Below are 60,948 nucleotides of genomic sequence, written 5' to 3'. Positions count from 1 at the left end.
TCTTAAAACATTTATCAAAACTGTCAGCATGACCTGGCGGCACTACATGATGAAAATGATCTGGGAAGAAAAAAATAAAAATCCAACTTTTCTGGCACCTTCTTGAGTCTCTAATTTGAGTTGCAAGAAATCACCACGCCAGATGAAAAACAACCAATCAGAGACAGAAGGCGTGACTAATGAGTTGTCAATCATTTCTCCTGTACTGGTGGACAGTACTCCACCACCAATGCTACCAAAGTCTACTGGGATCCCATTGATTACATACGTCATTAAGGGTATTTAAAAGTATGGTTGGTCTAGGAGTTGGTGTTTCTTTACAAAGTTACAATGCAAACTACAAGACTGGCATGCAAATGATATAGTTTTGTGCCTGTGTCAACGGGGATAGCTTTAGCGGGAAAGTTTAAAACATGTGTGTGGGGAGGGGGTGGGGTGTGGGTGGACTTCACATTTTTAACCTACCTACAAAAGGTTGGTGCCCCACATATCAAAAAACACCGATGAGCTCATTTAATCAGGTCAAAGTGCTTGGCTTCTCTTATTAGCAGTATCGTATGCGTATGACTTCACTATTACGAGTGGGTTTCTGGCATGTGGCAGAATGATGGATCAGAGTGTGAACTGTATGTAAGCTTAGCACTAATACCAAAAGGATGATGATCCAGTGGTTCTTGTTATTGAACATATAGTTCCCAGCTATGAACTTGTGCACTAACATTACACCATCACCCACGCTCGATGAAGCGCAAACCCACAGAGAAGAAAACGATTCACTTTTAGGTGAGAAACAGCAGAAATGCTTTCCATTGTTTGAGGTTTTTCCCTGAGGGTGCAGTGAGATGTGCCTGACCTCAGTCCAAACACACAAACATAATGTATCCAGTCTAGTGTGATTTATTTATAGAATACAAAGAAAGAAAGAAACTCGAACCACAGAGATTTACAGCGAGATTACACTCTGGCATTAATTTATTTTATATTATTTTTCATTATTCATTGATAATTGCATTCCACCCCCAACAGAGTAGTCGTCAAACAGAAGCACAGATCTAAACAAAAGGATAAATATAGATTTATGTAAGCACAGGAAATCTTAATGAAAACACCACTGAAAAACAACAACAAATACTGTACAATTAAATAGAAAATCGTCAGTTAAGAAGTTCAAGAAAACAGAATGGCCCTTTAGATGAGTTTTAAATGCACCATTAAATGGGTCAGGGAACAAACTGGCCCAACAATGAATGTAAATTAATTTTGCAGAGTATTTATTGCTATATTTCTCTCCAGCTTGTCCAACCAATCAAGGTAGAATGCCTGGGTGGGTGCTGACCATTCCAACTCTCAAAGGATGCATCAGGAGGCTTTATTTTCTGTGTCATTATAAATATTCAAATAGTTAAAGTTGCTGCAATTATTGTGTGAATTCTGTATTTGACTTGTTCGATCAGCACAAAATAGCTTCGGGCTGTCTTTACAAGAAAGAACTGCCCAAGTGGGGCTCATATCTCATTTGGTGTGGGTGGGAGGAAACCCGGCGAATCCATCAAGATCAGCCTATTAAGCTCCAGACAGATTCGATTCAAGAAAAAAAATAATGACACCTGCCAAAACAATAAAACACAGCAAAAAACAATACCACCATTGATGCTCAAGACTCAAAGTTGACGTGTGAGCAAATATTTGAACAGGGGGAGCACAAAGTGGTGTTCCGTCATTGTTTTTCCGCCCACGTTTCCACCTGAAGATCATGCGGTGGGGTGCTGCGTGGCGATCGGGATTTCATGGATGAAACTGTGAGGCAAGTCACTTCAACAGAAACCAAACGCACCTCGCTGGTCTTGTTAAGCGTTGAAAATGTCTTCCTCAACCTGAACCGAAGTAGAATGTTAATAGGTTTCAAATTAACATTGTTTAGTTGTCCAAATACTTCTAAGCCTTTCCATGCAGCCGACCCAGCTGTGCAAATGCGAATAATTTACCCACAGGGAGTATAATTTTCATTTCATACGAGAACCCCGTGGCAGACGTAGACAGACAAGCATATAGAGTTCAGACCTTGGAAATAAAATATGTTGGGGGGGGACACCTAATCTGTCAGTATATGAACTGGCAAGTTGATCCCAAACCGCATACATGCACCCTGAAGCACTCTAATCTTTTCCAGAGGCAGCCTTCAAATATAATCAGAATATATATTTCAGATTTTTTTGGAATGGGATGAGAGGGATATGGGCTGATGTTACTCCAATAAAAAAGATGCTAGATTTAAAGTGCATTTTGCAGAATGTCTGCATATCCTATTTTCCCTAATTATCCTTAATAATTACACTTGACAAGAATTAGAATTTGATATTCCAAATTGTTGTCCAACTGTGTCAAACATGGTGGCAATACATTCCATTTATTGTGTGTATTTATTAGCCTTTATTAATCCAGATAAGGCAATTAAGAGCAGATTCTCATTTGCAATGCCAAACTGGCTGCAGACAACAGACTAAAACAAAAAAAGCAAAACAAGGCCAAATAAACGCAAATACAAATACTGTACAATGTGATATAGTTACAAATTTACATAATACATTACATTACATCATAGCACATGGTGAATAAAAAGGTCATAAGAGGCTAATGAATGAGGCGAGTTTGAATATTTGTTGCAGAGTACTCCAGTCATTTGGGGCAGAACATTTAAAAGAAGATAAAAACAAAAATAAAGTCCAAAAAAACAGTGTGGACTATGGGAACCACAAAGCCAATAAAACTGCAGGAACGGAGTGTGCGAGTGGTGGTATGCTTGGTGAGCAGGGAGCGAAGATAGAGTAGATCGAACTACAACGTATTGAAAACTAAGCTGAATATGGATAAGGTAGTCATTTGTAGTTTACATTAATAAATACCACCTACCCGTATTTGAGATTTATTATTCATTCTGCATATTTTTAGAATTAGAAATATTACCGCAACGTTTCAACAAAGCGGCCTGAAAAAAGGCAGCAAAGGGACTTATTGGTTAGCACGTCTGCGCCATAGTTCTGAGGTTTGGGATTCAAATCGTAGCTCGAGCTTTCCCACATTGAGTTTGCGTGGGTTTTCTCTGGGTACTCTGGCTTCCATCAACATTACAAATGTAAATTGAAGACACTACATTTTCCAGAAGTGGGAATGTGTGTGGATGGAATGTTTGTTTGTCTATGTGCTCCGCGGTTGACTGGCAAGCAGTACAGACCTTTTGCCCAGTCAGCTGCGACAGGCTTCAGCTCACCTAGGACCCTAATACGCACAATTGGTGTAGAAAATGAATATAATGGTTGGTCTGAAGAAGGTATTGAAAGTGTTAAATGTTCCTTTCCTAAATCTGTACACATCTTGTTTCATATTTTTTTTTAAATCATTTATTAACATATATGTTTATAACACTAACATGATTAATTAATTAATTAATTAATTAATTCGGGCACAAGATCTACAAGAGGAAAGGAAATATGGTATAATTTCGATACACAATTTGAATTACAACTCAGAATCTGTTTTAGTAGAACGAGATCATCCGTACAGTTGGTGTCACCTCATTACATCCTGATCTTCTTATCTTCTTTCTCCTGAGTTATCAGCTATTTCTCGCCCCAAAGCTCAGACGCCTCCCAGCCCCCCACCCCTGCCCATGGAGGTCTGTTAGGTCTGATGAGGCCAGTGGACAGCTGGCAGCCGTAGCAGGGCCACGTGGTGCTGTCCTTGTCCCCGTCCTGGGAACAACAAGACATCTCTTATCCAAATCACAGCGCGACACAGAGCTGCTAACCAAGCTCACCTGATAACAGTGAGTCGGAACAGGCAAAGGAAGAGTGAAGAGGATAGTAAAATATGGAAAGGAAGGGATCAAAGTTGAAGATAAACACAAAGGGGTTTCGCGTGGGAAATAAAGCGGTCAGTTCCAGTCCCCGCTGCTTGTCCAGTGAAATGGAACACACCCTGCTCTTGATCTGTACATACAGAGAATATAAAAAGTCTACCCACCCCTGTTCAAATGAAAGGTTTTTGTTTATTTATATAGATATTCATTCTTGCTGTGGGCCGATGAAACCAAGGTTGAACATTTTGGTCAATACTTTTTTTCCACCATTAATGTGACCTATAACCTATAGAACTCAATTTAAAAAAAAAAAAAACATCCTTTTGAGAGGGGAAGTAAAATTAAATAACCGAGATAATGTGGTTGCGCAAGTGTACACACCTGCTTATAACTGGGGTGTAGCTATGTTCAGAATTAACCAATCACATTCAAACTCGTGTTAAATAGGAGGGAGCACACACCTGCCAACATTCAAGTGCCTCTTATTAGTTCAAATAAAGTTCAGATGTACTAGTTGGCTTTTCCTCACATTTTTGCAGTCACGTCATACAGCAGAGCTTCCACAGCATGTGGAAGGATCCCACTGTTCAAAGGTATCAGACAGAAGAAGGCTACAAAAGAGTTTCCAAGGAATTAACTATACCATGGAACACAGTGAAGACAGCCATCATCAAGTGGAGAAAACATGGCACAAAAGTGACAATCACAAGAAATCTATGTCTCTCCAAAATTGAAACAGGGCAGGGCGGCTGCCAACAGGTGGACAGCAATGTTGAAGGAGTTCTCCGGCAAGTACTGGCTGTTTAGTACATGTGACAATGATCTCCCATCTTCTTTATACAGTATGTCTGGGCTATAGGAGAGGGTGCGAAGACGGAAGCCTTATCTTACGAAGAGAAACAACCAACCCCAGCTACAATTTGCAGTTGCACCCTTACAATTTCCCAAAAGCGCGTTATTAAGAATCCCACTTGTGTTCTAGACAGGACACGCCTTGCTCCAATATTACTGACTGTGGGACACGTGCTCCTTCAATATGATTAGCTGCTGTATATTAATAACACTCCAAAGGCACGTGGAGAAAATTTGCTGTGGTCCGATGAGACCAAGGTTGAACATTTTGGCCATAATTCCAAAAGGTACAGTATGTTTGGTGCAAACACAACACTGCTCATCACCAATGCAATACCATAGCATCAGTGACGCATACTGGTGGCAGCATCATGCTTTGGGGGTGTTTTTTTTTTTGTCAGCTGGAACTTGGGCCACGGACAAGGTGAAGGCAATTATGAACGATTCCAAACAGCAGTCAGTGTTAGCAAAAAAATCTTCAGGCCTTCTGCTTGAAAGCAATGTCTATATAAGCTTACTAAAACAGCTGAACTTAATTTATTTAATAGATGCCTCCCTCAAATAAACACCTGTCTTTTCCCTTCAGGGGAAAAAAAGTAGTTGGAGTATTCTCAGTTCCTAGACGCTAATATACACATTCGGACAGTTAAATGAGCCTCGGGAAACTCAGTTGCTATCCAAAACAGCAGCACTGAAGCACATAAACAGCCTATCAGATTCATTTGTGTGGAGAGTTACCACGTTTTCTAAATGAGATTCCTTTATGACAGTGCTACCGGTCTCATTTGTACATTCCAACTGTGACATGTGAGGACTCCGCACAATTGTGGGCATCCATCCTTACTATACGTTCTGGGGAGTTAGTGACTTTTAGATCCAAATAGTCTGCCTCAGCTATTTCAGTTTATCTCCCTTTCTCCTTACCTTTCTTTTAACCTCCATGACATACATCACAATGCTGTATATTGGCAACATTGTGGAATATGATTCAAAAAATTATTATATCCCAAACCATATTGTGTTATGGCCATCATCACTCACTGATGGGTCAAATTATTTCCCCCCTCCCCCCCTTTTGTTAACACTCTGGTCTTAGCTGAGGCCTGCATTCTGAGCAACATTCTTGTCATCTTTGTCAAGGCCATTTTTCATACAGCTCTTGTATTTGAAGACTTTGAGGGACAAGCAAAGGTTGCTCTCAGTACTATAATTGTCTATTCCTTATTTAATAGGATTTAAGTGAAAGCCACAGTGGCTGAATAGCAAGCATACAGAAGACCAAAGACAGACATACAGTTGCAGGCGATGCCAGTTCACATTTCAACAGTCGGTCACCATCCCAAAAGCAGATTATCACAGCTTTTTGACCATTATACAGCCCCTGAATGGTCTTGAGTCCCTGTTAATAGCGTCCATACTTTTGTAAAGCAAGGAAGTGAAAGACATGGTTGCAAAAGACCCACAAAAAAAAGAGCCTTATTTTACATTCACCTCCTGAAACCTTTTCACTGCACATACAGAACTCACACACAAAGTGCCTTTTGTCTGGAGAGTGCGGGGTTAACAGAGACTTGTTGGGGTCCACGGGCGACACTTGAATTCCCATGCCCTCACGCATACACAATGATACAAATATACATTATAAGACATGTATATGAATATATTGTGAACTACTAGTACTGCTCTAATTAAAGATATTGAACTCCTGCTAAAATAGTGTGGAATTTCTGTATTATTTTTATAACTATATTTATCAATATAGTTTAGAAATGTGCATGTTTTGCTTTTTCTTTGCCTTGTTGTGGCTTTTTTACAGCATTTATCCCAAAAGAAGGACAAGTGTCAACAGGGGTTGATAAGAAAATAACATGACAAGAGAAGAATACTGTCTAAAACTTGCGTGACTTTGAAGTCATATGATTCATCCCTCGTTGTAAAGGTTAAGGCAGTTTTGGTTTTTTTATGTCATGCTATATAACATCCCCATTTATAAGACGTCATAGTTTTTGATGTGGTATTTTACACTGCTTATCTAGTCGGGATTGAATAACGTCAGATTTCTTTGTAGTCGGCATCGAAGGTGATGTTAGTCAAGTTGAAGTTGATTAGTTGATGACATCATTGATATTTTTTTTTTTCAGCATCAACTCGTGCACACGTTTTGTCTCCAATGACAACCTCGCTCGCTCACTTTCCCTACTGTCCTCTGTTGCATTGGCCCAACTCGTTCAGCCAATCACATTTATACACTCAGACATGTTCATTTCCTTGCTGACAGTAAGAATTTGTAAAACTCTTAACACCAAATCACATGACACAACTGCAAAGCTGCTATGTGCAATTAAAAACTACAGGAGGAGGGAAAGGCTTACAATAATCTCGTGTCGCAAAACTACAGTTGTGTTACCTGGATTGTTGCAAGAGTTTGACAAGATCCATCGGTCTGAGACCATGAAGGTGTCTGAGTGGGATACAGTATGTGATTCGATGGATGAGTCGGGAGGAGGGGCAACCGGAAGGAGAAAAAAAGAGCTTGCCATGAAAGCTTGATCGAACCGCTAGCTGTTGCCGACCTTAGCCGTTCATTTTCCCAATAAAGAAGTTATTGATCGAGCACCGTTTTGCAATCTAAGCAGACGCTACAGTATCTTGTCTGTCTTTTCACTGTTAGAGGAGGTTGGTGAATTTACTGAGGGCTAACATGCCAGCTAGCGTTAGCGGATGCCTTTTTGTCGTACTTGTGCGTTTGTTATATTTGAGGATAGAATTGCACATTTTGCAAGTGACAGTGCTAGCGGTCTCATTTTGGATAAAGTGTATCCAAACACACGATGCAGCAATGCTGGTCTGCTGCGCCGATCGACATCTGTTGATTTCAGCGAGCCATCCATGTTGTTAATGCCAAAAAACGTGAGCTAACATCGTCATTACACAGTGGTAAAGTCAACGTGTCAAGCTAGTCGACGACTCAGTTCATCCCCTATCAACTAAGCATTTTGTTTTCACTCTTAAAGTTAAGAATGAGCGTTTTATTGTTTTAGTAATAAAGGTTGCTGAATTCTTTTTTACACTTGTATTATTCTCAAGCATGTTAAAAAATATCTTTAATTTGCCTTTGCAACTAATAAAGGCTTTATGATTAATCTAAACAAAATAAAGCTGAAGTGGACCAGTGAATAACCAAATTTGAATTCACGTGAAGTTGAGATATTACACCCAATTTATTAAAATATTTTATTAAAAAGTCCCAACAATAATGAGAAAGTTTACAATAGTTTACAATATTTGTGCAAATCATGACTTGTCATGAAGTGAGCTTGTGTGTGTATCTATGACGAGGTGGTTTATGACCTTTAAAACCTAAAATGTTCAACCTGCTCAACTGACCAGACCACTTGAGGGGGAAGTTAAAAGACTTACTGTAAAGTGGTTAATGCAGCAGCTTGAAAGACCACCCATTACTGGCCTAAATGCATGGGTGCATTCAAGTCTGTCTGTTCCCTGGAAAACAGCATTTAAAACATATTTTACTGTGGAGGCCTCCAATAACACTCTCTTTAGCACCTTAATCATTCATTATAGAAATAAAACATTTTGATACAACACTTTTATTGAAGGTGTATATGCATTATTGCCTATTGTGCCCTGCTATTAAAAAATACTGGCTGTGTCCCGTGGATGCATTAATAAAGGAATTTCATCTGCTCCACATGTGTGATTGGGAACAACACGGTTTGGATTTGTGTTTGTGAGAAGAGGTCAAACAGCGAGTTGGGTCTTTCTGGAGTCTGGTTGATTCCAAACATGAATAGCATTATAACAGACAGGTGACAAATTGAAGGAAACCCTGAATAAAGGAGTGCAGGAACCCCTGCGGGGGATCGGGTGGCTCTGTTATGCTGTGGAGGTCATTTTGCCAGCATGGGTTCAGTCACCTTGTTCGCTTGGAAGGAGAGGTCACAGCAAATCAATACAACGTTGTTCAGAGTGATCGCCTTCATCCTATAGTGGAACATCTCTACCCTGATGGGATGGATGTCCTCTGAGGGGAGAGTGAGCCCATCCGTAAGGTATGAGGAGTCACTGAACACTTAGATGTGTATCTTAATGATCTCACACTAAACTGTTATGTCAACTCAACTTTTAGTTGTAGTAATTAAAACAACAGTACAGTAGGTAAAATGTTATCCTTCTATAGGATAACAATATTATTATATTATATATTATATATTATTTGGTGGGACTCCAGTGCAAAGATTCCCAACCACTGTGCTGCGGCAAAGTAGCGTGATGCTTGATAGATTGATAGTTCGATAGTTCCAAAGTTAGATAGATAGATAGATAGATAGATAGATAGATAGATAGATAGATAGATAGATAGATAGATAGATAGATAGATAGATAGATAGATAGATAGATAGATAGATAGATAGATAGATAGATAGATAGATAGATAGATAGATAGATAGAAGGTCAGATGGACAGACCTACAAATATTGTATCATTGTTCATCTATCGAAAGTATGTCAGTGACATAATATAGTAACAGAATGTTAGAACAGTACAGAATGTTTAGATACAGATACAATAATAAAATAATGGTACCGTACAATTAACCTGTGTATCCACCTGTTGCCATTCATTCATGGCGTCCTGTGAGTAAATCATCTTTGTGTTCAACTAAACGCGCTCATATTTCACTCTAAATTTGTAAAAAAATAAATAAATTGGGGGGTGGGGGACATGCTAGGAAAGACTGCTGTAGTTCTGATTGTTGCATACATTTACTGTCATGACATTTTGTTAGTGTACTAGTGTAGTAAATCCGGGGTAATAGGGTAAAAAGAAAAAGCAATGGATTGCTTAGTGATCCTTTGAAGGAATATTTTTTACCATTTGCATATTGGAGACCATACTGGTATTGAGATATTTAGCACTCATTTGGCTGCCAAAATACTTACAATATATAGTCACTGTTGGGTGGTAACCTCTTATGTCCAAATGTAGTCATTTTCATGTTTTTCTTTGCAAATCGATACTAATGGTCAAATTTCTAACCAATCTAACGTGCCGAAAATAGCTTGAGAGCAAGTCTACTAACTGTCTTGAACACTTCAGGTGTCTGAGAAGTGTCAAACAACTCCACCAAATAGCCAATTAAATTTCAGATTGAACATGATTATGGGGAGGTGTTGTGTTGATACAACAGTAGGCCTATATGATAGCAATATAAGGTTTAATACCAACTTTAACAATCAGCATATGGTAGCGCAAGCAAGAAAGTGTTTTTTTGGGGGTTGGGGGGAGTTTCTGAAGAGTATTGATTTTGGCTCTGCGACTGCGTTCTACTGAAATGATAATATTTCACATTTTCTCTCCTTCATCAGTTGTGTGAGGCGAGTGGAGAACTTACACGTTCCCACATTGATAATGATCCCATTTTAGAGCAGATGACACCTTTTTTTAACTGCCATAATTCGGACATAGGTATTAAGGAAACCCTTCCATTATGCCTGGAGGACAGGAAAATCGAAGATGTCATGATTTGTGTTTTGTTGACTTTGTTTTGATAAGATTTTGTTTTGGTTTTCTGTCATATCATGTTTTGCTCTTGTGTCCCTTGTCAAGGTAATGTCTTGTTAGGTTTTCGTTTGTAGCTGTTCCCTTCAGCCCTGTGGGTGGAGTAGCCAAATACAGTATTGTACTCAAGTAAGCGTACTGTTACTTTAGAATAATATGACTCGAGTAAAAGTAAAAAGCCGTCCTCCAAATACTCACTTGAGTAAGAGTACTCAGTGAAAAAAACTACTCAAGGAAAGAGTAACTGGTGAGTAACTTTTTTTCTAAGTCAGAGCATGAACGTCAAATAAAATAAAAAATAACAATATATGGGGGTCTACACACACCTGCCACCATTTCAGGTTTTAACTGCCCAAAAACCAACAACACATGCAATGGGCCCTACAGAAACATTATTTTCTTTATTCACTTCAATGACTGAATAAAGAAACTGTAGTGTGTGCGTGTATCTGTGTGTGTGTGTGTGTGTGTGTGTGTGTGAGAGAGAGAGAGAGAGAGAGAGAGAGAGAGAGAGAGAGAGAGACCATAAAATAGGGCTAATCTTGCCAGATGCACTGCCAAAACAACAATGCAGTGTTTTCTCAAGTTAGATGTGGGCTGAAATATCCATGTTTGGGCAGTCAGAATTTAAGAGCTGGATGACAAAGCTACTGTTTTTCAAAGTCCGTACACTAAACACTCGTGCAGCTGTTTCCCACCCTAAAATGAGTGATTTTGATTGCCCCGTGCAGGCTTTGTGTGTGGTCATGTGACTACCTTGTGCCGTCTGCTTGGTGAATTTGAATCAAATGACACCAGTGATCATGTTGGATTGTCGCAACGGCGCCCTACGCAGAGGTCGAAGTCTAAGAATAGATCGTCGACGCAATAATGGATAAATAAAAGTAGCGAGAGGCATGTCGATCATGGTAATGGCGTAAAAGTATCGATTCTTCACATAAATATTCAAGTAAAAGTAAAAAGTATGGTGCATTCAAACTACTCTGACAAGTCAAATTTATCCAAAATGTTACTTGAGTAACATTTTACTTGAGTAACATACTTGAGAAACATTTTGGATAAATTACTTGTTTGCCTTTGATAATCCTGCACTCCCGCCTTGTGTCCCTGCTTCCGTGCACTTGGGTCCTCCACATTTTGCCCCCACACAAACACCTCAAAAACCCAACCTTGACAGACGTGAGTGAGTTGGTCGACCTGTTCCAGCCATAACAGCTCACTCATCTGGGAAGGCTTTCTACAAGATGATGGAGTGTATCTTTTAGACTTTTTGCCAATTCATGTCCAACTCATTGATTAAGCATCTCAAGATGTCCATATCATGTATGGGCAGATGTTGTTGGTGAATTATGCTAGAAATAGGACTGTAAGGATGAGGACACTTCAGCAGGCAAGGTCTCCTCATGGTCCACCTCCCTTTTGAGAGTGGCACCCTCGCTGGTGACTACACCTCTGCAGTTTGGTGTGTTCATGTGGAACAGAGCGTGGTTGCAGCCTCTAATCAAAGCCAGCTCCACAAACAGACCTTTAACAGGCCGATCATTTCTCTCGTTTCTTTTGTACTTTGTCCTCTATATCATCTATACCGCTTCTCTTCTCCAATGGCCCAAACTGTCACAGACTCCAGCTTTGTCCGGTCTCCCTCAGTTTTTTATTCACCTCACGCATTCCTTTGTTGTCCGCTGTGCTCCTCGAAGAACACTGATGATGTTCATGTGTTGCTGATAAAGAGCCTACGGGAGGCCACCCGGATCACACAGCCCATTAAGAATAACAGAAGTAGCACAGGCAACACCAGCTCACCGATGTAAACCCGTGAAGCCAACAGGCCAGTCACTTCCTACACAGGTCGTGCATTATTGATTAATCTTTGCAATTTAGATGAATGCATGATTGTTTCAGGTGTCTATGCATGTCCATGTGTAATGACTCCAAAAACACGCAAAAGGGATCTAGGCCATGAAAAATCACACGCTTCCTCACTGGGAGACTTCAAAAGCAGTTCATCAGGATCAATAGCATGTAACAATATCTTGTATTTGCTTCACAGCTCTTGTCATTTCCTCCTTCTGATTAATTAGAATTTGATTGGAGCTAGAGACACGTGCTCCAGCATCCCCTATATAGCAGCCTTTATTTGCTTGCTAGCTGCTTTCATTTTAAACCATTCTGTCATTTTGACTGACACCTGTAGCTTCATCTCTCGCTTTAAATGCCCCTTCCAGTGTTTTATGTTGGTTGTGACCTGGCCATGGAAAAGTTGTAAAGAGACAGCAGCTGTTTTGTTACGGCTCAGCACAGGACTGAGAATAGAAAGACCTCGGGGGTTGTCCCAAGACAGGGGTGACAAAGGGAAAGGGGGGACCTTGTGGCTAAATTGGGGTGGGAAATGCTTTCTGCACCTTGTAACGACTCCATAATGAACTTTCACTGTGAGATGTATGATGTGTCCGAGCTGCGAGATCCTCCTCGACGGGAATTGCACACAGGATTTTTTTTTTAGATGTCTTTGATGAGTTTTTAATATGAATTCCAAAATGCAAGTTGATCTTCCGGGGAATTGGACTCAAAACAACATGTAAACTGCTCATATTTCAGGTCTATTATTGTTAACATCGATATGCATTTAGCAATGGTCACTCGAGCCAGAAATAAGAGCCAGGAAACTTTTTCATTGTTTGAATAGATTCATGGGAAAGGTGTGGAGAACTGATGCATTATGGGTTAGTTTTTAAAGACAAAGATTAATAGCACTCTCTCTGCATATTTATATATTGATTGATAAGATAATAACTCATTAGACAGTCATTAGGCTGCGTTTGTACTGCTCCCGATTAATTATTATTCCTGTTGTGTGTTTACTTACTTAACTAGCAAAGGTTATAAAGTGATTTATGTCTTTGGTGCTTTCAGCTCTTTCCGGCACTGCTTCACCTGTTTGAGTATCTCACAGATACACGGCTTGGCCACATACCAGCTTGATGACAAACCCGGATCAATGGCTCTGACAGCATATGTTACGCATCGCTGAGACGCAACAATAAATACATCGGGAAAAACTTAGAGGCTCCACATGTTTCTCCACAAAACAAGTTTAATCCCTCAAATGTATGTATGGAATGGCCAAAAAATATGAACTTTTTGCGTGACCATTGACTAAAGTGGAGCCAAAAGACATAACACTGAAAGACTGCGACCCAATTGTGTGCCAGTGCCATTTTTAAGATTTCCACAATACATTAAACATTGTGTTCGTATCGATCCCGACTTGGTGTGTTAACGCAGTTGTGGCATCTGTGAAAATGCAGCCATCTGTTGCATGAAAAGGTTCCAACATAACTTCCTGTCACCTTAGTTCAAAATCCCGCAAGACTTTTGATTCAACCTTTCTAAAAGCTGTGGGAATGAAGAGTATGACAGATCTCTTATGAAACATTGCAAATCCCGCTGCAATAGAATGAAAAGTACAAGAAGATATACAGCAAGAGCATTCCTTGAATTTTGAAAGGCTGCATGCCAACAATATATCACATGTCTTGACTTCAAAAAACTCAATTCAACTCCTCAAAACATCAATCGTCAGGTGCATCAGCTTTTCTTGAAGCCTCCCTGGAACTAATACCTTTATCGACCAGTACAGTACCAGCTGTAGTTCAAGTTGCCTACTCTGACGGAAAATCACTCACAGATTTCAAATTAAATCGCGCCGTTCCTGTTTGGGAAAAAAACATTTTATTCGCTGCAAGGAAAAATTGTTTGTAATTTGTATTATCGGCAGCACGGTGGAAGAGTGGTTAGAGCATCTGCCTCTCAGTTCTGAGGACCGGGGTTCAATCCCCGGCCTTGCCTGTGTGGAGTTTGCATGTTTGCCCCGTGCCTGAGTGGGTTTTTTCCGGGCACTCCGGTTTCCTCCCACATCCCAAAAACTTGCATGGTAGGTTAATTGACAACTCTAAATTGCCCTTAGGTGTGAATGCGAGTGTGAATGGTAGTTTGTTTGTATGTGCCCTACGATTGGCTCCAGCACTCCCGCGACCCTTGTGAGGATAAGCGGCTCAGAAAATGGATGGATCAATGGATGTATTTTATGCAATACATTTTATGTTATTCAACTCCAACTTCCAACCAGAAATCTCCCACCAGTTTACAAAAACATAGGGTCTTGGGTTATTTAATGTGTTTGAAAATAATGTATTAGGAATTTATGTTGGGCAGTTGACAGACCCTTAGAGAGGCTAATATAAAGCATATAAATGATCTTATGTGATTACATAGCCATAAATGCGGAGATTAAAAATGTGTGCCTTGTAATTTTATTTAAAAAAAATAAGTGATTCATCCAACCTTACTGCATTTTGGATGGCTGTAAAGCTATTATCGGAGTCATTGTTCCTCCTTTGTTTCAAGATCAATTGCTAAATAGTGAGCGGATAGGGCATTGAGGTGGTCCATATGGCGGCGTAAAGGTGGAAGGTGGAGGGCTTGTGACTCACTGGAGGATGTAGAGGAAACCAGACAAAAGCTCAGTCAGCAGGCCTTCAGCCTCCCAAAACCTCAATGGAGGAATGGCTGGTCCCCTGCTGAGACTAGTTGCCTGTACGCTCTCAAGACAGAGTCTGATCTGTGGAAACTGGCCCCAACGCCATAATATGTCCAGCCATCCATAGATCCACCCCGGGTCATCTGTTCTCTTTTCTAAATAGTTGAAGAATGCTCAGCGCTTTATTGACGTGACAGAATTCTAGTTTCATCATCATCAATATTCATGTTTGTTTAGCTGGAAGATTTGCCATTTGACATTGGATGTCGTTTTGGCTGTTTACATGACAATAGGCATTTTAGAGCTTTGAAGTTTTTCAAAAAGGCACCACCATCTACATCTATAGATGTGGTGCAAAAGTATTTCCCCCTTCTCAAATTCTTAGATTTTTGCATAGGTTCCCTACATTAATGTTTAAGATCATCAACCAAATATAAATATCAGACAAATATAACCCAAGTGAACTTATAATGTTGTTTTTAAATGGTGATTTAATTTATTAAGGGGTGAAAAAAACTATTCAAAGTTACCTGGCCCTGTGTGAAAAAGTAATTACCCCCTTGTGAAATCGGGAATTCATTGTGGCTGATCACACCCAAGCCTGATTACCTCTAGAACGGTTTAAACAAGAAATCACTTAAACAGAATCTGTCCTGACAAAATCAAGTTGGACAAAAGATCTAAAAAAGCTGAAACAAAATCATACGATCCAAGGAAATTCCAGAACAATCGAGAAATAAAGTAATTGACATCTATCAGTCTGGAAAGGGGTACAAAAGCCATTTCTAAAGCTTTAGGATTTCAGCGAACAATAGGGAGAGCCATTAACCACAAATGGAGAAATTATAGAACAGTGGTGAACCGTCCCAGTAGTGGCCGGCTTACAAAGATTACCCCAAGAGAACAGCAATGACTCATCCAAGAGGCCACAAAGGAATTTAGGACAACTTCTGAAGAACTGCAGGCCTCCCTTGCCTCAGTTAAGGTCAGTGTTCATGACACAACAATAAGGACGAGACTGTGCAAAAATGGCATCCATGGCACAGTTCCAAGGCAAAAACCACCGCTGACCAAAAAGAACATAAAGGCTCATCTTACTTTTGCAAAAAAAGTCATCAGTTTGCGACCTTAGGTTCTACAGCAGGATAACGATCCAAAACACACTAGCAATTCAACTTCTAAATGGCTTAAAGAACAAAATGAACGTTTTGGGGTGGCCTCGTCAAAGTCTAGACTTGAATCTCATTGAAATGCAGTGGCATGACCTTAAAAAGGCCGTTCATGCTCGTAAGCCCTCCATATTTGCTGAATTCAAACAATTCTGCAAGGAAGAGTGAGCCAAAATATCTCCACAGAGATGTGAAAGACTCTTTACCAGTGATAGAAAACACTTGATTTAAGTTGTTGCTGCTGAGGATGGCCCAACCAGTTATTACGTTTAGGGGGCCATTACTTTTCCACACAGGGCCAAGTAACTGATTTTTTTTCCCCCTTAATAAATGAACTCGCTATTTAAAAACTGCATTTTAAGTTCACTGGGGCGGCACGGTGGACGACTGGTTAGAGCGTCTGCCTCACAGTTCTGAGGACCTGGGTTCAATCCCCGGCCCCGCCTGTGTGGAGTTTGCATGTTCTCCCCGTGCCTGCGTGGGTTTTCTCCGGGCACTCCGGTTTCCTCCCACATCCCAAGAACATGCATGGTAGGTTAATTGAAGACTCTAAATTGCCCATAGGTGTGAATGTGATTGTGGATGGTTGTTTGTTTGTATGTGCCCTGCGATTGGCTGGCAACCAGTTCAGGGTGTACCCCCCCTCCTGCCCGAAGATAGCTGGGATAGGCTCCAGCACTCCCGCGACCCTTTTTGGGAGAAGCGGCTCAGAAAATGGATGGTTGGATGGAAGTTCACTTGGGTTATATTTGTCTGATATTTACATTTGTTTAATGATCTTAAAGATGAAAGTGGGGAAACTATGCAAAAATATAAGATTTTGAAAAGGGGGGCAATACAGTTTCACAGCACTGTAAATGCTGAAAATAGTTAAAATGGTTATCTTGTGTTCAGTCTAGGAATGTGCATGTGTCTACATCACAGTCATAACAAACACGGTAGATCACATAGTTCTTGTAGCTTTTATGTTTTAAACGCATCTGCAGCAATAATTTACATTTACTCTGTTGCTAATGTGTATAACGGAATCGCATACTTGCATAAATCAAATTCTAAACCCATACATACGCAGACAGCACTTTTACAGAAGACCTGGGAGGACAATCAATTGGTGCACATGTTATTGTTACTTTAATACTGGTCTGGCAAGCATATTACTTTATATCCTTTGTGTGTGTGTGTGTGTTTTGATTCATGTAAATGGGAATGATTTGGACAATGTTGTGTATCTATAAAACCTTTCCAAAAAGTTAAAACCCCCCTTTTTTTTTAAAAAAAAGTTTTATGTTCCAACTTTTGGTCGTTGCAATGTCAACATCCTGCATTAGTTAAGCCTTGAAAATGTCAATGTAACAGTGTTTAAGAGAAAAGGTGGATCGAAATTGGCTGTGATAAACATTCAATAAACTCCAGATTTCTCAGGTCCTACAAATAAATTCCTCGGGACAGCTGCTGAGCCTTTGGATGGCCAGAGATAAAATCAACACGTGTTTTACACTTGGATTCAGAAGCAGTCTCATGGTGCTGCATCGAGAGTACAGCAAGACTGCATGACTGATGCATAGTGCAGGAGATAGGCCCCCTGGAGTGAGACCTCCTGAAACACACAGCCAGATTGGCAACAGAGCTCAACCCTGAAACTTATGTCAAATCCAAAGACAAATATCAGAGGGGCATTCCTCCACCATGCCACATATAAATACTGCATTGCCAAACACTGAATAACTGAAAGGCCTGTTTCCACAAATCAGTGCATATTTTCTCAGTTTGGTAGAATATGTTTCCATTATAAACGGTCCCACTTGGGACTCTTTCTTTTGGGGTTGGGCAGTTTGTGTTGCTGACTTTCTGATACCGTAAGCATGCAGCTGCTACTGCTGCGTTTGTTGTTGTTGTTGTTTGTGAATTTAATATTTAGTTGATTATCAAGTGTCATAGTCTGACTAAATGTGTCTTGTTGTAAGTTATGTCATTCATTAATTCAAGTTGGTTAATTGATCCTGTTGACATACTTAGCTACTCACCAAATTTGATCAAAATGTGTTAACAATGATTTGAGTTTCAAAAATGTTGCGATTCCAGGTCCAGTTCCAATTTAACCTTAAACACACCCACACAGTCAATTTTTTTTCAAATCAATTTGCAACTCTGTCTGAGAGTTGATTGATCCTGATCCAAATCCAGATTATAGATTATATTCCAGATCCGAATGGTGTTCACAGGGGAATCAATTCATCGTTGTTTCATCCTGACACGACACAACAAATTTTGTCCAAATCCAGTCACAATTGGTAACAATTGATACAAACAGAAACAGATACATGGCCTCTACCGTTGCTGGGGCTAATAAAGGATTCACAGTGAGCCAATATGTTGTTATAAAACCAAATATGCAGTGCGGTTTCACTTTTAAAGAGGTTATCAAACTATTTATACAAAGGAACCCTGGCAGTGGGACAAGAAGTGAATGTTTAATACCGGGAAGATGCCTCAACTTGCAGTTTATGTAACTTCGTGCTAATGTCCATTCACCCCAACAATAGGAAGTAAATCTTGCTGTGTAGCAGATATTCTGACATTTTGTTCACAGTGGGGTGATGAAAAGCATCCCCCAGTGGTTTGTTTGCTCCCCATGACATAACACACACATTTGTTTGCACATTCTTGAGAAAGGGATATAAATCCATATGTCAATATAGTATTGCATGTTAACATGTATTCTGATAACAGTGCATACTGTATAAATAATGAGCCTGAACTCACTAACAGAGCAACAAGGCAAGAAAATGGAATATTATTCAATGACCAAGTGATTTGAAGCCAAGAGCATACTTGTCACTTAATTAACAAGCAACAAGTGCAGTGAAGGCCTGGCAAAGCGGTGAGTGATTAAACTTTGTTCATTCTGTCTCATTTTTTTGAGTCTGTCTCGCACATGTCTGCAGCTTTCTATTGTCGCCTGTGAGATAAGTCAACACGTGTCCATTCAACTGTCAGCTGATGCTGCTTGTGTATTCATCCTCACCGTTCCACTGGTTTCCATGGCCTCTTCTGAGTTTGAAATCCAAAATTCAGACAACTTCAAAGTGTCCAGAAGAAACATAGTTTTAAATCCTGTATTGCGACTATCATTATACTGGACAGTCTCGTACATTGAAATGAATTACACTTTTATTTTTTTAAACAACACTGCAGCTTTTGATTTTCTGAAACGATTATTCTATTGTCTATTTCCATGTACATTTCAGGTACTGTATGATATGGCTGTGTTTTTACACTGGTAGAATGCTTTAAACAACTTGCTTTGACAGATGCCTGAATTGTAGGTAAATGACTCCACAAGTATAGAAATAATATATATATATATAGACATATATATGTCTAATAATATAGACAACAACATAGAAAACATAGAAATAAATCGTAATACGTAAATAAAAGTTACATACAGTTTAGTAGACCTGGGATGACTTTTCCTCCATTGATTCAAATGAGGATAAGGTCCACATTACTCCACTAGCCGCCATTAGCGATTATTCCACTTGTTTAACGACTAACGGCGGATGCCATGCTAATGTAGCATAATTGGGCCATATATAAGTGTCTGTGCTTTTGATGTAGTGTCGATTTTTACAGTGGGTGCTTCCTTGAGTTGTTTGGCCAGATCCAGGTGTATAGAGGTCACCAATCAGTGTATTTCGATGAGGTCAAGCTCGAATTGACTAGTTACAGCCGATCTCTGCGTGTACACTGCACTCACATTGGCACACATCCGAAATGTATCAGATTTGTATCTACATTTGGAGGAGTCCTGATTCCGATCTGAAGAAATCCAATTCCACGCATTTTTTTGAATGCGTCCGTGATAAAAAAATCTAATTCACGATTCATCCTTAGACTGACAGGAACATGCGTAGAACAACAATGACATTAAAAACCACCATGTCTGTGGCCACGGGATTTGTGTTGTGTGTTCGTGTTTTTTGTCAGCATTGGAAATCTCAATGTGAAGCTAACGCAAGAGCCAAAACTCATTTATATTTGCATCCCAGATCTCTCCATTAGGAATAAAGTCAACACACACATTTTATTAACGTAATTCGCAAGCCCACATGTATACTCTGGAGTGTTTGCTCAGAAGATGAAAGTCAAATGTCTGGAAACAGACTTCACATCTGCATGCTGTTAAACACTCTAATGATACTGGCAGCAACATCCACACACACACGCAGACCTCTTCATATGAAGTGTACAGCAGGCTGTGTCTAGGAAATTGTTTCGAGATTTTCTCAAACAGAGAGTAGCAGTGGTGCCTTACGCGTAGTCGGGGGGTTTGTGTTTGCGTTGCAGCACGGGTGTTTTTTCTTCATCACTCTTGTCTATTTTCTGAGACGGTCGCTCAATGTAACCGAACACTTCACCTTCATGTGAATCGGCTCCAGTTACACGCTTAACTTTAAAATAATTTGGCCTAATGAAGACCCCGAGACAAGACAAACCATGACTGAAAACAAACTTAAGCGTCAAAATGTCTCCTGCTTTTTCTTAACATATATGTTGAAAATAAACAAGTTGTGTTCAAGTTACAGTCCTTAAGGAGTATGCTTTGTGTTGAGAAGAAGGCATATCAGTGTTGCCTGACTGTTACAAAAATGTTTCATTTTACAAGTGAAAAGCGTCACCTATCCATTCATTCTCAACACCGGTTATGGAGCCTGTCCCAGCTGTCTGCAGGCGGAAGGCGGACTACACCCTAAACTGGTCGCCAGTCAGTTGCAGGTCACATTCAGACATGGACAATCAGTCACACTCACATTCACGCCATCGCTGAGTGGGAACTGAACCCACGCTGCCTGCACCGTAGTCAGGCAAATGTACCACTGCGCCATCAACGACAGGAAACGGTGTTATGGGAAAAAACCTACAACTTAAAAATGAAGTAAAACTGCCACGTAAACGCAAAAATCCGAGATCAGCAGTCGCTCTAGCCATATTTTAATCGTGGATATTTGTTAAAAACACTTCTGGCAACTTGACAAGGGCATCATCAGCAAAATGTAAGTTTATGCTTAGAGAATTGTTTATTTGAGTGACGTTATGACTTTTTCTTGTCATGGTAAGAATTTCTTATAAAATTATGGTTTTTATCTTGTATTTATGACTATTCTCATACAATTATGAATTATCTTGTCATTATCTTTTTTTTCTAGATATTTTATGATTTTATGTCATATTAGGACTTCATTGTAATAAAATTATGACTTTTTTCTGACTTCTTGAGAAATTACAACTTGTGTCTTATATTTATGACTATTCTCATACAATTATGCATTTTCTTGTCGACTTTTTGTCTAGATATTTTATAATATTATGTGATATTAGGACTTCATTCTAATACAATTAGGACTTTTTCTTATTATCGCATGATTTTCTTTATATATTAAAACTTGTCTTATATTTATAACTATTCTCATCCAATTATGACTTTGTGCATTGACGTTTTTTTTCCTGATAAATTATGGTTTTATGTGATTATTAAATTATCCTCACTTAACCTACCCCACGTTTTTCTAATGTGGGAGAAAAACCACGGAGGCACGGGGAGAACATGAAAACTCCACACAGGGAAGGCTGGATTTGAACCCGCATCCCCAGGACTGTGAGGCGAATGTCGCGCACACTGGCTAGCCGTAGTTCTTCCGGGTCCATCACACGACTACCCCCGGATGACCACTATTCCTCATATGCGTTCTGGCCAGAGAGAAGACAAAACGTGAACAGCGGGAGGACTTGGGCACTTTTGAGAGAAACACAAAGCTTAAAAAAATAATAATAAATCACAACATCTACAATTAAATTGATGGTCAACGATTTTGATTAAGGACGGAATCGTGAGTAGTCGAATAATCTTGGCAGCCCCACAGCTAATTGTTCGATGCAAATTTGAACTTATTTCTTGGCCTCATCATTGACCCCTTCCACGAGGTTATCAACAAAAGAACCGGAAATACTACATTTGGGCTCACTATGTTACTGTATTTTAATGTTGATCATTATGGTGGTACCTGAAGAGCCAAGTATTTTTGGTAGACAGTACCTGGTGTAAAAGGTGTGAGAACCCTTTGCACTAAGGCAGCTTTGGAGACTCGTCAGAAAAAAGAAAAAAAAACGTCAGTTTGGCGTTTGCGTGCGTATCCACTGCGCGTGATTTACTTGTACTGGAAACAAAGATAGCGGCTACCAAAATAGAACAGCTCCCTTAAAAAATGTTTTTTTAAAAAGGCAAATAATTGCCAGCCTTGGACATAAATCTATTTAAATATGTCCGTTGCTGTTATGTATTTCTTTTGACAATTTGTATTTCACCTTCCTCTCTTAAATGACTTCCACTTTCAATTAACTCCTTTAGTGGCTCAAATTGTGTTTTATTTTGACATCTGCACCGGAATTGCTCTTTTCTCTCTCGCTTGGGAAGGTGGACCGCAGACTGATGCGCAATTTAACGGGGCGCAGCTGCAACTTGGTCCTCCACAAGCCTTCTGGACTTACTCTGAGCAGGATAAGACACGATGGGCGTCAAGTTGCTCGCAGTCGTGGCTGCGCTCACACTGCTGACATATGCGCCACCTTCGCAAGGTTAGAACAAAATTTCGCTCTGTTTGTGATTCATTCATTGTTCAAATGTGTGTGTGCATGTGTGGTGTGATTGTTCCAAGCACTTTTGAAGGCAGTACGGTACTACGCCGTGTTAGAATACAGTTTCAAAACAAAATTCAGGAATATTATTACTTCTCTGAAATCGTTCTAATTGTGCGTAGAATGTGATTGCATTTGTGGAAAATTTGAATTCAAAAGCAGTTAAAAAATTATAGTAGTAATGTTAAACAGCCTTGCATTACTTGATTTAAAACACGTTTGGCTTCCTTTAGTAAAAAAATAAATAAATAAAGTGCAGGTTTTTTTTTTTTTTTTTATGGGTCGTGCGTAAATCACCGGGAGGTTGCGCACGTATGTGTGTGGTTCTTGGCTGTGGAAAGTTCCCTGGCGCTATGCAGATCAACGTGTTTATTTGTTTTTCCACTTTGTTTATGCTTGAATTAGTCCCAAATGAGCATCATAGAAACGACCTCAGCTAGTTTGCATGGCGACATCAGAAAGCTGCACGTTCTTTCTCATGCAAATGTGGGATCAGGTGTAAAACATTATTAGAATGGGGCTTAATCTGCCCACAAGTACTCTCGCCACATGTTTTTTGTTTGGGGTTTTTTTTTTTCGTCTTTTTTGGGCCTCGTTATTGACGGAGTTTCTTCAATGTAAGTTCATTTCTTCAACACTTTGGTTTAGGTTTCCTGAGCAGAGCCCCGTTTATTTTTCGTCATGAATCAACCGTGACCACAGTTTGCACAAGAGATTGGAACTGTATAAGCATGAACGTCCATCATGGATCAACCGCAGTACCAGGAGAGAAAAAAAAATACAGCCTTTCTCTTCCTAAAGTTTTGATATTCCATTTGTGTGCCTCGATGTGAACGCAACTTTATGCCGTTTTATTGCATGCAAAGACTGCATTTGTATAGCTCATCGCAAATATACAGTACGTGTTGAATTGTAATACTATACATCATATTGGATGCATGTTGTTTCAAAAGTCATCTGGGGTAGTTTCCAGCCCCTGAGAGAGGAAATGCAATGTAGAACATTGATTTAGTGACGTCGAACATTTATGGAGCTATATGAATTTGTTGTTTTCCTTCTGGGATCAATTGTATTCATAGTTGTTTGTCTGCTGCAGAACAACGGTCAGTTTTATTTGGTGCAGGTCATCTTTTCAATGAATGTTGATAAAAATGTTTAAAATATCATGTCAATGGATCAAAAGGTTGGTAAAAGTGTAAATGCTTTCTGCTTCAGTTTTCTCACTCACTGAGAATAATTATGACTTTTCTTTGTAAATATCTGACTTTGTTCTAATAATGTGATTTTACTATATTTTTGTCATAAAAGTCATCATTTTGCCTGTTGGAAAAAGTTTTTGCGACATCAGCATGGTCCAAAATGATGATATTGATTTTGCACGTTTGACTTACTGTCAATGGATTGAAAGCACTTGGCCTGCTCTGTTCTTAAATTGAGCATTTGCATGATCCAAAGTCCTGTAATACTGTATATATTGCATTATTTTGGCCATATTTTTTCTGAAATTGGTAAATTATGGTGTCGTTATTAGATTTGATCCTTTTTTTCCTCATTAAATAATTGAATAGGTTTATTGATGTGTTGTTAAAAAATAACATAAATTCAACATTTTGTATTGTTTTATCAACCAATCGGTTAAACAATTCCATTATGTTAATTATATATATCAGTCATACCGTTTTAAAAAGAGAATGAATTATTTTGTGGTTAAAATAAACTATAATTTATTAACTGGTACATTCGTCTTGTTTTGGTGCAAGCAAGGTGGCTTCAGTTGCCACCCAGTGACAGTGTGCATGAGAGAGTCTGTCTCTACATGTGCCCTGTGAGTGACTGGCGACCAGTCCGAGGTGTAGTCTGCCCTTTGCCTGAAATTAGCTAGAATAAGCTACAGCTCCTCGTGACCCTGAGTAGGATAAGCGCTGCAGCTAATGGAGAGATGGATGCAAAAGTAACTATTTTACATACACACTATTTTTCTCATGCCTCATCTACGTATGGGCTGGCCCATCTGCCTGAAGCGCAAGAGTTTGTCCACCCTTGATTTAGAGGTTGATGAAAATGTCATTAACCAACTTGTCTGCTATAGGTAGAACAACACACTATAGTAGTTCTACTGATAGTATATTGGTCCAGAGGGACAATTTATTTTCTTTAACTGTAATTCAATTACTCTATGTGTTGGAATGCGTGAAAAAAATCCAACAACTGTCCGGTGGGATACATTGTGGTTATCTACCGCCGGCCAGTTGAAGTCGGTCTTATATATTTAGTCAACATTGTATCCAATTCATGGGAAAGCCATGCTACAGTATTGTTGTCACAGTGTGGTCCACTGTTTATTTGTTTCATTGTGACGTCTGTGTGAATATATTTCATCAGATATTCATACTTATTCCTTTCTTTGCCCCACAGCCAAGCCCATCAGTCTGTTGGAGAGATGCTACTGTCGTTCAACAGTCAACAGCCTCCCTCGAGGATACATACGAGAGCTCCGCTTCATCCATACGCCCAACTGCCCCTTCCAAGTCATGTGAGTGCATTTAGTTTTTGGGTTTTTTTTTAATTTCCTACGGGGATCCGTATTAGAGTTTTTATACCCCGCTCTTAAAAAGTTTTAATAGGGTTCCTCCTTGTCGGACATTTCTCACCATCAATCTCAGGGAGGTGACAGACAGGAGAAAAGAGTTGGGCATGCATGTGTGCGGACACGCCCCTCTGTGACTGGCGCTCCCACACATGGGCAGACCGAGCCCACCGAAGCGTGCGGAAGGAAGTGTCAGTCAGTTGGAACGTGGGCGCACCACTTCTGGTTTGCTAATGTGTTCCCAATAAAGGGTACCTTTGTAAATATACAGCACATTTAATAGGGTGTTATTACAATATGAATCATGCGCAGATAAACATGGGTTAACAGTACAATTATATGTGATGGACAGGAGGAACCAGTTAACAAGAAAAATATACCTAACAGACACAAAAGAAGAAAAACCATGAAATTTAGACAAGCAGAAGGATGACTGCGATTAAGTCCTCCCCAGCCATGTTGCGGTTCATCTTTCATGCCAATGCATCGCGCAACCAGACCACAAAAAAAATTTAAAATAAATCAGCACACTGACAGAATAATGGGATTACAACAGAGAGAACTGTAAAACATAAACACAATGAACGCAAGCATTCAGGAGCTTCTGTCGGCCACAGCTCACACCCAGACACTCACATGCAGACTCGGCGACATCACACAGCACCCCATCAGGCCTGCCTCTTAAGGGCACATATCTAACAAACAGACACTATAATGTGTGCATTATTTTCTATATATATTATGTTGGCTATTAGTTTTATGTTGAAGTGGCGTTCAAAGGTGTATTGCTGCCCGGGGCACACAACGGTGGTGATGCCCCTCGCTGAAATCTACTCATCAATGAGGGGGTGGATGGGTGCAGACGGGAACATTTTACCGTTGTCGACAGACGAACGGTATTCTTGGCTAAAAAAAAAATCAAATAAATATATACATATATATATACCGGTATATCATGGCTGTAATGCTTTATTAGTAATAGAGCAAAAGGTTTAGCATGATAAAAAAAAAGACTGACTTTAGTAGAGTGCCCTACCCGTTGCATTTGCTCATTTGTTCTGCATTTCGAAAAATAATATTTACAGCGAAAGACAAAATAATGCATGTGCTTGATGAAGGCTGTCCTAAACTAACACAGTGGTGCTAAATTCATTTTCTTTGATACCAGTGTGTCACTCTTTCATCTCACACTGAGGTCTGTTTTCTTTTCTCGTAAATAGTGCCAAGCTGAAGACAAACAAGGAGGTGTGTGTGAACCCCGAAATCCGATGGCTGCAGCAGTACCTGAAGAACGCCATCAACAAGTAAGTTCGTCTAAATACGTGCTGTCAGCTCATGTCAAACTTCTACGTCTGGCTCTTTCTCCCAATTCGCTTCCCTTCACTATTGAGATTCTAAGTAAGCAGGATTGGGATGCAGAAGAAGAAATGCGCATACTAATCTGCTGAATGGACCGTTGTGAGAGTAAAGGCCGCGTTATACTCCCGCGGTCGCGCGGCCGACAACGCCCGCATTGCTTCATGTGACCGATGAATTGGCCCGCGCGGCCACTCTGCGTCGCTTGACGCGCGCACAGCAAAAATTACGCCACGGAGATTATCTCTCTTGATTGGTCCATTTTAGTCACATGCTGTGATGACATACTCAGCGTGCCCCTTGGTTCTACATACCATCTACGCCGCCCCCTTCTTGATCGAGTTTGCAGCATAATTAAACGTATCATCTGGTCATCTAGGTCCATTTGTTCTACCTGAAACGGCCAAAAAATTGCAGAGGAAACTCCACCCAATACCAGCCGTAGCGACACCCCCGACTTGGAGGTGAACTGCAGTACATTTTCAAAACTGCGCGCGTGGGTTGCGCTCGAGTATAAAGGCAAACTGCGCGCGGGACAGCCACAGTGACGTCAGCGCGGTCGCCGTCCGCGCGAGTATAAAGAAGCCTTAACACCGCTTAATGGTTCTGTTTAGTGATGAACATGGGGTCAAAATATGCTAGTATATGACTAGTGTCACACACAAACTGAATTAAAAAAAATTATATCATCATCATTGTTATCATCATCATAATAATACATTTTATTTACAGGGTGAAAAGGAGATACACAGCATTTTAAATTAGTTTTTTGATTTGATCACTTTTTCATTTGGTGAAAGTGAAAGTTCTGCAGGGTGTGTGACCATTTTTAAGCCTGATTTCATATACTTGGTGATTTTTTTCATTAATAAAAATTTGGCAGGCTTTTTAAGAACACTTTTCGTGATGATTTGATTGGCTGAGTCGTGTCATGTGGGAGGAGTTTAATGCACACAATGTTCTATGTATTTCCTGTCTGCACACATTTCCACTGCAGTAACCATGGTGTTTATTCAAACCGGGCCACAATTGGGGGGGGGAAATGGTGTTGACCTTGCGTACATCGCAAAGGTTGCTATGATATCAATGCAAAAAATTACTAATATGAATCTATTACAAAAATGATATACAATCCTGACCCCCATCCATCCATGCAATGATATAGTACATCACTCCTATTAGTGGCGGGGAGAGTCAAAGGCTACCTTGCTGTGTTGACAGGTGATGACCTTCTGGGTCCTCATGCACCCTGAGCCCCCACTGACAGATGGGCAAGACAGGCGCAGTCATATTGTCTGTCTCAAAAGCCGCTTGAACGGTTCAGGCTTGTGTGTGTCGCCGACGAGGTGTGACCGCTCGTCCGCATAACAACACAGCTCATGTAAACGGTGCTCGTTTGCAGTGGATTTAATGTTTCCAACTACGGTGCCGGGGGAGGTATAGCCGCTCCGTTGCAGTAGTAAAACGTGCACAATGGATTGCAATGCTGCGCTTAAACCAGACAATGATTTCCTTTATACATCACTTTCAATAAGAATAACGTTTGAAAATGTATGATGTCATTAACCTCGTTACTGTTTATATGCTGTTTTTGTATCACTGTAAAACTAATTCAGAACTACAAGTGCAAGATAATGAAATGTACATTGATGACAAGCGAGGACATTGCCTTGAAAAGTCGGCGTTATGACTGAAAGTAATATGACAAAATACAAAATGTAGCAAACTTAATAGTCACTAATGGTTGCCACTGCGGACAAATAATATGGAAATTGCGACTGTTTTTTTTTGGAGAAAGGCCACTTTTCTCTCGAGCAATAATCCATGTATTATATCTTTATGGCATATCGAGTGTCTTTTAAAGTAAAAAAAATAAAATACAATCATGTAGTGCCCCGAATATAAATTTTTTGAAAAATCTGTATAAAACCAAGTCACGGTTAATATACTGTATATCTAGTGTAGACAAACTTTGTCTAAGCTCTATTTTAGTATGAATGTGTGTGTCTTAATTTACCTATATGATTACATTTAGTGATAATTTGTCAAAAACTGCTTCATCTATTAAAACACATTACATGAATGTTATAAAATAATAATGTTCCTAATGTAATGTATAAATACATTCATTGCTTTTGCTTTTATGACAATGATTTTAATCTCATCTCTCTTTTGTCTTCCAGGATGAAAAAGTCCAAGCAGGTTAACTAAAGTATCTACTAAGATCCTTCTAAGCCATCATTGAGGATATGGACCATTATCACATATATATACTGTTTATATAAATACAGTATATACTGTATATGTTGCATAGTCATCAAAATGCTATGTTGTAGAGCACTTACTGTATCATGGCTCCCCTGCTGCAGTCTCTTGCATAGAATCAACGCATTATCATCACCACCACCATCGTCGCTTAGATCATAGATTCTATTTGTGAAAAGTGCAATTATATCTGCGTTTGGTCTCCTAACAATAATGTATATGCTTGTTTTGTACTTCATCAGAAAAGGGTTTTTGGGCCCCAAAACATAACGATAGGCGGTTCACCACAATGTAGTCCATATTTCAAGTTAATTGGCGCCTAGGAATTTCTGTTGGTACCCCACAGACTGAGTATAATATACTGGGTTCTAGTAAAAGTCCCAATTATGATGTTTTTGTAATGGAATTAAGGACTCGAGCATTTCCTGAGGAATACTGCGGTTTTGATAATGTGACCCCCAACATGTATGCTTTAGTTTTCTCACTCATCGAGAATAAGAGGTTTTACAGGTTTAATGGAGTAAAAAAAGTCTGCTATCACAAAGTTGTGTCTACTACAAACATGAAAAAATGAAGACCCTCAGTGATCTCATTTGTCACCCAAAAATTATAAACTTGATTTGGCTGGATGATAATGTAAACGTGGCAGTGATCGCAACAATTTGTACAGCAATTAGGTCTGACATAAATCACACCAGTAGTTATAAAAACAGTTGGGAGATAAAGTCATACATTCAACTGTCATGCAGATAAAAATGCACTTTATATCTGAGCTACTTTTTTTTTTTTTTTTTTCTTCAACACTAAAACTCTCTTTTTCCATGTTCATATCCTGTTATCTGTGTTCATTTTCATCAATGAATGTTTTGCTCACATGTAACTTTTTCAAATCTGGGAAATGCCAGCTCGTCGATTATATCTCCACGTCGTATGTAAGATTAATGTGATATAAATGTTTTATTTTTGTACTCTTTAATGCATTTAAATGAATGGACTACTTTAACAACTGAGCCGTCCGGTCAACATTTTATTGTGAAAAATGTATTCAGTTATTCAGTAAAATTAAATCAAATAAACAGCGTGGCTCAGTTTGGAATTTTTCATCGTAAGCTTTAAACACAACACATCCATACACACTGTACAGATGACCTGCAGGCTATCATACAATTATACTTGACAGCTGTAAATGCAATGCAAGAGTGTACTGTACTCAAAGAACACTGAGGGCAATGTAAAGCCTTTCATGTAGAAAATGTGTTTAGATTGCCTGCTTGTTCACAAAGAATTAACTGAACAAGCAGCCGTTAGGAACACATTGGAGCTAAAAGGGATGAACTTTTCACTTTCCTTTGGTGGCTTGATGTGTGGCGGAGCGCGGCAGTAGCATGAGTGGCCTACTGAGTGAAACATGGGGGGTGGCTAAAAGACTCAGAAGTGGCTGTCTGTGAGCCATTTGGAAATTTCCCGATGAACTTTGATATGCATAAGAAGACACGGCAGACTGTCTTTTGCTGAGATATACACTGACTGAACTCAATCACTACGTGAGCAAATGATGTCAAATTGTGCTGAATGCAGATAATGCAGCGGGGTAGCAAGCACTATAGGGTATCCTACATTAATGCGAAGATGAGCTTTTCACACGCGAGACAGGTTGTCATCACTAACTTTATTTCAGAGTGCACCATTCCTTAAGGTTTCATATTTCGATTAAATTACTATTTTGTAATTCTGCCTCTTACTTCATAACCTCCATAATCTGTACACGTATGCACTACTGGATTTATGCCTTATCGCATACCGTGGTCGAACACAATCCATATTGATCGACCTCTTATTTCTCCATTGAAAGTAATAAAAGATCCGTTCCAGGGTCAAACTGTGGGGCCTATCCCAGCTGACTTTGGGCGAGAGGTGGGCTACACCCTAGACTGGTCGCAAGCCAGTCACAGAGTACATAAAGACGAACACGCTATTCACACTCACCTTCACACCTGGACAATTTAGAGTCTGTCCTCAAAATTGTTTTTATAACTTAGTAAACTTGCTTTTTTTAAATTGTAATATTTTTACCTAAAAGTCTAGCATAATGTTGGTTGATGTAATGGCCGCCGGGGTCCATTACAATCCAAAGTGAAGTTGTTGAGGCAGCTAATGGGGATCTCAATAAAGAATAAAAGGGATCATGTATGCTGATGTCTGGTGTGATGTCATACATGACGGCGGTTCATACTAGCGCCTATCAGGTATAATTTTTCCAAAATATTTGGTCAAATTCTAAATTGTAAAACCTTGGTGCTCAGCTTTAAATGTTCCACGGTATGATATTTTCAACTGAATGATTCAGCTGAGATACCATTGCTAAATATATATATTTTAGCCTCATATTTCAAATGTCCCTCAATGTTTATTTCTCTTTGCACCAAAATTCTTGCCAATGCTTATCGTTCTTGCCCCAGACAGACAAACAAATCCCCTCTAACGCAAAACATTTGTAAGAGATTTTAACTCACTGGAATCACTCATAGGTTAAATTATAAAGGTTGTGTTGTGCTAAATTGCCCGTAGGTGTAAATGTGAGTGCGAATGGTTGTTTGTTTGTATGTGCCCTGCGATTGGCTGGCAACCAGTTCAGGGTGTACCCCGCCTCCTGCCCGATGACAGCTGGGATAGGCTCCCGCACACCCGCGACCCTAGTGAGGAGAAGCGGCTCAGAAAATGGATGGATGGAGGGTTGTGTTGGGGTATGGGTAAAACAGATTAAAAGCTTCAACGACATAATTTATTGGCACATTTCTCAAGTAATGAAAAAAGAGATGTCAGCGAATATCATGATAGCACTTCCATTACATAAGGTATTGCCTAAGTGACTAGGCATTTGCTAAATAAACAACCAAAAAACAAACAAGATATATCCGAATGTTCTAATAAAGTAGCAACACGCAGCATACCGTGCACTGCTATGACTCTTCTTCTCGTTCCGCATCTACTTAGAGCATTTGAGGTCAACATATCTCTTTATAGAGCCCCAAATGATAGATTAAAAGTCATCCTGATTTTGACAAATAAGCCTATCTTGAACAGCCTTAAAGATAAACTGATTTTTCAAGTCATATTGTGCCCAGCGAGATGCAAGAACGACGACTGCCAATACCTCGACTGGTTTACAAACCTGATCAAATATAGCACATTTGTGGCTGAAAACTTAACTTTTTTTTTTAACAGGGGCACTCTGTGACGCTCGTGTTGCTCGAAAAATGTCCAGTTATTAGGCTTGCATTATAGTTCTTGACCTTTTGTATGAGTTCTTACTGAATTATCGGCAGAACAGATCGACAGCTCTCCCTCCCTACACAGAGAAGAAAAGATTGAACCCTACCACCCACCCCCCGCTCGACAATTATAGTTTAAAGAACAAGGTCAGCTACTGCATGGCAGACGCTTGGCTGCCACGTGGAATTGATATAGGCCTTTTCCACTTCCTAAATTCTCTGGCACCCAAAGAATGCGAACTGTAAAAAAGAACAAATACAATAAATGTTAAAATAATGCCACATCAAGTATTAACATCGATTGAATAGCAACTCAACTGCTTGAAGGCCATTCTATGAATCTACCCACAAGCCATTTCTAATACTTTGTATATGAATGGCTAACAAAGTTGTTAGTATATTTATTTGCACAGAATTGATTGAATGTCTAGCATTTGACTGGTGACCAATCCAAAGTCAGCTGGGATAGCCTCTAGGTCGCCTGTGACCCTAATGAGGACAAGTGCTATAGAAAAAGGATGGATAGATGCAATCGCATTCCTGCTCACAGGATAATGCCGTCCTTCCCTAGTCCAGCACGACCAAGACACATTTTCTTTTCACTTTTTTACCGATTTTACATACTAAGACTTGTAAAGTGCATGTGTGTGTGTCTTTGAATATGTACCACCAGTGTCTGTTCTGTCTCAACCAGAACTGCCCACCCTCAATTTCCCCTTTCTGCAACTGTGGTTATTTACTCCCATTCCCCATCCCAACTCCCCTTATCGAAGACCATGCTGCAGCCTTGGGCCATGCTGTGTACTAACACAACCTCCCCAAGAGGAACATTAGTTAAAACCGCGCTATTCTCATATCAGATGACCCGTAGCGCATTTTACCCAGTGCTGCATACTCTTTGCTCTTAAAACAAAAAAAAAACTCATTTCAAGTAATGACTTTCAAATGACCTGTTGATTGCGGCGGGTGTGCCTGTTTTTAATTACTTTAACACTGACTCTAACCCGCAGGGTCATTAATCATAATTATGAGAATATTAGTCAGCCAAACGTGTTTGTTGCTGCGACGGATGTTGAAAGTGACCAACACGTGGTGAGTAATAACAGCAGCATGTGTGTGTCTGTTTGGAAACGAATGGGAGGCTAATAGAGGGGCCTGGATGGGCGTTTGAAATCGCCCTCCTGCAGTCTCGCTACCTTTCATGTGCTAATATTGTCAAGGTTATGAGTCCCAACATCATCCATCTTCACACAGAATTTGAATGAGGGGAAAAAACACATATGCAGCATGAACATACGGCTGTCCTTACGCACAATACCGCCACCATGGTGCAAATTCTTTCCATGTGATTGGGTTTGCAAATCGAGAAGAAGCAGCAAACTATGCACTTTAGGTACGGATGACACACAAAGGAGTCACACACCCTAGCAGCCGTGGGGTGCCTTCATCCGCGGGGCCCACAGGAGTGCAGAAATCACACACTGTGCTCCCCCCAATTGCCATTCCTTCCCAGATTATCAACCACATCCCAATTGGCTGACATATCTGGGGTATCTCCATCGATTGTAAACTGAATGTCTTCTCATGTGCAATGCAGAGTGTCATGTGACACCCATGACCAATGTGTCTGTCCTCAAGTAGAAAGAAACAGCGAGGCCATTATGTAAGGGATGGCACTGATAGATCGTACTGGCTTCATCCTCGAGGGACACAATGTGCATGAGAGGGACCCCTCTGTTTGGCTGTGGTGTGACTCAATGCCTGAGCATGTTGTTAGACTGTCTGATGGGTTACGTCATCCAACTCCAACAAATTCAACATTTTCGAGGAACAAAGTGATTAATTTGATTAGATTTTTAAAAATTATTATTATGATTTGTTTTGCCCAAAATACTTTAGCAAAGAATTCTCCATTTGAGACACGGATGCACAATAGTGATGGACCATGGTACCAACACCTACAGTAAAAAATGAAACTGGAAGAAAATTGCTTTTAGTCTTGTTTTCTGAGCTCTCTTCACAATCTTGATTTTGGAGAGCGTCTGTGGGAAAGTTTGTCCATTCATCACTGATGACACCTCATCATTTTTGTTGGACCTAAACAAAACCTTAGCTATCTCTGTTGTAGTTCATCCCAAACGTATCTTCATGGATCCAAGTAACCACCAAGAAAGCAACCAATTAATCCCACACTAAAGGGTCCAACCAGCCAAATCATGTACCAACAAACCTACAAAGCATCCATCCATCAATCCATCCATTCAACCAACCACCAAGTGACTCATTAACCAACCAACCTTTACCAACAAACCACTAAGCATCAACCCAACTGATCCTATATTACAGAAAATACACAGCAGTGAGGTCTTAAGATGTATTTAAATGTCCTGAGTACTGACTGATAGTTCTCCACTTCCAGCTCTGCACTGAGCTGAGATTTTATGAAACTGGATCTGTTTTTTTCTCTGGGAAGGTTTGAGTGGTTTGCCATGCATCAAGCTGGAAGTCATTGTAGTGTTTATGAGGAATTGTCTTGATTTCATACCAGATTGTTAAATGAAAATTAGATGTAGATTAGAATAAATGATGGTGACTAAAGTTTAGTGTGGCTAATCTACCACATGAATCATATTTTTCAAAGGCTAACGAGCATATGAACCAGGTTTGTCAGTGATGCCAATGTGAGTCACTGTTTACTTGGACAAATCATCACGGTGAGCCTACATCTCGTCTAGCATCAGAACCCGGTCAGACCTGTTTTTAACACCAGCCTTCTTATCATGATTACATGTTTCCATCTACACGCAGTTTATGCAAAGTAATTGGGCATAACTGTGGCATGAAATTGTTGTTAGTGAAAAAAGGGTTGATCATAAGAGACATGACATTGATTATGTCTAAAGGAGGAGCTGGAAGGGAGTTTGGAGCCCTTTGAAAACAAAATGGTCGTGGTGCATTAATACGCGTGGGTATTAATGTCTGATGTCATGAGAGATAAGATTATGATGTATCGCTATTTTGTCCAACTAACAGTCACCACCTAAGTTAGGCTGTTTACCAGAGTACTCTGAATAACTGCCGGATCCACTTTTTTTTCAAATTCAGGTAATAGCAACAAACAACTATAAAAAGAAAATACATTTTCAGCTATTTAGTAGATGCAACAATGTCAAACTGGCGAACTGATCCGATTATTTCACCTGATCATGTCAATCATAACTTCCCTATCAATAAATAGATTTTTTTTTTAACAACACATACATATGCCAGACACATCCACAATATTGTTTGAATAGCAAACTAGGGGTTGACAACATTGTGGCCCAAGACACACTCACAGGGAATAACTCCAAAAACAACACTATACGGATTACTGTATCATGAAACTAATGGGCGTTACACAGCCAGGCTGTACGGCTCAAATAAGTTATGTGCAGCTACAGTTGAGAGTCTCATTAATTCAAGCATTGCAACATTACTGCATGTGTCAGCTAACACATTAGGTTGGAGATGAACCTTGTGTGGTTCAGAGGATGCAGAAAAGCATTTTCCTTTCTTTGGCCTCTCTGTGCAGAGTCCCTAGTCATGAGGCTTGGTTTCAAGGAAACGTAATTGGCCGAAAGAATTATACTCCCTTCTAAAAGGTGCAATTTTTCCAATATTCATAATGTAGTACATCTGTCCGCATTTCCATGACTGCATTGAATGCAAATATCCAAACAGAAATGGCCCAAAACACGGTACATGCCTATCCGAGTTGGGAGCTTTTGCATTATGTCCCAGTAGGTGATATTATACAGTGTACTACAGTGAAACTTTGGTTCACGAACGCCTTCAGTTTCACAACAAGATTTTTGAACAAATCTTGCTTCAGTTTACGGGCACTTACAACATCCACTTGGAATGCTTTGTTGCGCTTTCTCTCGCACGGTGTAAACATTGCTCACTCCGTGCATCACATATTTCAAATACAACTTTCCTATTGTTTTTTTGCTTTAAATTAACCCAAAGCATGTCTCCCAAGAAAGTGAAAAGTGCAACTGATAGTGCTATTGGAAAACTTAATCGTGATACACTTTTTTAAAAAGAAGGAAATAATCGCTAAACAAGAGAATGTTGTTGGCGTTGTGATCTCGCCACGCACATTGGTTTGGCTGAACTATTCTATGAACAAAGAGGCATAAAGGCAGCAGAAGTGGCAAAAGGAGGAATTTACCTTTATCTATCTGAACAAATATTATTGCTCATGAAGTTAGATGTGACTGTTTATGAATGTATAAGATAATGAGATCCATTACAAGTACTAAATTTGTATTGCATCTAATTAAAATGTACAGATGTGTCGAATGTATTTGGACGTAAGCACAAGAGACTCTAAACTCAAACTCAATTCAATAACTTTACAAAAACAATAATAGTCACCAAGTTTCCCTACCAGAAACCCGGAAGGTACTGGAAGAGAAGCCAACATGCAAACCATTAATGTACATCTTTACTCTGTGTGAGTGGAACTGCAGGCAGATGTAAACCTGTAACCAGAGGCTTAAGTCTGTTGTTGTTTCTCATCAAAACTGTCACATGTATTTAAAATCACCGAGAATGAAAAGTACGCTGCATGATAGGCCCCTGGAGTGGAGTGCATTATTTAAAGTGATGAGAGCCTGCGGCTACGAAAGACTTGTCAGTAGCAACGTCAAGAAATTATGGAAGATTGGTAGGTGGAGAAAGTGTCACAACAATAACCTCTGATAATAATTCAATGACAGATTATCAATGTGCAGATGTTGACCACATGTTAAGATATATCAGCAACAGAAGAGCAACATTGTCATAAACTATTTCACCATGCAGCCTTTTACTAATGTGATACATATAGTCTATTGTCCACCACAAAGCAGCCAAAATGTATGTTAAATGTTACGTGTTATGTTTCCAGGCCACTTACAGGAAGGTGATACAGTATGTTAACATAGACAACAGTGAACAGTATGTGTCTCCATAATGCCCCCCGCCCCCCACACCCACACCCAAGTACAGCCCCAATTCCAATTAAGTTGGGATGTTGTAGTAAACATAAATAAACACAGAATACAATGATTTGCAAATCATGTTCAACCTATATTTAATTGAATACACTACACAGACAAGATATTTATTGTTCAAACTGAACAACTTTATTGTTTTTAGCAAATAATCATTATTTTAGAATTTTATGGCTGCAACAGGTTACAAAAAAGCTGGGACAGGGGCATGTTTACCACTGTGTTACATTTCTTTTAACAACATTCAATGAACATTTGGGAACGGAGGACACTAATTGTTGAAGCTTTGTAGGTGGAATTTGTTTCCATTCTTGCTTGATGTACAGCTTCAGCTGTTCAACAGTCCGAGGTCTCCGTTGTCGTATTTTACGCTTCATAATGCGCCACACATTTTCAATGGGAGACAGGTCTGGACTGCAGGCAGGCCAGTCTAGCACCTGCACTCTTTTACTACAAAGCCACGCTGTTGTAACATGTGCAGAATGTGGTTTGGCATTGTCTTGCTGAAATAAGCAGGGATGTCCATGAAAAATATGTTGCTTGGATGGCAGCATATATTTCTCCAAAACCTGTATGTACCTCTCAGCATTAATGGTGCCTTCACAGATGCGTAAGTTACCCATACCATTGGCACTAACACAGCCCCATACCATCACAGATGCTGGCTTTTGAACTTTGCATCCATAACAATCCAGATGGTTATTTTCCTCTTTGGCCCGGAGAACACGAAAGTCCACAATTTCCAAAAACAATTTGAAATGTGGACTCGTCGGATCACCTCGCCCCATCTTTGCTTGTGAATGACTGAGCAATTCAGGGTAGCTCCTTTTATACCCAATCATGGCACCCACCTGTTCCCAATTAGCCTGTTCACCTGTGGGATGTTCCAAACAGGTGTTTGATGAGCATTCCTCAACTTTCTCAGTCTTTTTTGCCACCTGTCCCAGTTTTTTTGGAATGTGTTGCAGCCATAAAATTCTAAGTTAATGATTATTTGCTAAAAACAATAAGGTTTATCAGTTTGAACATGAATTTTCTTGTCTTTATAGTGTATTCAATTAAATATAGGTTAAACATGATTGGCAAATCATTGTATTCTGTTTTTATTTATGTTTAACACAACGTCCCAACTTCATTGGAATTGGGGTTATCTATACTGATCATGTATGAGATTTAGCCATCTGGAAGGATGGATAGATTAATTAGATAAATCCACACCGTTCTTTAATCCAGGCCACCAAGCATTTATATGTTCAAGAGTTTCTTTCCCCAAAATGGATTAATTAAAATGTATTAATTTATCTCTTTAAATTCATCCATCCATTTTCTATACCACTTATCCTCACTAGGGTCAGGGGGAGGGGGGGGGGGGATGCTGGAGCCAATCCTAGCCGACTGGGCGAGCGGCGGGGTACACCCTGAACTGGTCGCCAGCCAATCGCAGGGCACATATAAACAAACCACCATTCGCACTCACATTCAGATTCACACCTACGGGCAATTTAGAGTCTTCAATTAACCGACCATGCATGTTTTTGGGATATGGGAGGAAACCGCAGAACCCGGAGAAAACCCACGCAGGCACGATGAGAACATGCAAACTTCGCACAGGCGAGGCCGGATTTGGACCCCGGTCCTCTGAACCGTTCCTCTAAAATACATATATTTATTTTAAAATAATTATAATAATTAGGTTATTAAAATAATTGTTTATTTACAATTAAAGTAATTATAAATATTAAAATTAAAAATGAGAATAACTTATTTTATTCATACTTTACATACAGATATTAACTTTTTATTTATTTATTTTTACCCGAATTATGAATGACCTTCGGTCCCCCTATGCAGTTCTATTCAATTAATATAATACTTCTAATGTGGCTTTCTCCAATCTCGCTGAAGATGATCGGATACAAGCTCTCTTTGAGAAGTCCTTGAGTTACGACACACTTGACCTACGACGTTTCGACTTTACGATGCCCGTGCCACGTCCGCCATCTTGTCCCAGCACCATAGTGTTTCTGCTTAGCTAGTGCATAGTGCTTGTCTGTGTTTGTGCGGCGGGAGTATCTTTGCCTTTTTAGTCCTCCTTTCTTCACACTTTCAGCAGTAATGGTAAGTGCAGAGTCTTATTTTTTTTTTATTTTAATGTATTTTAGTTTCTTTAAACGAAGTGTTAACCTTTCCTGCTACGGTCACCTGACCGTGGTCGGGAGAAGCTGGGGTTAACTCCCTTCTCTCGTTGCACAGCTGAGCTGGGTGGCGGCAACAATAAAGGCAGAAAGCACCGATTTGCTGCTTTAATGGGTTTATTAGCTCCTCTGCACAGTCAACGTCAACGGGTCCTCCGCTAATCGCTACTCTTCCCCGGTCCCCGTCACTACACTTGCTACTGTACACACGCACCGGCGCGCACTCCTTCCTCCTTCGCAGTCCCGTCTCACTCACACATCGACGCACACGCCCACACACACCGAGCTTGCTGTCATAATCACGTGGGACAATACTCGTAACAGAAGTATTTCGCCGCAAATTTCGACTTCAACGGTGAAATCCGACTTACGCGGAAATTCGTGTTACGTTGCCAGTGTAGGAACGGAACTCGTTCGTAAATCGAGGACTTCCTGTATAGTGGAGTGCTTATGAATGTCAAAGAAGTCCAACTGGTGTTGCACAGAAGTGTAAAGCTTTATGGTTTGAGTAAATAGTTGGAAAAGCATAAAAGTCACAATTGGTTACTGAGCTTTTATCAGTAATGCTTCTCGAAGTGAACTCTTTTTTTATTTGGATTTGAGATTAGCACAGCTTCTTGGAGCTTCAACAGTCACTAATGTGCTCTCTGAAAGAGTGATGCAAGTCTTCGTGAACATATAAATGTTTTGGTGGGACATGGAGCTGGTGTGTTGGGATACAACCGTTACAGAAAATCTTAAAGCTCAAAAGAATTGGAGTTTGATTTGTTTTTTAATCTGGAAAAATATGCCTTCAAATTAAACTGTCAGCACACCTCACTCAACCTAATTTCAGTCAGCATCTGACGATTAACCCTGCTTATGTGTTCTGATTTTGTCTTTTCCTTTCGGATTTTGCAATAGCTTCCTTTTTCTGAAAAAAAAGACTGAAGTTAAATGAACGTAGAAGTTTGTGTTTCCATTCCCGTTGTCTTAAATAGTACTTGACCAACTTTTACTGAACGAAGGGCTTTGATTTGGATCTTCTGAGCTTGTCTCGTGCATTGGGGTCCATCAGTTTGTGCTGTTTGACAAGAAGGAGCACTAAGTAAAGATGTACATTGCTACATTACCGCTGACTGGTTAGCTGCGATAGTGTGTAATTTGTGATTAAGAGGTACAGTCTTTTGTGTATTTTGTGTTTTAACATTTTACATTATATTAGTCATTGATTTAATATTGTGTAACATTCATTCATTTAGTTACCACCGATTCTCCTGTTCTGGGTCACAGTTGAGCTGCAGTCTATCCCAGCGGACTTTTGGTTGAGAGGCAGGGTACACGCCTGACTGGTCACCACTGAAAAACAAAAACAAACATTCACAATCACCCTTGTGGGAAATTTAGAGTCTTCATGTAACCTAACATGAATGTTTTTGGAATGTTGGAGGAAGCTGGAGCAGATGGAGAAAATACCCATAAGCACGGGATGAACATGCCCACTCCAGAGATAAAGCTCTTAGCCAAGAGTCGGAACCAGAACCTCTCAACTTTGATGAAACCTGCCACATACTTGTGATGACAGTTATTGTTTAAACAAAAAAAAAACAAAAAAAAAGAGCGCTATGTTAGGTACATTAGTGACAGTTTTAATAGCCCTTCATTCCGCATTAACGGTGGTGTTCAACTTGACTGGCTTCTTTTGCTTAGTACGCTTGTATAACAATTGTTAATATGTTCAATAAAACATTGCTTGTCTAACCTGGGGGATAAAGTTAAAAATAAATTACTCCATAATTAATTAAAAATTCAAATGTATTTTGAAGTTTTGAATGGCAACCAAAGTCTCATGGAACAAATTGTGGAAAAACATCCTTCAGTGGCCACTTGATTTCTCTTTTCACTTTCTCTGTTTTGTTCAGCAAAGATTCATTGCCAAGATGCGGCAGTCATTACTCACATCTGCGCTGGAGAAAAAGAAGTGATTTTCATGTAAAGAAACAAATCATACAAGATAAAAGCTCATCTTGGAAGGGAGAGGCCATGAAAAACTTGCACAACCTACTCCCAAAGGATGATAAGCTTTTTCTCAAATTCTGAGAAAATAGTTTTACTTTCTGAAGTAGGACAGTGTTTTATGTGAACCTATCAAAATGTCTGATATTACACTTGAGTCCTGTTTGACATCATTTCCTGTTTTTTAGGATAACTTGAAATTTCTCATCTCTTTAGCATCATTATAACATTACACTCTGCATTGTGCATATCCCCAATAGACTTATGGCTAACATCAGCTCTATGTGTCTAAGCAGGTTTTAACTTTGTTAATTTATCCCCAGTGAGGGAAAAAGGATGTGTTTTCAGATGTGACCACAGGCATTGTGGGTATGGATGTTTATTTGTCTTTCTCATTGACAGAGGCTGTTATCAGCCAATTAGACTGAACCTTTAAATAGATGCATTACCCACAGCAAACCTATCAATGCCTTAAAATGAGACAAACACTTTTCAGCATTATTTGAACGCACAGTAACGTACTTTCTACCCTCGGCTGCACCAGAGAAGTCTTTCGATGCAAGATGTGCCATGCTTAATGTAACTCGGAAAAAAAACATGATATGTATTCCCTGTGTTGTCCTTAGCGAGCCATCTACTGAGTTTTAGGGTTGCAGTGTTCATTGCCCAGCCACTTACAAACGCAACTTTGATTTAAATGGAGTTGCTGGAACCAGCAAGCGTGAAACAACAAAAACAAAGTGAAAGAAAAAGTTGCTTTCCACTGCAGCAGGACTGTTTTCAACCAAAAATTCCAAGAGCCTACTGTATACGCAGCAAAGACATTCAGTTAATGGCTTGCTCGTGAGTAAACTGGTTGAGGAAATGAATAAAAGACTAACATGAGAAAAAAACATTTGCTTCATTTCGTGTAACAGTTTCTAAAATTAAACATCAACATAGTGGACAAATAATCCAAATTGAATAACTAACTGTACAAACTAGGCAAAAATAAAATGCACGTAATGGCACATTGATACACCTCGTATGTATGATAGCCATATGCGTATCTAACACAGCATGAAGGGGCCCTGAAGGAGACAGACAGAATTTTTTTTTTTTTTACAATTTAAAACAATTCCCTGGTGTCTTAATAACTATGGAAGTATAACGGTGCACAGTTTTCAACCTGTTTTTTTGTGTGCCTTTTTTTGATAGGGGGGCATCCTGTCTCATGCAAATGAGCCAGTGCTCACCTAACCTCGATATGGCAAGTATGGTTTTCATTATCATGCCGACCAGCGACGGAGCTAGGGCGTTGCAACAAGGCGAGTGGCTACTTCGAGTGGCAGCCTAGAGTCTGAAGCGAACGGCCGTAAAGACCGTTTAATCACCACTTGTATTTTCATTCGTGGAGGCAGTACTTCCTCATCAACCTGTAAAAATACACTTCTCAAAAATACACACACAAAAAAAATGAACCTCTGCTCAACGGCCTGCTCAAACACACATTTTCACATTTTGGGCCCAAATTAATCCAGATTTTAAAGACTATCACTACCAGACTAGAAGTGATCTTTTGAGATACACTTTGCAAATTTAGATGCACAAACAACAATGTGTGTCATGTTTAACTCATTATGATACGATTTTCTTTAAGACAAATGCACTTACAGGGTGTAACTGGACAAAATTAGTGTCTTTCATTCACAAATAAATGGACTCAAGAGATGATACTTAAGAGCAAACAGCCATAGGGAGCAATGTTGATCATTCACTCACAAACACAAACAAAACACTCTCTCTCAGACCTTGAGGCAGACACAAGCTGCTTGCATTAGTGGAGGATGTTTAGAGCTTGTCCTTGGAAACCCTTGAGGGACATTTACCATGGCAGGACCTCACCGACCTCTAACCTCACAGAGGGCCTAAGAAAACAAGGAGGCTGGTGCACTGAAACCCAAAAGATTGAGCGTACGTTTCAAAGAGAGGATATGCTGAAGAGACGATGCAGCGGGAGCCCGAAGGCAAGCAGCGAAGGGGAAGAGGCAGCAGGACAGGAAGGCAGAGTGTGGTCTTCAGTAAGTGTTAAGGATAATAAAGAGGGGTTTAAGCGGGTTTAGTTGCTGTTGGCGGATAACAGCAGGACAAATGAAGAAGACTTCTCTTAATAACAGCACTCGACTGATCCCAGCTGAGTCAACATCATCCCCGCGGGAATTGGGAATACCTGCAGGAAGAGGAGCTGGAGGGAGGTTGTTGCTCGGCATGAGTGTGAACATTCCTTCTCATCACAGACAACACACACGCACGCACACACACACACACACACACACACACACACACACAACCCTTGGTAAATATAGTGGTACCTCGACTTACAAGTGACCCGACTTTTTCGAGATACAAGCCGTTGCTTGAACAATATTTGTGAGCAACAATTTAAGTTATGAGCGCTAAATAGAGCCCGCAAAATTCACAAGCATTAGAAAATGAACAATTCTGGAAAAAAAGGCAAAGCGTTTGCTTCAAACCGTTTACTGCCATTCCAAGTTGAAGTTTAAACATTTACATGTTGTGTATTTAACCAAACCACATAAATTATGAACGTCTGCTGGCTTAATGCTAACACACAGTGCAGAACGCCGTAGACTGGATATCAAATGTAGCATCAGTGTTGCAATAGTTTTACCCTTAAAGCAAAGGATGTTTGAACAATGCAGCAATAGATTTTATATGAGTGTGATAGCTCAATTTGAAAAAAATTACGTTATCTTGTAACATGCATCCATTCTCCGTACCGCTTAACTTCTGTCAGAAAGTCCATCCATCGGTTTTCTATAGCGCCTATTTTGATCAGGGTCATGGGGAGCTGGAGCCTACCCCAGTTGACTTCGGGCAAATGGTGGACTCCACCCTGGACTGATCACCAGTCAATCACAGGGCACTCATACAGACAGACATCACACTCACATCATCACTGAGTGGGAATTGAACCAATGCCGCCTGCATGAAGTCAGGTGAATGTACCACTACACGGTCAGTGGTATTAGAAAGTATTACACATTTTAAAAAGTGTTACCTTTGGCACGCCACCGACACAGTTCTATTTGACTTCAAACCTCCATCCCGACAATCCATTCAAATATTTTTAATTCACACCAGCAAACAGCATATCATGCTTCTTATGCTTTTGTTGTCTTTCTGTCTGCTTTCAACTCTTCAAGCATCTGACACCAATATAGTGTTTCTATTTCTGTGTCGATTTTGGCTTGTTTTATGTCAAAAGCAATCCTGATAATCTGTCCTGATTTTCTCATTTCTGGCTGCAAGCAGCACACCAAGAACTTGATTATTAATGTGATTATGTCTTGATTATTTCAAGGAAATACTTTATCAAAATGATAAAAATGAAAATGATTCTTCTTCTTCTTCTTCTTCATACAATGCCCTGCTGTGACCTTCATTTTCCATCCTTTCAACCAATCTTCATTTTCTAATTTCTACCATCAACCCGCATACCAGTCACTATCATAATTACAACAACACTGGCATAGTGCCTCCATACTGTATTTTAGGTCCAAATCAACCTTAGCAATCTATCCTGGTTTTTCTAATTCAATGCAATTTTGTGACTGTGATACTGCAAACTCACTTTCATCCTCTTCCCCTCCTTCCTCATTTGCCACTTGGTTTAAACATGAATCTACATACTAAATACATACATACAGAACATCCATCCATCCATTTTCTGAGCCGCTTCTCCTCACTAGGGTCGCGGGCGTGCTGGAGCCTATCCCAGCTGTCATCGGGCAGGAGGCGGGGTACACCCTGAACTGCTCGCCAGCCAATCGCAGGGCACATAGAAACAAACATCCATCCGCACTCACATTCACACCTGTGGGCAATTTAGAGTCTCCAATTAATGCATGTTTTTGGGATGTGGGAGGAAACCGGAGTGCCCGGAGAAAACCCACGCAGGCACGGGGAGAACATGCAAACTCCACACAGGCGGGGCCGGGGATTGAATCCGGGTCCTCAGAACTGTGAGGCTGACGCTCTAACCAGTCGGCCACCGTGCCGCCCATACAGAACATACATACATCAATTCTATACATCTTAAAGTAGAACCAATCTTTTGAACCAACTTTAACAAAAGCCAAGTGCTTATAATAAACTGTCAGTGTACCATCAAAGTTTTTCATGATTGGGGGCTGTCATAATGTTAAGGGTCCGTATCGCCATTTTATCTTATCTAAAACTAGTAAAACATTTAACCATTCACAAAAACACAACACCTCCATTCATGAATAGTACAGTCATTGTGGCCGTCCAGTTCAGAATGAATCCAACTTAAATCGGTTCCCGTGTGAAAACAGCAAAATGGCCACTTTTATAATTTTACACAATGACTCCTGTTTTGTTCATGAATCCTGTGCCCTCCTTTTCCAGAAACCTATAGCACATTGGCACCACTAGATTCTGTTTTCTACTGCATCATCATCTCCTGTGATGGAAATCGAAGCCTGAGATGGATTAATGGCTTTAATATAATAACTTTAATTTCGGTTTTCTATTGCAGTATTCATGGTAACTGTTGTTGAGGGAGCCCGACAGGTGGATCACTATTCTAATTCATTGATTGACCGCTATATGCTTGCAGTCTACTCATGTTCAGATTTGAAATTTATATTATATGTTTCACATTGGTGAAAAAGAACTTCGACTCTACTTCTCACCTCCTGGTGGCCCCTCCAAGTGCAGTTTAGGTTAACCATAGGCAATGATTCATGGCGGAAACGAACGCTGTGGGTGGCTGGCGCAGGATTCAAGGTCCAATGAGTGTCAAAGGCATCTTTAAACTGTGCAGAGAGGCCTATACATCGGCACTCCTCATTTCCAAAGCTATTTGCGCCCCCTCTGAGCAAACACCAAACAAGAGGCAGACACAGTCAAGACGATTTGAGTCAATGTTCCACTCAAAAGAATTACCGTAAATAAGAAATCAGAGTGGTTAGTATGACTGACTCATAGTTGAGAGACTCTGGGTTTGAATCTCGGCTCAGGTACACCTGTGTGGAGTTTGCATGTTCTCCTCGTGTTGTGTGGGATTTCTATGGCTGCTCCAGCTTCCTTCCACATTTGAAAAATTTGTCTGTTAGGTTAATTGAAGAGTCTTAAATGTTTACTGACAGTGTGAATGTTTGTTTTCTTATATGTGCCCCAAAATTGGCTGGCAATCAGTCTAGAGAGTACCCCGCGTCTCGCCCAAAGTCAGATTCAGATTCAAAGTCAGGCTCCTCCAGCTCACAAGGACAAATGGATGGATGCGCATGAAGTAGTCATTATAGTCATTACAATTTTTTCTTTATTTTTTTAACGGCAGACATAAAGACATTGACAAAAAACAATTGTGCAAAAAGATGCAGAGTCCTCTAGCACTTAGAGCAGTTCGAATGACTAATCTCGCAATAGTCCGCATACCTGATTGTGCTCCATAATGTCATGTGACCATTTGTATGATGGTAGATTTTTTTATTCTTGATGAAATATGCTGACATTGGTGTATGAAAAGGCCCAGAACATTTCCTCTTCTCAATGTCATGCCCATTGTTCAACGGATACCACAGTGTCTTTACTAACTTTACTGTGTGTGTGTGTGTGTGTGTGTGTGTTTGCGCGTGTGTTTGCGTGTGCGTGAATGTGTGTGTGTGGTGTGTGGATGGGAAGGATAATTCGTTTAAATCACTGTTTTCTGGAACAAACTCTTTAAATACACTTTGTAGAAAGCCAAAATCTTCACATAAAACAACAATCCACAGCAATGTATTCTTTGAAAGTTATGAAGTAAATATAAACAATTAAAAAACAATTACTGTTGTCCCCAATTATTTATTTATTTATTTTACAGCAGTACATCAAATGTTTTCCTATGTTGATCCCAGTTTTCCTGTTTTTACACGATGGGTAAGTCACTCATCCTCAGCTCGGAGTTTCCCCCAGGTCACAAGAATGTGGCCAGATAACAAACCCCCCATCAACTCGCATCACAATTCCCTTTAGGATTGTGCGGCGGGAAGCAAAAATTGTTCTGGACAATAAAAATGTTCCCACACAGGAAACACAATGACCAATGAAATAACGCGACAACGAACGTGACATGACCTTAAGCGCAAGTAACTAAACAAAGACCAGAAGCAAATGACTTTGGGTCATTACGTCCTGTTGGAGAAAGTTCAGCGTTCTGAAAATCGAGATTAAAGATTATGACCTAAAAAGTCGTAAATCAACAGAGGACAAATAATAACCAGTATATTAGGAAAAAAAGAAAGAAAAAAAGCACATTTTCTGATAACGATCAACAATGAAAGTGATTGCTTCAACACCTGGTTGCTCTTGGTTTAGCAAAAGTCTTGTAAAAGACACAAATTGTATGATTTAAAGCAGGGGTGGGGGACCTTTTTCTTCAAGGGGCCTGTTCATATTTAAAAAGTCCCCTGGGGACCATACTAGACGTGAAAAAATATGACAACAATCAAACAAATAGTTATACAGTGGTGCCTTGATTTATGATATTAATTTGTTCTGTGACCACACTCCAAATACTAACCCCATGAAATGAAGAGGAATGCCATTAATCCATTCCACCCCACCTTGTGTGCATTCGGGTGTGTGGGCCTTGGCCACTAGGCAGCAGTATAATACAGACATGCAGACACAAACGAACATTACGCAACTGCTAAGTAAGCTTCAGTAATATTAGACATTTTTGGCAGAGGATAAAGTATATATGCCTGTGAGTATTGTCATACTGTCTGTTTATATGTGTGGCTGCACCATTTGTGTTTAACTCACCGTTGCTTAAAGGGTTAACACAGCAAAATCAGTGCCTTTTGTTAGCGCATCTATGGAGTTTCCTAAGGAAAACCTACCTGGTGTTGATAAATACACAGCATGAAATTCTCTTAGTTTACGTTTACTTTTACAGTAAACTTCAACTGGGAGTGGCAAACAGTTGGAAGCCTCTTTTTTGGAAGACTTATTCACTATCTTCCTATTGCTTGTTGTGAAGTGAGTTGAGTTCAATGCTAGTATCTGACATTCATACCTCAAATGTTTGCTTGCAAGTCAAAACAAAAATAAATTGGCCGTGCAACAGCTCATATCAGGAGAAACTCAGGTCACTGGTATGTCAAGGTACCACTGTAATTATATATTTTGAGAATTTGTGTGCTTTTTATAGCACTTCCTCTGAAGTTGTATTTGATTTTAAAATCGCATGGCAGGCCGAATCAAATGCGTTCGGCCCACGAGCCGTAGATTTCCCACCTGTTTTAAGCAACCACAAGTTGTTCTGTCAGTGCTAGGTGATGATGTCAGAAGCAGGCGGTTAACTTCTACATCTGGTATCATTACAAGTCAATGACCTGGTTCACTATAGCATACAAACCATAAAATGCTTCATAACTACTCATGGTACTCTTGGTGAAGAGTCAAATCCATACATTAGAACTTGACAGAAGTTTGACTTTTACACAGAACCCAATAAAGGCAGACTATCGCCACAACTGTGGGTGCTTTTACACAGTGAAACAGTCCACCAGACTGAGACAATTAGATGTTTGGCCTTGTAAGCCAGCATCTCGTGTGATGTATAAAAAAAGAATCAGTCAGCAACAATATTGCTTTCAATACATGCGGGTGAGAGAATTGAGTGTTCAAATGTTTCGAGGAAATCTTTTGCAAAATCCTGATAACTAACAAACCAGCCAACAAACTAATTCAAGCAATAGCTTTTTCCTTTGGCGCACAGAGCTCTGACTCGCTGAATGAACCATTTATTAAAAAGAAAAAGACTACAATGTGTCTTTGGTGTCCTCATCAGACTCACTCAGTCATCATGAAAATGAAGCTGAATAATGAAATTCTGAGGTTTTATTATAAGTGGCCAAACATTTACACACCTAATAATACAAACATTCATTCAAACACAAGTCTTAAAATGTATTTCCTTCTTTTTATAATTTTTTTCCCCTTTGGATGTACGTGATTTTGGCATATACCACACACTGCTAATTTGTCAGACGGCAGTTTCTGTAATCAGCAGCATGTGCTCTGACTAGAAAGAGGCCAGTTGGTGACATTGTATGGCCTTTATTGTGAAAAGACAGAAGACAGGGTTTTCTGTCCAGTTAAGTACTGGTACATCATAACATATTTATTTAACAAAAGTCATCCCAGAAATCTTAAGTCAATAACGCGTCATAAATTGTGTTATGTAGTATCAAATAAGATTAAAAAAAAAAAAAAAAAACCACACAACATATTTTTAAACAGGAAAAGGGGATAAAATAGTAAATAAAATAAAACAAGTCATGGTGTGGTGTATTTTGTCTAACCATAGGTTAGGTTGGTTGATGTAGAATGGCAGATAATGTTAGGATTATACAGACAGGACTCTACTATTTGCATTCTGGTGTGCATTTTATTGTGACTAAAATGGTGAAGAGAAATTACTTTTCTTTTTTTCTGGATTTATAAATTCACTACGCGAGGTTTCATGGGAGTAGGTTGTGTTTTTGCATAATCTTACTGACGCACAAACAATCATAACAATATCTGTGGACTTTCTGCTTTTGCACGAGGTAGAGGTATTTTAAATAATGGTGAGGAAAGTGATAAGATTGAGGAAGAAAGAGCAGATAGAAGAGGAAATGGACACATTGTACTATAGTTAGAACTTCAGAGATGGATCTTTTGAGTGTGTTGAAGGTTGAGCTGGTGGCACACAGGAAGTAGTGGAGGAAACAGAACATAATGAAGGCAGTATTTTCATCCTCCCTTAAACCAAAACTTGTTAGAGGTAAAAATAAAATAAAATCAAGCCTTTATTTGATCCCTTTGTCCATTTTCTTCACATTTGGTGAATATGCCATCATATGACTTGTATGTAATTCACGTTGTCCACATCAATCAGAATCAGAATCACGATCATCTTTATTTGCCAAGTATGTCCAAAAAACACACAAGGAATTTGTCTCCGGTAGTTGGAGCCGCTCTAGTACTGACAACAATCTTCCGCTTTTTCCTTAAAGTTATGTCAGATCAGATTGCTCAGTCTACTCTTGGCTCATAAGCATGCTTCTTCTTTTATCACTTCCAGAGCCAATGCTCCTAATTTATCTGCGTGGGTCTGCAGTGCATAAAGATGTGGAGCTAAACTTTTTGCAATATATGGTAGGTGTGCTATTGCCTGAGGGGGTCACTTGATGGTCACAAATTCAGCTAGTCTCTGCTGTCAATGTGCTTTTTATACACACAAAACACAAGTAACCAAAGCCTGATGTGTAGTTAGTGTGCAATTGAAAGTCGAGTACGCGCTAGAACGGAAAGTGAGAGCCAACATTCATTACAAAACCCCATTACGTCACTGCAGAACAACTTCATCTATTCCTTTAAATCACTTGGTTTGTTTTGCATGATTGTTCATTGTTCTCCACAACTGATATCTTTGTCTATCTGGAAACGCTCCCAAGTCTGGAATTAAGAAAGATCGATAACCACTGTGTTTATTTTGGTTCCGAAAATACAGGCTTCGTCTCTCCGAATTTTCAAAAGCACATTAGACAAGAAGTCACCTCCATGCAGTTACTTGTATAGATTCAATCACACGTATCTGAGATTAAATAATACAAACCACGAATAAATCACTCCATCTGCAGAATGTGGAAAGGGTTAAGTGGAGGGAGCAATAAAACATTGCCACGCACTACTACTCTATGTGCGGTAACCTCTAACTCTGTTTGCCCTTTAAATGGGTGGCATCTAATCGTGTTGAGTAAGGGTAGCAGAAGGTCGAAGCGGAGGGGTTCACAACGAGCAAAGCTTCATCCTAATTTATGACACGCAGGGCAGGAGGGGCACAGTTGCACTTCGTTGACTATGAAGGGTCACCAGCCAGGGCTCAACACCTTATGATCCTGTGCAAAAGTAAATCCGATATGTCAAACTGTGATCATCTGAAAGCCCATTTGAGCAGCCACCCTTTGACACCATGTACAGTGTTGTAGACTGAAGACAAGTTACACAGTAATGTTTTTCACTGAAAACCAATTAGAAACTGTGTTGCTTCTCTTGAATCCATTACCAAAGTGGATATTTTTGAAAATGACAAATTCTAAATATACTCCCAATGAAGTCTTTAAAGAAAGATTTTGGATTAGTTTCAATAGGATAAGCAGTGTAGAATTTCTATGGTGACATCATAAACTACTGATGGAGCAAGCTTATTACAGTCTTTTCAGTCAGTTTTGCACAATGAATGGGGGTCATATTAACAACATTAGTGTCCCTTTGTAACACTGTTTAAAAAGAACGAAAAAAATGTACTGTACCTTTTATACGTGTTCCAAATGTACCCATATTCTCTCTCCTTTATGCAGTGATTGCATTTTGATGTAGTACAATGGTAATGGAAGCATGTTCTCATTAGCAAAATGCCAGTACTGATTGGTTCATGGCTCAGGTTGAAAAGTGCTGGTTACTCAACCCAAACAGTTGTGGGTTTGATCCCCAGCTGTCCCACACCAATGAGCTAACATTGACTAAGATTCTGAGCCCCAAGGTTTTAGGACTGTGACCTGAGGTAAAACTGACCCTAGGATTGTGGTTAGTATAAAGCCTTACAGAAATTCACAAAATGTGTTCTCTGCTTAAAAAACATCACAATAGTGCACACAGCAGATATATACAGTTAGTGAGACACAATGGAGCAGGGGGCTACTTTTCAACACCCAGAGAGCAGTTTAGGGAATCGGTGTCTTTCTCAATGAAACCACAGCCATGAGTCCGGGGTACGTTGTTAGTGGATGGTTGAGGGCTTGAGCTTACTCACGGTGGCAGGTGGCGATCTTAGCCACAGCTGCCCCATCTTCCATTTTTTGAGAGGGTTTACTGGAAAATAGTCCAACTCAAACAGTGCTTAATGCCGTTTTTAAATCATACTATAGCAAGTTGCAGAAATAGACCTCATGCCAGTAAGAGCACTACCACTACAAGTACTTCTAAACAGTTACAAGGATTAGAATCAGCAAGTCTGTTTCCAAAATGTGCATATCTCTTAGATTTTTAAACGTTCTGTATTTGTACAAAAGGGTTTTATTTTATAAGTGTTGTAAACTACACTGCTGTACAGCAGGGGCATCGCTAAGCCTATTTTAGGGGTTGGGTGGGGGGAGTCAGAAGACCCAAAATGATTTGGTAGTATGTGTTCATGCAAACATTTATTTAAAACCAATTTTCAGCCCCCCTAAAATCAAATTCGGTTTCCCTAAAATGACCCCCCCCCCCCCCCCCCCATGTTGACGATTAATTGTTTTAGAAAATTAAGCATTCACTATATGAGCATGTATACGTTCAATACAATACCCCTTTTCACGTTTGGAAATTTGGGGTTCGGGTGTCACAAAACTGCTATGCCCCAACCCACCCATCAAAAAATAAATAAATAGCGATGCCCCTGCATAAAGTAACATTCAAATGGTTGGTATGCTCATTCGAACTATATGTACAAACATGTACAAACATTTGTAATATGGATTGAACAATGTGGGCATTCTAAATATATACTCTCTGACAATACTCCTTTGGGATCCCGAGATTGCTTCACACACTCAAGGATTTCAATTTAATACACGTTATGTCGACTTGGCAAGAAGTGTGGATTGGTTTCCTGTTCCCAGAGTCTCCAGATCACGTCTCATTGCTGTTTGTCATGAAGCGAGACCATGAGATCTGAACTTGTGACTTGACCTAAACTTCATCACCCAGCTGAGTACTGCTCACTGATGCTTTTCGCCTTTGCCACATTGTCCTAGCGCTGACACGTGTTATTCAAGTCCAAATCTTTTCATCCGTTACATCCGTGAATGCTAACGCTTAATAACCTGTTTATCTGCGTCCTTTGCTCGGTGTCCTTTGGTGGACCTTGGTTGAGATGAGCAGTTCAGCAACACGCCACTTTATTCAACTTCACGCCAATTCCTGTTGTTGTTCTCTATCACAATGGTTCACTACTGGGACATGAAGAGGAGGTTATGCCCTAGTGAACGCAGGTGACCCAGCTAATGATCTGCTGGCTCAGCATGTATTTCTAATGATGCTGCATATAATATAATAGAAATTATCTAGGGGTTCTTTTTTTATGTGTAAAATACTCCAGTGGCAACCGAGAAATATGAAGAATTTTGCTGTTTATGTTGAAGCAAGTGAAAAATCTCCTCCAAGCCAAGTTAGAGTAAGAGTATACTGTCCAATATTGCATTTGACATTTGGTCAAAGTTTATTTTATGTTTTTAGTGTATATTTACACCTAGAAATTGTGATTGCTGCAGTGTTAATGCTGAGAGGTGCTGTGGCCAAGCTGAAATGCTCAAATAAGAATTTAATTGAAAACCGTATGGGGTAAAACAGTATATTATCCATCAATCCATCCATTTTCTGAGCCGCTTCTCCTCACTAGGGTCGCGGGCGTGCTGGAGCCTATCCCAGCTGTCATCGGGCAGGAGCCGGGGCACACCCTGAACTGGTTGCCAGCCAATCGCAGGGCACATACAAACAAACAACCATTCGCACTCACATTCACACCTACGGGCAATTTAGAGTTGTCAATGAACCTACCATGCATGTTTTTGGGATGTGGGAGGAAATCGGAGTGCCCGGAGAAAACCCACACAGGCGCGGGGAGAACATGCAAACTCCACACAGGCGGGGCCGGGGATTGAACCCCACACCTCAGAACTGTGAGGCAGACGCTCTAACCAGTGACCAACGTGCCACCCTCCAAGAGCAGTGGTTCTCAAACTTTCTACACCAAGTACCACCTAGAAAATTACTTGGGTTTGCAAGTACCTTCATAACCAACATAAAAATACAGCGGCATAGTAGGCCTAAATGTACCGAAAAGCTATTCTTTGAATGATTTTAAATCACAACTTGTGCACAAATTTAGTGCAATTAAAAATAGAAGAAAAAGATTAGTTCGTTGGACCAGAGGCAAATGTTTGGTTATCCTGTTCAGGTCAGTGCAGAATGACTGAAATAATGTGTTTTACTCATTGTATCTAAATAATTCTCTCCCACCACTGATCATTGTGTTTAAGGAGGACACTGCAACATGGAACAGGGTGAAGAAAAGCAATGGTTGCCATACATCACTTTAAATGCTTGCAAGTATGGTTAGAAAATATATTTTGCGTGCTTGACATACCCGATCGGGTGTTGGAGTCAACACTCCACTTGAACTGTTTTTGAAGTAAGACATTCTTTAGTAGACTGGAAGTTTTCTAGTTTTACAAGGTTTACATTGACCGTTGTATTAATTGACTTTCTCCACCAAAGGAACCTCACTATTTCCTCCCTGTCTATAAACTTCAAAAGTGACTGGTGTTTGCTACTGGGGCACCTAAGAGAAGGGCATCTATCATCAGTTTGCCACTGTGAACTTACTCTGGACAATACACACACTAGCTCTGACAACACATGTAAGTTATTCTCCGTCTGTTTTATTTATACTGTGTACCATCGTGAAAACTGTTTATTCTAGTTCTGTGTCTTGATCCAGGTGGCCTCTAAAAATAGAAAGGCATTCAATGGTGCTATGATCGTACAGAAAATGGATGGATAGATGGACTACTTTTCTTCTGTAATTTGGAAAACGCAATCTGACAAATGTCCGCCAGATGTGTTGATGGAAAAATTACGTTATACCCCAGTCCAGTGGCGGGTGGGGCATTTCCGACGTGGGCCTTCACTCATCAGCCAAGTAGTAAGATAACGGCCCAATTGGCCCCAATGCAAGTGGACTATAACACAGAGAAAAAGAAAACCCTCAATTTGCACCAATATCTGGATCTGGATCAACATTTAAAGCCACTTTCTTTTCAGTTTCAGTACTATGACACTACAAAGTTTTGTTTTTGCTTGATCCTGCAAACGTATTAATGATCAAAACATCACCTCTTGCCTTGCTTGCTAACCACACTGTGCACATGTGCACATACGGTGAGCTGAGGTCACATCATTGCACCACATACAGTATATCGAAAAAATTCAAATAGAGATTTTGTCAGTTACCAAACTCCACCTGACCTGGAAGTAACAGACTGATTGTGTATACCACACAACAACTTTGTATGTAGGTTATTGCATCTGTTTATGATAGTACAGCTGTGTAAAATCACAAACAGATGCATTAAGCGGCTACTGATGAGAGGTCAGCCCATCCCCGTAATCACTATCAGGCCCTCAGAGAGACATTTGCTAACTGAGACACCGCAACACATGGGAGACATTTTCACTGCCAATGTGGTCTCACATATAATGTACTGTACAGTGAATTCATGGAGACATGGTGAAGCTCCACACGTGTTGGCTTTTTCTACAGTCCGCTGCTTAAGAAAACATCCTTTTTCGTGTACATTCTTACTGAGACCTTGGATTGCTCATAAATGACTAAGCACTTTTTATCGTGACATATGGCCTTGTTACAGAGCTCTATATACAGTAGAACCTCCAAAGTGGACGACAATCTGTTCTGCCGCTGGTTGACTTCCAAGCTGTTCTAATTGCAAAGCAGTTCACCCCTAGAAAGGTTATCCACTGTGTGCACCACTGTAAATAAAACACAAACAAAGCAAAATGACTTACCCTTTTAAGACACCTGGGAACAGGAGAGTGGTCATACCGTCACCTGGTGGCTCTTGATGGGATAGCTGGTATTAATGAATAATAATAATAATAATCATAATAATAACAGAATGTGCTTGGAAAGTAGCTAGTTTGAACTAGTTTTGAAATAGTTTTGGTGCATTTGTTGACAGGTTCCACTGTTACTTTATTTTGCTCATTCTCTCCTAATGATCAGAATTTGATAAGATTTTTTTTTTTATTAATCGCACAGATCTTTTTTTTAATTTATTTATTAAGTAAATGATACCATTTTTGACACTACAAATATTGGAATCATTTAATTATGCTGTAGGAAATTGCCAGTTTTGGACATTTTAAGGGTTTGCTGAGAAGAAAGTCAGTGTTCAAGCAGAACATCTCTTGGGAAATCATTCCCGAACACGAGAGAAAAACAGTGTGAGGGAACTTAAATGCCCTTTGGCATTTAAAACAAAATCTAGTGGAGCTACTTTCCAGATAATTAGGGGCACATTTACAATTGGGGATACACATAGCCCAAATGGATTTAGGGAAAAAAAGTCACTGTAAAAAGTATTCAAATGTACCAGGTAGATGAGGTTCACAGGGTGAGAACTGAGTCAAGTCAGGCATCTGCTTTGACCCTCATAAAATAGATTCATAATGCGCCGTGACATCAAAACAAGTCACGTAAAAAAGGGAGACGCAAAGGCTCTTAAGGATGTATGGGGGGGGTAAAATACCTTTGCCTTTCCTTAAAAAATATATCCTGAAGGCATTGGTCATTTTCCAGCTTGTTGATGAAGGCCATATGGAAACAAAGCACCACAATTCCATTCATGAGATAAAGTGAAGAACCTCTGCTCTGATTAACTACCGCAAATACCAAGTTATGTGTTGCCTTCAATGCATATAAACGCCCAGCGTATTTTGGAACCATTTCTCTGAGGAGCAATGAGTACTGAGTACTGAGGACGTAAACCTGTTAGTGTTAAAGTCTTTAAATCTTGCTCCGTGTGTTATTCTACTGTCAGGATGGAGAGAAGCGCAACACGGCAGCGCTGACACACCACACACCCTCAGGGAGGTGCTCGCTACCCCCCCATGCCATATAAATCTGCAGTCCCCCAACATGGGCAGGATTCATTACATGCACTCTTGTTCACACACTAAAATGAAGACGGACAGTTTGGAAATTCACCAACTCCTGTCAGTTTTGCGGGGTCCATCAAAGCAACTTCCCTGGTCATTACAAAACCTCAGTATCATCCTGTGCAAGTGGTAAATGTTCCAATTCTGTCATGTTTTCCCACATTCTGGCTGCGTCACACTCAAATTTAAATGTGAGTACTTAACTTAATTGGAGTGGTGAAATTTGGTGGGTTTATTTTGCAATGGCAATAACTCGGCTGTTACATGCACTCACGAGTCGCAACTTACAGGTGTAACGTGTAAAATATAGATGGGTCATTTTTATATAATTTGATGAATAACGGTAAAGACATGGCCCACTGAATTTCCTTTTGAAAATCAATTAATTTAACTGATATGCGTATTTGAATTTTTGGCAATTCTTACCCATAAAAAGGTCATAATTGTTTTAAAGACAAAAAAAAAAAGTAAATATTTTTCAAACTTTTAATGGAAAAAATATATTCACCGTTAGGTGTCCAAAATGAAGTTTCATGATTTGCAACATATTTTCTGAAGATGCTGATTACATTTATAGATATATCGGATACTTCTCCTATTGCTTAATATGCCTTTTCCTTGAAAACTAACACAAATTCCTTCTTTTTTGTTCTTTTACAAACCCTCATTCTTTGTCACTCAAGCTGTCCTTACCATTAATGCCACTGGAGAGAGCATCATTATGTTGTTGCAATACAGGGCTCTGTGAGCTCAAGTGCCAGGATGAGGCAGCCATTTTGCGTTCACACAATAGCAGACAGCAAAATAAATGGTTTTATTTCTGAGATATGAATGAATATGTATGAATTTGTGAAAGTGTCACAACTATTGCATGTCTTTATCATTATTACCATTGCATAAAGACAAGAGTGTAAATGGGTTTAATGAGTAGTAAGGATCATTTATGCATTTGTAGCCGCAGAGTTTAAAGGGCAACGCATGTAAATTAGGCAACTCACACAATTTTTATGAAGCCACTTATATCTTTACCATTTATGCACTTTAGTCTTTACTCTTTACAATTATAAAAAGAAGTGTATTTCAATAGGCCACCACCATTTTCTCTGTCATTAAGGTTTGCCTTTACAATGAATGCCAAAATTTTAAATCATCGACCACTTTTTGAAAATGGGACTTTATGGGTGGCTGTTTCAGTATGGGCATAAAAAAAAAAAAACTGCTAATCAGATTTTTTTTAACAGGTGTCTTTACCATTATTGATGATATTATATGAAAATTACCCCTATGTGTTGATACACTATATTGCCAAAAGTATGCACACACCTGACTTGACTCAGATATACATTTAAGTGACATCCCATTCTTAATCCATAAAGTTTAGTATGACCTAAGTCCACCCTCTGCAGTTATAACATCTTAAACTCTTCTAGGAAGGGTTTCCACAAGGTTTAGGAGTGTGTTTATGGGAATTTATGACAATTTTTCCAGAAGCGCATTTGTGAGGTTACATGCTAATGTTGGACGAGACGGCCTGACTCTCAGTATCCGCTAATTCATCCAAAAGTGTTCTATAGGGTTGAGGTTTGGATTGTGCAGGCCAGTCAATTTCATCCACATCAAACTCTCTCATCGGTGTCTTTATTAACCTTGATTTGTGCACTGATGCATGGTAATTTTGGTACAGGAAGGGACCATCTCCAAACTGTTCCCACAAAGTTGGAAATGTCCAAAATATTAGCCCTTAAACTCCAGTGAAAGGAACTCTGAATGCTTCTGCATACCAAGACTTTTTGGACAGTCAAACAGTTTGGGATTTTGCGATTTAATAAAAAAATAATATAATGAAGTATAGTGCAGGTGGAGCCTCAAAACCCGATGGAGGGTCACAGTTTATCCATTGCAGGGTGCTGGTAGATGTGCAGCGCTCAATCACTCAGTGTGCAAGTGTGAGTCACCAACTACTGTATTTTTGTTTCCCCGATTGTCCACTTCAGTCGTGTTTGGCCACGTTGCTTGGTGTGAGGTGGGCCTCAATTTCATGAATAGTCATGACAAAAATGCTGGTTTTGGCCCATTTTTTTTGTTTATTTGGACTGCTTTGTCACTCGGTAGCCTATGCAGTTCATACAGCAATGACCAATAAGAATGATGACCGAAGACCAATAAGAGAAGAGATTGATGTCATGTGGTTGTGACACATTTTGGGATCTTGCACTTATGAAAAGTAATTTTGGTTACTGCTGTTTAAAATTTCTAATGTGGAAAAAAAGTGCATTGGGTTGCTGACTTTATATATTTTTGATTATAGAATAAAACTTTTTTAAATACTACAGCTGCATGTACTGTAGCTGTATTGTTTGTTTACATTTGTATTAGCACCTGTGATCGTTTTGGTCACTATAATTGTGATTTTCCATTGTCATATCGTCTCATTATTACTGCACATACGGTATGAAGTCCTACACACTGCACAAAATTGCTTAAAATATATCTTGTGCATCGGAGCCTACTGAGAATAGAATGTTGGGCACCAAAAGCGTCTACATTCAAATATCAACAAATGAATATAATTCAGTGCAGAACTTTGCCAGATGGAGGTCATTCATTCAACACTGTACCGCCAGCTACATCTTTGTCATAAGATTTCTTGAGAACCTTTAGATTTATTTATTTTTTTTGAAAATAAAGCTTTAACGATTTGCCATAAACCTATAGCCAAACATGTGGGCATCATGTTGATCAAGTCTGTGCAGAAAGGAGAAGTGAAGTGTTGGCCTGGAAGGAAAGTTCCATGTGTGCAATAGAGTACAGGATCACTAAAAAGGTGACAAACACCATCCCAAAACAAACGAGAAGGGGGTTGTAGAGCTCCAGCACAGCTACTGATTACAGTGGAATTGATCAAGCAAAACATTACATGGCCATTTGCACTACGTAGTAATTCAGCACGTTATTCTGCTGCTACAGACAATCCTGAGTGAGAACCTTTAGTGCTCATAATATAATTTATATCTCGGACTGGGGAATTGGCTCACATTTCAACAAGACCATAAGTCAAACAGCATGCCAAGAAAATACAAGTACTGCTTTGGGAAAAAACTGATGGTCCAGAAGCAAGATTTTGAATTGACTCTGGAGATGTCTGAAAATGTCCAAGCACTTACACTCTCCTCTCATGTGTTTTCTATGCAAAGGTCTATAAGGTAGCCGCGGTACAAAATATCTCCATCCCTTGGTTTAAAAAGGCTGAATTTACACAAAAGATGGAGGGCAAAACAGATGATAAGTTTACATTCCCCACCGCATCTCGACCTTACAGTCACAACATAGTGAGCATGTATCACTTTTTTTCACAACATGAGTAATTCATCAGACGTTTATTATGACCCATTCTGACTCCTGTGTGGGTGGCTTTGTAAAAACAATGACCTAAAATCAAAACAAGGTCTGAACTCAACACACTGAAGAGCTTACTGTGATAAAACAAAAACTTATACAAATAATTATTTTTTGCTTTATTTAGCATGTTCAGTGTCTTTATAACATGTTTGGAAACCTGCAATATTTTTCATCCCTATAGATTGATATAAAGATTTATTTTCCATTCTCCAACCCCCCATGCAAAGCCCAGAAAATGTTTTAATTAAGACCGCAATTTATTATTGCAAGACATTGGAAACAAACTTCCTCTGAGGAGCACAACTAC

General features: G+C 39.7%; 1 protein-coding gene across 1 annotated transcript; it reads left to right on the top strand.

Moving 5' to 3' along the window:
• The first annotated feature begins 22,514 nt into the window (after positions 1–22,514).
• cxcl12a (chemokine (C-X-C motif) ligand 12a (stromal cell-derived factor 1)) lies at positions 22,515–29,984 on the top strand. The gene is made up of 4 exons (XM_061690035.1): positions 22,515–22,633; positions 25,109–25,226; positions 26,501–26,584; positions 28,820–29,984. The coding sequence occupies exons 1-4, from the start codon at positions 22,567–22,569 to the stop codon at positions 28,845–28,847; spliced, it is 297 nt and encodes a 98-aa protein (XP_061546019.1). The 5' UTR covers positions 22,515–22,566; the 3' UTR covers positions 28,848–29,984.
• The last annotated feature ends 30,964 nt before the right edge of the window (positions 29,985–60,948 follow it).

The sequence above is a fragment of the Phycodurus eques genome, chromosome 11 (assembly GCF_024500275.1).
Source record: "Phycodurus eques isolate BA_2022a chromosome 11, UOR_Pequ_1.1, whole genome shotgun sequence".
Classification (NCBI taxonomy): Eukaryota; Metazoa; Chordata; class Actinopteri; order Syngnathiformes; family Syngnathidae; genus Phycodurus; species Phycodurus eques.
This window is presented reverse-complemented; position numbering and strand designations above follow the sequence as displayed.

Excerpts from the sequence above, each read along its gene's own strand:
- cxcl12a (XM_061690035.1), top strand. The coding sequence starts at position 22,567 with ATGGGCGTCAAGTTGCTCGCAGTCGTGGCTGCGCTCACACTGCTGACA. Across the intron at positions 25,227-26,500 it reads AACTGCCCCTTCCAAGTCAT|TGCCAAGCTGAAGACAAACA; the intron begins GTGAGTGCATTT and ends TCTCGTAAATAG. Across the intron at positions 26,585-28,819 it reads CTGAAGAACGCCATCAACAA|GATGAAAAAGTCCAAGCAGG; the intron begins GTAAGTTCGTCT and ends TTTGTCTTCCAG.